The sequence below is a fragment of the Lygodium microphyllum genome, chromosome 7 (assembly GCF_053477565.2).
Source record: "Lygodium microphyllum isolate KBCC chromosome 7, Lygodium_microphyllum_v1.1.10, whole genome shotgun sequence".
NCBI lineage: Eukaryota > Viridiplantae > Streptophyta > Polypodiopsida > Schizaeales > Lygodiaceae > Lygodium > Lygodium microphyllum.
In genome coordinates this window covers 107420853-107492941 of record NC_141141.1, presented here as the reverse complement: position 1 = coordinate 107492941, position 72089 = coordinate 107420853, and the positions used below count along the sequence as shown (strand labels likewise).

At 40.8% G+C, this 72089-nt stretch overlaps 1 protein-coding gene across 1 annotated transcript; it reads left to right on the top strand.

Moving 5' to 3' along the window:
* Positions 1–16571: 16571 nt before the first annotated feature.
* Positions 16572–56719, top strand: LOC148033804 (lysine-specific demethylase JMJ18-like). The gene is made up of 13 exons (XM_087681804.1): positions 16572–16888; positions 39867–40155; positions 40324–40401; positions 40525–40602; positions 40721–41227; positions 41312–41527; positions 42143–42304; positions 42393–42758; positions 42849–44313; positions 44400–44503; positions 44619–44816; positions 55614–55764; positions 55965–56719. Exons 1-13 carry the CDS (start codon positions 16869–16871, stop codon positions 56039–56041), a joined length of 3711 nt encoding a protein of 1236 aa, XP_087537930.1. The 5' UTR covers positions 16572–16868; the 3' UTR covers positions 56042–56719.
* The last annotated feature ends 15370 nt before the right edge of the window (positions 56720–72089 follow it).

Genomic DNA, 72089 nt, shown 5'->3' with positions numbered 1-72089 from the left:
TTGGACTCTTCTCGATTCGAGCTCCTGGAGCTTCTCTCCTTGAGTTGGTCATCCACTCTAATAGCTTCTTCAAAGACCCTTGCCAATGCATCTCGCTGTAAGCTTGAGTTGTCGGCTAAGGCTAGATTCTCTTGAAGAGGCTCCTCACATGGGGCACATAATCTCGGATGTTCTCTTTCTCTCTCTACTTGACGTTCATAAGTCACACTAGCAGGTTATTGGAGTATCCAAGTTTGAAAAATCTCTTAATGAATAGATTTTTTAGGCCATTGAAATTGGCTCACTCCATAGCATCCAAACTCATGTACTAGGTTTGCCCAACCCTTGTCACCTAAGCACAGACCAAAATCTTGTGAGCATTGAGTGGGATCAATGAGGTTGTTGGCCTTGCAGACCTACTCGAACTGCTCCACAAAGTTGTACGACAAGTCATCGTTCGCTTGGTATTTATCTAGCTACTTCGCTACCACGGAAATTTTTTATTGGTTCTTAGAGCCTTGGTTGACTCCTAGCCCTGCTAGTAGCAATGTAGTTAATGCTACAATGCTCTACTTTGCTGTTGTGTTATCTAATAGCTGCTTCATCAAAAGCTCACTAGTGTAAGGTCTCCTTCTAGCTCTCTCTCGCTCTCTGTCCAATTTTTGCCTACTAGGGCTAGCACTCTCTGGATCTCTCGCATTTCCATGCTCTGGCGTAAGCTCCTAGTTTACTGATCCTGGTTGTACAACGCGACTATGCCTTATAGAGCCTTGCGTGCTAGCTTCCTCTCCTCCTCAAGATCCGTTATGATGTCCTCCGCAAGTTTGCCATGGTGTTTCAACCAGGTTTGAGTGTCATATTTACTCACCATCTGCTAAATCACCTCAAGTTGGGGATTCAATCACCTGCGTATATCTTGAGGTCTTCTCTTACTGGTGGGTTCCTTCAAGTTTTTAAGTCTGAGCGAGTTCCTTGTTAATTGCAACCAGTCCTCAACTTACTCTCACTCTGTGCATGTGTATTCTTTTCCGTGCACTGTGCGCAATCGGGCTTTTAGCTCTTATTAAGTTTGTTTCAAGTGCTGGAAATGAGAGTGAGTGAGGAAACAAAGTATTTAAACAACTTTAGCACTCTTGTTTATGGGTTTGGCTTGATAGGCTTATATATTTGGTTTCTGGCTATCCTCGTCGGCTTATAGGGTTTTTCGCAATGCCCTCGCGCTCAATCAAGATTCGATTGGAGTCTACGACTCCACTTGATGCCGCTAACGGGCTAGGTCGCTAGATAGTTGACTAGCATCACTTTTACATCTATGCTTCTGTGATTTCTTTATTCCTAGCACCAGAAACATGTTTCAAGTGTTTGTGTGCCTTCGGAGGTTCACACGGTCAGTGTTAAGGTGGGTCTAGTCCAGATTTTTTTTTTTTGGAAAAATCAGATTTAGCCCCACATGTCCGAATTGCAGGGGCCGAGTGTATGACTCAGATGGGCCGAATGGCTGAGGGCCGAATGTGGAGCTCAAACGGGTTGAATGACCGAGTGGCTGAGCCATTGCACTGAGGAGGGCATTCCAAGGCCGAATAGGAAGGGTCGAGTATACTACTCGAACCGGGGGGGGAGGCAAGTGGCTACGTGTCCGAATGTGCTAGGATGGGGCTCGGAAGGGCCAAATGACGAAGGGGCAATTCTAAGACTCGACGGCCTAGGATTGAGCCGCTCGGACGAGCCAAACGCTCCGTGTTTTTTGCCGGAATGACGTAAAATTCATTGCGCCAAGTGATTCTAAGCTTCACATTTGCCAAGCACTTCCAGATCTCATTTATACATGAAGGAGAAGGTGTGAGTATATCTATAGTGGGCAACAAACTTATCGGGGGCAGCAAGATCTCCATGCAATGGAGCTCTCTCTCTCTCTCTCTCTCTCTCTCTCTCTCTCTCTCTCTCTCTCTCTCTCTCTCTCTCTCTCTCTCTCTCTCTCTCTCTCTCTCTCTCTCTCTCTTGCTCGCTCGCTCTTTGTGTCTCTCTCACAACCAGGGTTTCAAATGAGCTCTCCCTTGGCCTCTTGGCTATTAAACCCCTTCCCCAGCAAAGCTCTTGCCACTCCTAATCCCTCACTTGTCGACCTTAATCCCCTTGAGCACTCTTTTTTCCTGTTTTTTCTTGATTTGTGCCCTATTTGGGCTCGTTTTATAGCAACAAACCCTACGCTTTTCCAACCCATTTCTTAACCTTAACCCACTCTAAATGCAACAAGAATCAAAAGCAAAGTATTGAACTGATTTCTCCTACTCTCCTAGTCATCAAACCATCAAAATAACCAAAATACTTACTTGTTGTGAAGATTTAAAAACCCAAAGCTTCCTACCTATCTCAAGCTTCTGTTCGGGGATGAAACCCTTACTTCGATGCTCGATTTGAGGCACGCAAGCGCTCAAGCTTGAATCCGTTGGTCCTGGCACAACGAAACCAAAATGTAGAGGGAGCTCACGCTCAACCGCTAAGACCCACGAATTGCTTATTTGTTTAAGCGTTTCAAGCGAGCATCTATGGCTATCTCTCACCTAGCTGACGCGACTTTGATCCTACCGAGGTGTAATGAGCTTACCTTGATGCTCGAATGAGTTGCCTCCTCCCTCAAGCACATTGATAGCTCCACAATTCTTGATGCAAGCTCAAGCATCCTCAAGCCTCTATCCTCCATAGCCGTGCACGAGACAAGAGAAGATAAAAGAAGAGAAAAAGAAGAGAGGAGACGGTGGAGAGCTTCACCTCCTTGATCCCTCACCCTCATACACTCACTCCCTCACACTCTCACACTCCCTCTCTCAAGCACACACAAGCAAGCAAAGAGGAGAGAAGAAGAGAGGAAGAAGAGTCTCTTGTTGCCACACACACAAAAAAAAAAGAGCTTTCACTCAATTTTTGAATATATAAATGCCCTAAAATCCCATAAGTGGTCATCCCCTTTTTACATGACCGGCCATTGTGGCATGGCCCTTTTTCTCATTCCCTTTTGCTTGGCCTATTTCTTTAGTTTATGCCCATCTACCATTTTACAATCTGCACAGGAGGGAGCTTGACACTCTTTTACAAATATTTTGGAGCGCCTTTCACTTAAAAATGTGCTTTTGCCTTTAGCTTGATTTTAGAGGTTGTGCTTGGACCTTGCTTGTTCTCTGTCCTACTTCTTCCATTGCCTCCGTATTCTACTTCTTTTTCTTACGTCTTGAGCTGGGGTTAACACAACCAGAGCTAGTACTAAGTGTAGGGTTGCCCTCTTCGCAACAAGAGAAAAGACTTCATCAAAGTCCACACCATGCTCTTGCTTGAAACCCTAATAACCAATCAAGCCTTGTATTTCAACTTGGGGTGCTCAAGGGTACTTTTCAACTTGTATATCCACTTGCATGGTAAAGTACACTTTACACTATGCAAAGGAACCAGATTCCACATATGATTATTTGACAGTGAGTCATACTTTGACTGCATGGCCCTCTCCCAAGAGTGACTATTACCTCTACACATGGCCTCATCATAGGTAAGAGGCTTACCATCATTTGTCACCATAACATAATCCATAGTGGGCTCAAACCGCATAGGTTGTTATATATCTTTAATAGGCTGTGGGGCATGTACATCTTGTGGAGCATTAGGAGCTTGGTCCACTAAAGCATTAGCCTAGTTCCTGCAAGCTGTCTAGCTAGCTATATAATAGTAGGTGGCTCCTTTTGAAATATCACCCTACATACCTCAATGACTTGCTTAGGTTGCTTATGCATTTTCTCCTTATGGAAAACAACATCATGATTATGGATAACCTTCCGAGCATGTAGATCCCATAAGTGATAGCCCATCTCACCTATTGAGCTAAAAATGCATTAGCTTTACTTAAACAACCCCAAAAAATGCTTAATTAATGAAGTAAACCTTTTATTTTAAAAAGAAATGCAAACCTAGAGAGGTATTGTATCCACATGTAAAACCATAATTTGGATGCCCCAAACATTCCACCACTCTTTCTAATCACATTTTTGCAAATTTCAGGTCTTTCAGCTTGTTGTGCACACCTTGGACATGGAGAACATCGTGGTCAAAGCTGGCCATTGCTATCTATAGTAGTTTAGCATCTATTTCTAGCCTACCACACATTGGTCAAAGCTAATTTTAGCTTGCTCATTGTTGTTGATATATTGAGCCTTCCTTGGCTATGTTTCTTGGTGTTCGACATCCAAAGGTTGTTGTGCTGCATTTTTGGATCCATTCGGAGTACAACACACTCTCCAACTCCTTATCCCTACCCTAATCCTCGAGATACAAGAGTTTGTGATACAGTATTCATTCTCTGCATAGTGTGTTTGCTACATAGGCATTGCATATTCAACAGTCATTCATTTCATTATTATCTATGTTCTCTAAGTTATCCTAACCCTAATTGTGTTATAGTTATCAATTTGTGCTTTGTCATATGATTGGTATTGTGTTTTTGTGTTTAGAGCATCTCGTCACATGGTATCAAAGCCAAGTTCTCTTTGAGAAACCTTGGACTTGATTAGAGAGCTCATTCGCAGAAGCAAGAATGATAGAAGGTTTAGATGACTTTGAACATTAACACACCACTTCAGACTCCACAACCAAGCATGTCAAGAAATAAGCAGGAGTGGGTCTCCTAGCTTACCCCTGCTAGAAATTACATGGGTGGAGAAACTTTGGACTACCATGGAGTCCATTAACCATATGAGCTTTCAACTACTACTAAGTATGCATAGGGCTTAGTAGTAGATTGAAGGTAAGCTTGAGTTTCCTCCTTCAGATTCGATGGATAGAACTATCAACCATGCAGCGATGGAATCTCCACTTCGGGCTGGCCATCCTTAAGTGAAAATTGACATGGATTACTTACCACTTCCATCTTATTTCTTATCTCCAATGCCAAATATGCACAATCTTGTTTCTAATTCTATGGTATCTGATTCTTCTATCCTCATGGTTCGGGAGATCCTCTCATCTTTTAGTTTGAAAGTAATGAGGAAGATAGATATTTCTTTGAAAAATCCTAACAATGTAAGAAAAAGAAGCAAGAACTTGTAAGTATCCCTTCATTTCCTTTTCATTCAAATAATTATGTTTCTCATGGTTATATAGAGTAGATACATCTCATTTCATTGCATTTAATGGACAAAAGGACCATATCTACACCCATCACAAATCCATTTGGAATTCCACGCGGGTGCCTCCCTCATCTTCTGCTACACATTCCTTTTACCTCCATTAAGTGCACCTATGTATTCACCACACACCACACCGGGGGATCCTCCATAAGGCATAGCCTTTAGGACTCCTTTCTCCTATTTGGGTGGTATATCCGTGATGGGAGCTCATCCTCCCACACACACACTCTCGAGTTTTCCCCCTCCAGGGCATTCTTTGAGTGTGGATCATTTGGTATCACAATTTGGCTCAATGATTTTACCTAGTGGACCACTTGCTCATTCTGTTCTACCCCAACCAACTCTTAGAGAAGGCTATCGTGTCCATGTGCCTCCACCTTCGACACCTTATGGAAACACTTTTGTTCCAATGTCTCCATAACAATGGACACTCATTGGACATCAACAACCCATTTTTGCCTACCCTTTCTATTATCCCCCTCCTTATCCTCCACCATCTTATCCACCACCACATCACACTTATCCCCCTCCATCGACACCTCATGGTTCTAGCTCCCAATCTGCTAAGAACTCATTTAATGAAAATACTCGTTTCAATGGGTCTAACTATACCACTTGGTCTAATTTGATGAGGCATGTCTTAGACTCCTAGAACCTATGGGATCTTGTGCAGGGGTTGGGACCCCAACCCGATCCCTCACTTGTTCCATATGAGGTCGTCTGCTCATGGAAGGCTCGTAATGCCTCCACTATAGTTGAGATGATATAGGGCTTACTACCCAAGTTTTATTCTTAGCTTCAGCATTTTGACTTAGCATCCAAACATTGGGCACACTTGATTGATCGCTATGTGGCTCGGGATAGGACCATTGCATTAATCTTGACCATGAGCTTCAAATTTCACCATTAATGATAAGGATGACCTCAAGGTCAAGTTGTCTGAGTATCAACGACTTCTCATTGAGTTCTCTATGATGGGGGCTCCTAAGTCCCTTGATGACTAGGTCACGATGTTCCTAAACAAGCTGCCAAGGAAATACTTTAACTTTGTGTAGTAGGTCATCTCACAACCCACTATGTCCACATTCTATGAGTTTGAGTGTTAGCTCTTACATTGTATTGGGGTGTTCGATCAGTTTTATGAGGCATCTCTTGTAGTGGGGGCTCTTGTTGCTACTTCTCAAAAGGGGCAGTAAAGGAAGGGTAAGAAACCTCAAAATTCCACTCAGACCTCATCTAATGAGACCGAAGAGGCCTCTCTTAAACCATGGTAGCAAAATGTACCTAGAGAATAATAGATATTGTCAACATTATTAGAAGGCTAGCCATTTTGACAAGGAGTATTGATCAAAGGCAAGAGGCACACAGCCAAAATCCAAGTCTTAGACCCCCACACCCCAGTAGGATAACCCCCAATAAGGAAAGTAGGGTGGTGGCAACCAATCTCAGGGGCCGTGGAAAGCTCAATCTCACACTACCATTGGTCAGCCATCACATCGTCTCTTTAGAGGCATCAGATGCAAGTCTCATTCATATCTGTAAACTATCTTCCAAGAAGATAGTCATTGTAGAGGCCCAGTTGTCACAGCCAAGCACTTCTACTCCTACTTGAATTGTGGACAACAGAGTTACTCATCACATGACCCTTATAAATGACATTTTTCTCACCAGACATCCAACAGCTAGAAGAGTCATAGGGAACAACTGCTTGATCAATATCCAGGCTTGTGTGGTCCCATCAATTTAGTCACAAATGAGGGTCCGAATCACGCTACGTTGGATGACATTTATCATGTCCCCTAGCTTGGGTGAACTTATTGTCTATTCAGTAGCTTTATCGGTTGGGGCGAGCAGTCTTCTTTATATTGACCACAATCAAAGTCATTGATGACAAGAATGGTTTAATTGTTGCTTATAGCAAGGCATTACCTAATGGCCTCTATTACCTAACACACTTTCTTATTGTGCCAACAACTAAGAACTCGGAGGCTTTAGCCATTGCACATGAGCCTTTGACAAGCATTGAGTATCTTTGGCATTACCACTTAGGACATCTTGGATACGACTCTCTTTATGAGTTGTCACATTGCTAGATGGTTGATGGCATTCCCCACCTGAAGCTATCTTGAGAGGTCTGTAAAGCATGTTAGCTAGATAAATAGCACCGCACCCCCTTCTCACAACGGTCCACTCATAGAGTTGAGACTCCATTGAGATCAATTCACATTGATCTTTGTGGCTCGATGCCCATTGTTGCCTTAAATGGTGTTCTTTAATCCTTTTTGATAGTGGATGATTTCTCTCGATACATGTGGCTATACTTTGTCAAGTACAAGTTTGATGCTTTCACCTATTTCAATGCTTGGGTGCTACTAGTTCATAACCAGACTAGACATCATGTATTTACCATGAGGAGTGATAGCAGTGGTGAGTTTATCTCCCATGAGTTTTATGAGTTTCTACAAGGGAATGGCATTTCTCACCAGCTCACCTCTACCAACTCCCCTTCCTAGAATGGTCATAAAGCGTAGGAACCGAATAGTCTTGAACATGACACACTCTATGCTGTTCACAACAAAGCTTCCCGATCATCTATGGATCGAGGCTATTAGCACTGTAGTGTACATCTTCAATTGACGACCACAGAAGCCCCTCAATGAGCTCCCTATGAGGCATACTTTGGAGAGAGGCCTGTTGTTTCCCACTTCAGAGTCTTTGGGAGTCACACATATGCGCACGTACCTGACAACAAGATAGGAAAGCTCACTCCTCAAGCTAATCTGTTGATGTTTGTGGGCTATTCTTTCGAAGCAAAATCCTATCATTTGTTTGATCCTTAGGAAAACAAGGTGATCCTCAATCGGGATGTTGTCTTTGATAAGAGGGACATAGTGCATTCTTATGCACTGAACGGTGAGTCCTTACCTCAGCCCACATAATCAGATTCTACTACCATAGCTAAAATTAAGGCCAATCTTTGTGCTACCTTTGAGATGACTAAGTTATCTTATATCTTGGGGATGGAGGTTGTATGTTCTAGGGGAAGTATTTGTGTCTCACATAGCAGAAGTACACCCTTCAACTAGTGGAATACTATTGCACAAATTAGACACGTCCTGTGGCCACACCTCACCCCACTATCCATTTATCGAGGGATACCCTAGGTCAGTTCTTTAGTGCACATGCCTATTGATCCATTGTAGGGAAGCTTCTTTGGTTGATTCATCCTCGATTAGATTTAGCATAATTAGTTAGTGTATTTAGTCAGTAAATTTCAGCACCTAGGATATCACCATTGGATTGCTTATCTTTGTATGTTGAGATACTTCTTGTGTACATTTTATTATGAACTAACTTATGGACATGATCTATGCTTGCATGGTTACACCAATTCACTGGGGGTAGGAGATCCTGACACCCGATGTTCCCATGGTAGTCACCTCTTTTCCTTGGGCATGGCTCCCATTTCTTGGTCAAAGCCATAAGCAAGAGATGGTGGCATCTTCCATGACAGAGGCTAAGTATAGGGCTCTCTTTGATGGCACCATTGAAGCCATCTATCTGAGGAGCTTGTTGACCGCACTTCAATTTCCCTATGCTTCTCATGTAATTGTCCTACTGTGATAACTAGAGTGGCATTGCTCTTGCGGGCAACCTGATCATCACTCCTTAGACGTAGCATGTGGGAGTCCACTTTCACTCTAGAGAAGGTTGAGCTAGGCACTATTTGCCTAGAGTTTGTGCCTTCAAGCAATAATTTTGAAGACATTTTGACCAAAGGGGGTCAATCGGCTGATTTTATAGTACATTTTACCTCAGATTGGCTTAGATCCTACCTCCTCTACTTCTTCAGATTGAGTGAGAGGGTGCTTCCCTCTTGCTTCTCCCTTCGATTTGAGAGAGGGTGGTTTCTTCTCTTATTCAGTGATGATAATGATGATGGTTACTGTTTAGCTTTAGATATTTAGACATTTATTTTTTGTATTGTACTTAAGGACATTTGTAACTTCATCTGCAATGTTAGGATGATATGATTGTAAAAGGGCACTCTGATAAGTACACAATTCCCTTGCAAGGGTACTGTCTAGTGGCATCATTGCATCGCATTCTACATGAGTGTGAAATCTTGCATACTCCTTTGCATTACCCCATGCATTGGTATTTTGTTCATGTAAATATGCATATGTGCGCATTTATCCCTTTTTGGTCTTTCATGAGTGGTCGACTCTAGATCCACCATATTCATGGCAGTTCTCCACAACAATTTTTCCCATGCTTGCTTTGCTTGACTTGCTAAGCTCACCATCATATTTTTTGCCTCCCCACATATTCTCTATATAATTGGTGCACGTGTGCGCACTCACACACACACACACACACACACAGGTATCCTTAGCACTTATCCTAGTAGTGTATGGGATTGATTTGCTTGTATGAACTTACTGGGCCTATCCATTCTTATTTTCCCATACTTTGAAACACAATGACTCAATAGGACGAAAACTAATTTCAAACCCTCACTTACTTCTAAATCTTTTGGAAAAATCAAACCAAGTGCTCTTTCAAAAAAAAAAGTTCATTGTTGATTCCATCCGCCTTTGCAGGACTTGATAGGCCCGTGGGCATCCAATGTGCACCCTTGGTCTGATGGAATGTGTGGTATGTCTACAATAGTCTGGTTACCTTGCTAAGTTTCGAGATCCGTTCAGAGTATGACACACTCTCTAGCTCATTACCCTTCCCCTAATCCTCAAGATACATGAGTTTGTGGTATAGTATTCACTCTCTGCATAATGTGTTTGTTGCATGAGCATTGTATATTCAGGAGTCATTCATTTCATTACTATCTTTGTTCATTGTCTCTAACTTACCCTAACCCTAGCTGTGTTTTGTGTTATGAATTTTTGCTTTATTGTACGATTGGTATTGTGTTTTTGTGTTTAGAGCATCTCGTCATATCGCTTGTATCTCCATAACTAATATATATGCATTTTCTAGACTTAGGATCCAACTTATTGTGCTTGTCCTTGGGTACATGGTAGAAAGCGTCACAACGAAAGACATGCAAATGAGCATATAAGGGAGGTTTTCCGGACCATATCTCCTCGGCAACTTGATAGTCAAGAGCAGTACATGGGGACCGATTTAGCAAGTATACGGCAGTAGTAACTACCTTAGCTCAAAAATGTTGTGGTAAGCTTACTTGGCTAAGCATATTATGAACTCGCTCTTGAATTGTCCTATTTGTGTGCTCAACCATACCATTCTAGGGTGGGTGTACAAGGCTTTAGAGACATACTCACCCCCATTATCTGACCTTAGGCATTTTAGCCTATACCCAGACTGGTTCTCAACAAAAGCAAGCTAATGCTCAAATGTAGCCAAGACTTCTAATCTCTTCTTAATAGGACATACCCAGACCTTGTGCGTATGGTCATCAATGAAGGTAACGAAATACTTTGTGCCACTTAACAACTTCAGGGCATGGGACCACATATACATGAATGAACAAGAGCCAAAGGCTTACCCATGCATGTCATACCAGACTTTTTATGCATACTATGTGTCTATCTGCCATATAAATAATGATCACAAGACTCAAAGCTTTTATAGTCAAGGGGTGGAACATACTACAAATGGATAAGCATTTTTATTCCTTTCAAGGACATATGCCCAAGGCGATGATGCCAAAGAGATACACGTGGAACCACATCCACTACTAAAACATGGTCAAGTGACCTAGATACAAGCAAGGGGTAGAGAATATTAGACTTAGCATCATATGCAATGACAAGATTTCCATGGGTAATCTTCCACGAGGAATCATAGAAACTACATAACCTACATCATCCAAAGTGCTAATAGAGATAAGGTTCTTTGTGAGAGTCAGTACATGATGTACATCATGAAGAGTAAACATGCTACCTGAACCAATGGACATCACTAATACCAACTATCTCTAATGCTAGGTCATTACCTAAGAGAACATATCTAGTCAAATTGCGATAGGAGTGACCATGTATTGCTCAATAGGAGCAACAGCACTTTACTTAAGCTTTGGTACCTTTGCAGAGGTTCGTGCTTCACCAGTTGTTGGCAACGATTTGGCTAGTGCGAGTTGGCGGCGGTGGTGTATGTGTGTGATTGTTTATTTGGATTAAATTGTTTTTATGTGACATTAATATATTCAATCTTAATGTTGGACGTATTAGAGGGAAATGTTGCAATCATCATTTTTTGTCTTGTACTTTACCCTTGCCCTTTTTCTTGCGCTTGTCCTCGTGCATTTTATAGCACTATGACTGAAAATGCTGTGCTTTCCCACTATAATGACAAGTCAATAAGAACTTATGGCCATGAGACTTATTGTGAGATTGTCCACATGACTGAGAATGAGACTTCTAAGAGTCTCTCCCACGGTGGTCATTACCGGTCCTACCATTATTGCCTCTAATTGTCAAAGCATGTGAGGTGCAGGAAGCATTGAGATTCTTTCTCCTAACATCTTCATTCAAGAGTGCACCCTCTACATCCTATAACTTCAACCCATTTGTAGGCATATTTACACACATAACAGTACGAACTGTATGCACTCTAAGGTGCTCTAGTAAACTAAGTGATGCCCTAGAACAAGCCTTGGAAAGGGGGAAGAAGCCGGATAGAAGATAGGGTGCAATGCATATCTTTAGGTGAAGCATCCACGACTGCCATTGAAACTATGAGTTAAGGTATTCTCCACAAGCTGCCAAGTCAGGCTCGAGCTCTCGAGAAAATGGCTTTGATATCAGTTGAAGGGAGTGAGCCCTAAAGTGGAAGCATGGAGCAAAAGTAAGAGTAATGGCGAAAGGAACAACAACAAGAGAGAGAGAGACACACACAAGATGTGGGAACTCCAACAGTCACAATGTGTGACTGGCTTTCCTTTATTCAAATGGCATTGAAAGAAGAAAGTGATAGTGATAGGCACCCACCACTTGCAATGTACGGGTGTGTCGGTAACTAATACATGGTGCATGTACCATCTATGTAACTAATATACAGGCGGCTAGGCACATGCACCTTTACCCCCAACAAGATCAATCTTCTAATGTTCTTTGAATAGTTGGATGTTGTCATGCTACTATATCTATAAGGAAGCACTGATGTGGTAATGCCATGCTTTAACTAAATGTAATGATTTTCACAATGTTTAGATGGTGATATATGCATTATTATTGAGTAGTGGTTCATTTTCTATATTTACTCAATTCAAATAAGGATAAGGATGTTGACATGAAATAAATTAAAGAAAAGGTAAATGTTGAAGAAATAAATGCAATGACTTTGCATAATGATGATGGTGAGGTGTATTCGCTTCTACTCTTTCTATACACATGCTAGTTGTAGTCGATAGATAACTAGCTTAACATTGGATTCTTGATTCTTGTGCATATTTTCATGTGATTCTTCATAAAGGAGTGGTATTCATCTAACAGTGGGCAATGACAAATTAGTATGTCTTAGTAATAACTATGTAGAACTTCTCCAAGAGAAGAAAACAAGAAATCGCAATCACTCCTCTAGCCATTGGATCCACTGGAATCTCCGCTCTAGTAATAAAAATGCCAAGGCTATCTATCCAACTTAACAAAACCATCCAACTTCTAATAAGTAGTACCATTCATTTTTGTATCTACTATATACTCTTATGTGATTCTCTTTGTCTGTCTGTCTGTCTGTCTCTCTCTCTCAACCCTCTTACACTCCATAACTTCTTCTTCTTCTTCTTCTTCTCCTCCTCCTCCTCCTCCTCCTCCTCCTCCTCCTCCTCCTCCTCCTCCTCCTCCTCCTCCTCCTCCTCCTCCTCCTCCTCCTCCTCCTCCTCCTCCTCCTCCTCCTCCTCCTTCTCTCTCTCTCTCTCTCTCTCTCTCTCTCTCTCTCTCTCTCTCTCTCTCTCTCTCTCTCTCTCTCTCTCTCTCTCTCTCTCTCTCTCTCTCTCTCTCTCTCTCTCTCCCCATAGTTTCTACATTGCGTCCCACCATTACTTCCCTTTCAAGGTTAGATAATGCGTCATTAAAAGATCTAGCTAGACCCCTGTTTAAGACAAGTGCCATAATGTCATTATTCTCTTTTTATCTTATCTCTTTGTTGTTGCATGACCATTGTAAGGTCTACTAGTCTATTGAGAGTACTCTTGCTTCATTCTTTCAATATTATTAGACTTTGCCCTATTTCTTCTTGTGTCATTTCAGCAATATCAAAGTCCACAGTAGTACATAAGGTATCTACGAACTTGCATAGGTCTTGTGGAACGTCTCTCTCGTCATTTCCCCTATCCATAGTGTTAACTTTAAGTCTAGTTGCTTCATGATGAACAAGTTGGATGACTCTCAATTAGTATAAATATCAAGGTGGCTCTAATTTTGGGTTCTTATAGACTTTTTTGAAGGCTAGGATTTGTATCCTTTGTTAGGATCGAGATTAATAACTTTTATACAAGTATATACACTTGAGATTTTTGGTCCTTAACTAGCCTAATAAGTCCACTGTTAGTTCTAGGAGCTTGATTCCTTGCTTGCTTTGAGGATTTTTCTCATTCCCTGTATCGTGCTTTATTCCTGAAAGGCTCATTTTTATGTGTGGTTAGTGGTCTCATTCCCTTGTTTGCCCTTGATTTGATCCTTAAGTTTTTGACCCGTTTCGGTATTGTCCATGTGTGATTATTGTCAAGAGAATGTATTTTCCCTACAAATTGTTGTTTTAGGATTTCGAGGTTTAGTTCAATGAGTCAATTCTTTTTCTTATCATCGATAATAAGCATTTAGTTGCTCAACCAATTTGTTTTTCAATGATGTGCAAATGAAATTAAGTTGCTCCTTTGCATGCTAAGTCTAGTTGGTTTTGTGGCTTGAGTCTAAAGAGAATGAGTGTGGTGAATCAAAGTGAGTTGACATTAGGTGAACCTTAACCTAAGTGTAGCTAAGTGTATTTACGTGTGAATAGGCCCTAGCAGATGAGTGTGATGCATTGTTCCTAGTGGGTTAGATTTAGGTCCATGAGTCCAAATAGGATTAGGTATTCATGAGAAGTGCCCAAAAGATACATGTCTGTGTGCTAAATGCTATGCTTTAGTGGCCTAGGGTGGTTTCGAGTTGATTGGTGGTTAAGTGAGTAGGTACAAGGGAGGATAGTAATGGAATCTAAGGTGGATGGTTGTTTGTACTCTTGGTTGAGTAGTGGGGCTTAGCATGTGAGTGAGGTGTGAACCTAACCTATGCACATGGTGTGATGGTAGTGCCCATGAGTGGTGTACATTAGTGGTCGAAAACAAGTGTGTGACTACAAGGCTAAGGGGCTTGAGTAGACAAGTGCTTCACAAAGGTTGGAGCCCATGAGTGGCTCGCAAGTGGTTTGTGAACAACCTTAGCATACGACTGCTCAAGTGGAGGTAGCCCTTGAGTGTGTGTCTATGATTGTTGGACAAGAGAGCTATAACATGAGTGGTGAATATGGTGTGTTCCTACGAGTTTGGGTGAACAAAAGTATGCGCTTACGTGTGACTAGGTGAACTAAGCCCTATGAGCATGAATTGTGGAGGTGGTGACTACTAGTGGTGGTGAATAGGGTATTTTGTGCCTATAAGTGTGTACTAGAGGTGGAGAATATGTATGATGTAGGTAATGAACACATGATTGTGTGATGAGACTACGAGTGGCTATGGTGATGAGAACATAGGTGGTGAGAATGATGATAACACAATTAGGCTAAGGCTTGCACATGAGTGGTTGTGGTGACGAGCATGCTTTAGGGTTAAGGTTTGAAGGTAAATAGACAAGTAGTGAAATTGGTCACTCCTTAGTCAGTAACGGCATCCCCATGTCTAAAATGTTTGTGTTGATGACTACAAAGAAGACTATATCCAAGAGCATGTATATACCCATGGTTTGCTAGTTTGTCACTTCTCTTAAGATCCATCATCTAAAAGGTTGACTTTTTCTTACATCATTGCATTTCCAATTCTACACCCTAAACTTGGTTTTTTCGTACTCTCTAATCCATAATTTTAGTGAGCCATACCAACATGTACTAGGGACTCATAACATCTTCAAATTTTGGACCAATCAATAGTTTAAGAACTATTTGATGCACTACGATTATTTAAGATGTGCACCCTTTGTATAGACATGGGATCCATGCGGTGTTTGAATAGATTGTGTGGAACCAAAGGTAGGTGAGGTGGCTATATCAATGTGCTAAATTGATATTGTTGAGCTTTGAAGGTGAGACTTTTCTTATGACAATATGAAAGAGGACAATCTTCACATTAGGAAATTTTATGGAAGAAAGCATGGGCAAAATAGGAGTTATTTGAGCATAATATCAATACCAGTATTCCACTCTCTTGATACTTTAACCACACTCCATGCAATGCAATCTCAAGTCAAAGTTTCCTCTCTACCAAGCCCTAACCTTGATCCATGAACATACCGTCCATTAGATTTTCCACTCCCCTAAGCCATAACCTTGATCCATGCAAACACAATAAGTCTTAATCATGGTCGAAAATATAGTGAAATTTCTACATTTTGAAGCCCTAACCATGATCCATGTGAATGCATTGACAAGCAGATGTTCCCAGTCTCCCATTCCATTGTGGCCTAATATATAGAACCTTTTGTGTGTGTGTCGCTCTCTCTCTCTCTCTCTCTCTCTCTCTCTCTCTCTCTCTCTCTCTCCCTCTATTTTACTTTTAAGTAAGATTCACAATAAGACATTTGTTAGCATCATGAAGGTTTTATTGTTTGATTTGAGATCTAGGCTTCGAGGGCCTAACCTTCACCATGTGAACACAACAAGTCTTGACCATGATCAAAAGTGTAGTGAAAGAAAGAAAGCCCTAACCTTGATCCATGTGAATGCATTATCAATCAAAACATTTCTAGTCTCCTACATCTGATTGTGGCCTAATAAATAGAAGCTTCTATATGTGTGTGTGTGTGCATGCGTGCGTGCACACATTTCTCTCTCTCTCTCACATTGCTCATCAATAAAACTTGCAATAAGATATATGTTAGTATACTGAAAGTTTTATTGATAGCATTATCCTTTTTTTGTGGGGAGATCTAGGCTTTGAAGTGCCGACCTTGATCCATGCAAACACAATAAATCTTAATCATGATCCAAAGTATAGCGAAATTTCCACATTCTTAAGCCCTAACCTAGATCCATGTGAACACATTATCAATTAAATATTTGTAGTCTCCCATTCCACTATAGCCAAAATAAAACTCTCTCTCTCTCTCCCTCGTCCGTAAGATCTACTATTTGTTCTAATCATGAAAGTTTAATTTAATTGATAGAATTATTGTTTCTTTTGATTTAACCTTGATCCATGTGAACGCCCCGAAGCCCTAACCTTGATGCATATGAAAGTAGCATAAAATCAAATGTTTCCACTCCGTTGTGGCTCCAAAGGGGGTGTGTGTGTGTGTGTGTGGTGACCTGGTCCTTCTGAATCTCGTCCACCTTTTCACCGACTCCGTTTTCTTTCCCGCGTCACCACCTTTGGCCGACCCTGCCAAAACCACTTTGCTGCTGCCACGTCATACAGAAAAACCGCGAGTATATATTGGTGGGGATATAAATTGTGGAATAGGTCATCCTCTGACGCTTTTGGCAGGTTTCCGTTTCGGGTTCCTTTCAAGGGCTGCAGGGCAGGTTCTAGGGTTGGGCCATGATCTGATGAAAGCACATCCCTGCAGGTATGTAAGAAGATAGGATTCTCTCTGTGTGTCCTTTTGCTTGTTTATTTTACTTACACCTACCATATCCCAGTAGGCGTTGCATGCTTACTGTTTTCCAATCCAACAGCAAATTCTTTAGTACCTATAAGGAGCCATTTGTGCTTGAAACCAAGGGAGGCGCTAGGCAAGGCATCACAACAGGTAAAATGAGGAAGTTTCTGAAAAAAAAAAAACCACATCTCATGCCAAGGATAATGAGTTCCTTAAACGACTACTAGGAGTAAACACTTACACTTAGGTGTCAAGGCATTTGTGAGGTACAACTTTCGAGTTCTTCAATGGAGGACTAGTAGAGGATGAGGCCTTTCCATCCAAATACTCCTCCTCAAGGTTTCTTGCATCCACCTCTTTCAAGCTTTTGATGAAAGGAGATGCTTTGACTATACATTTATGATATCTTTAACCCTTAAACTTACGTGTATCGAGGTAGAGGAGGATGTGGCTAGTTGATTTCATTGCTCAAACTATCATAAAAGCTGCATGGAGAGGCAAGTTAGAAAAGAGAGTTCACAAAGTTGCTTTAATCTTCTATGACATGCACTTTAAAGATGTGCTTGTTTTTGAAACACACTCACAACTATTGGTGTGGTTTGTTTGATACTTTTGGTTTTAGCTGCATTTTTTGTTGTGCTTCTTTCTTCCATGTACTTGTTACATCCTTGGATATACAGGATGGGCATTTGTAGCATTGGTCATCTACAAATAACCTTACTGATGACTATCTTAGTAGGGCGGTTAAGGAATAATTGTCTCACATCCATGCACTTACACTTTTAAGTGCTCGGAATTATATGGGTTAGTGGTTATTAAACACTAATTTTGCAAGGCGAGCTAGGCACAATATGTTGTTGGTTCCATGCTTGGGAGGGAGATTGTTTTGGCTATATGGTTAGGAGATAGACTTGTTATTCATGTATGTATCTTTTTATATTATATTTGTATGGCATGTGTTATGTCATATAGGTAAGGTGGATCTATGTGTTTCATTGGTATCAAAGGAATAAATGGCATTCTATTGTTGTCGTAATTTGTATGAAACCACTAGATGCTAATGGGAATATGATAATCTAGTTTGATGAGTCTACTCATATGGAATCCTAGTTGGTAGGAGTAGGCATGAGGGATGCACTATCAAGTTGCGAATCATGATTATGTTGAGTTTTTTTCCTACTTAATACTTGTATCGAGTTTGGGGTTGCTTGTCTCATGATTTCTGGTAGGCTATGTGAGAATCTTAGTCTATCTTCTACCAAAGATACTTGCGTAGAGTTTGAGGAGTTTTGATCTAAGGCTTTGGCTAAACCAGGGTTGCAATCCATTTGTGGACAAAATGGATCTGTCCGAGCTGCCAGTCCAGTCAATTCTGTTTGTCGAGTTCGTACTGGATTAAAAAAAGGGCCTTGCCAATTTGAAAAAGAAAAAGGATAGATTGAAAAATTTCATCATCCTCTACCTCTATCTACCTCCATCTCCATCTCCACCTCTCTTACCACCTTTCTCCTTGAGTTTTCCCCTGTCTCTCTCTTACAAGTTACCAACCTATCTTCATTAGTACTTATTGGGTTAATATATTCACATTTGGTCTCGACTCTCATCCTATTCATTGTTGATGCAACAAGGTCAAAGTTAGTATAAATATGTAATGCCTTGTGACACTCTATTTCTTGGGTCATAACTCTCATGTTGAAGCAAGTAATATTTACTAGATTAACCCCTAATCTCTTGTGTATTTTTAATAACCGTACGAAGCATTATATTTTGTCTGATATTTTGGTGTATGTTTAGTACTGTACTAAGTTTTGTGGATTAGATGGATCGTACCTAACTACCTTGGGCTAGTTTTTTTTCAATTACCTAGAGAACAATATGCATGTAAGAGTGTTTATATGGGGCACATGGTTGAGAAGGGAGTTTGATGTCTTATTGTTTGTGGCCCAACGAGTTAGCATGACAGCCTTTGCAAACAAGGTGGCTTAGTGGCAACACTAAGGGAATTGTGGGAGAGCCATATCAAGACATGTCTCATCAAGCAGATTTTGTATGCAAGACCAAGGATGGTGTCTCAAGGGTGGCACCTTAGGCAAGTTGGAACTTGGTCTCATGGACAAGTTGCTTGGGAGCAATGTTGCCCAATGCGGATATACCATTGGTGGTGATGCTCGAGGGTGAATTTGTCATCCATGATGCACATAATTTGAGATTAACTTTAGGTTACATCCAAGGAAGGGTAAAATCCTAGTGAGGCCAAGATGAGTTCTTATGGAAGATGAGAGACAAGCTCTATGCTTGAACCAAAAGGTTCCATCTTGAAGAGACCAAGGCATTGGACCATAGATGTCATGAAGGATTGTTTAAGGGCTTACTAGGATTGCAAATGTGGTTTCTTGAGCCACTCTACAATCTTGCCTTTCAGTTGTTTTTGTAGTGGTGGATGTAAAAAATAATATGTATGCTCTAATATCATGTCAAAATAAGTGACGATGCAGAGAAACAATAGGGTTTGCGGGGAGTAACATAGTGCGTATGGTAAACGTTGAGAGAGGAGAGGAACTCAGAAACAAAGAAGAACACGGTGATGATAGAGCCAAAGCTCAAAAGATAATTGCATTGTCCTGTTTGAATCAGTGGCAACACCTGTGGGAATCTACACAGTGAAGTGAGCAAAACTCAGTCCTTTGGGCAGCGGATTATTGAAGTAATCATTGGAAGGTAGAAGACGGTTGTTCAGGGAGTGGACTGCAGTCCTCAAATTTAATCGGAGATTCAGAAGATGATCACCAACTGTCGAGCGAGCAAACCGTAGTCCTCTAATGCTGGGGAATGACTTGGGCAGCAAAATGCAAATCCCAAAGTGTTGGAGTTGTCAAATGCAGGGAGAGCAATCCAAATGCTGACATCAGGTGGATAATGATGACACTAAATGATGGAGGATGAGTCATGCTGCAAAAACGTAGGTCCCAACAGCCTTTGTGATGACAGGCAAGTGACGCCAAGTGATATAGGAGGAGCCAGGTTGCAAAAACATAGATCTCGGTAGCCCTTGTGATAGACGAGCAACGCCAGGTAATGGAGGAGGAGCTAGGTTGCAAAAACGCAGGTCCCAACAGCCCCTCTGATAAATGAATAAAACTAGGTGATGGAGGAGAAGCCAAACTGTAAAAACGCAGGTCCTAGAAGCCCTTGTAATAGATGAGTGATGAAATCACTGACGCTCGGTAATGTATACTGTTGCCAAAGGCTAGGATGCTTATGCCGAGCTAGAGATGATGATGTCAAGCAAGTAGAAGATCTCCACACTGAATAACACAGGTGAAGGTGGAGCCTAATGGAAAAGGGTGTTGACGCCAAGCAGATGACGGTGATGCCAGGTGGAAGATGCTTCAAATGCAAGGCTTGATGCTGTAACAGGGCGCTTGAAGTAGAAGAGGAAGGGTGAAGGCAGTCTCAAGCCACGAATTGCAATGTCCTCTTGGAAGGGGTGTGAGGGTAGTGGAAGGGGCTAGTGAGAGAAGGGAAGTGGTTGTGGACCGAAGAAGGTGGTGAAGAATGATTGAAGAGAGAGTGGTAGGATTGTAAAGAATGAATGAAAGGATTGCCTATTTATAGGCATAAGCTGTCAAGGGTGGCGCACCACTGTGTGAGCGCCCATTGAAAAAGTGGGGGGGTTGGGGGGTGGGGAGGGAACCATAGTGAAAACTACCCTTGAAGAGTGTTGATTTAGAAGATTTGTGAAATAGAGAGTAAATGTTGTATAATGATGTCCATTGGCTTATTTGGGATTACGCTGTGTGCATGTCTTGTTAGCAGAGTATTTGTCAGCTCATGTGTGAGTCTGAGCTTGATCTGGGCTGGGCATTTTTATTAGGTATTTTAGGTATTTTTCTGGTATGGCATTTTATGTCATTGGGGCATTTTTATGCACCAGTCGGCCAGCATTAATGCTGTCCGACCAGCATTATTGCTCCCCACTTTTCCAGCCTATTTATACTCAGTGGCTCCTCCTCAGTCATCATCATCTTCACCATCTGCAGACTCTGTGGAGAGAGGAGCCAGTGCCAGTGCCCACGCAGCCAGTGACTCACTGTTGTATGCGACTGTCTCATGTTCAGATATATGGATTCCATTTTCCGTGCATACATCTGAGTTCTCATCTGTATCGTGTTCTTTTCTTTTCTCTTTTTGTCTTGTGTTTCAGCAGTTTATTTCAGTACATGTTTATGCTTCCACTGCTGCTCCACCTCTGACATGGTATCAGTTTTCAGGATTTGTGTTTCTGCTGTGTTTTCTTGCTGATTTCAGGACTGTTTTGTACCCTTGCTGATCAGACGACTGTTGTCGCAGCCAGGCGACCTGTTTTGGGGCTGTTGTCAGCTTGCGTTTTTTGCAGTTTTGCCATCGCCTGCTGCCTCCGCACCCTCTGCTGCCTACGCACCCTCTGCTGCCTGCGTTTTTCATCTGCAGCTGCTGGCGACAGTTTACTACCTGTTTTCTCCAGTTTACAGTCTGCGTTTTGCTGATTCAGCATCTCTCGTGGCTGGGTGACTGTTACTTCAGGCCGTTTTTGCTGTTTTTGGCAGTTTTTGACTGATTTTTTGACTTTCTGCAGCAGATTTTGTCTTCTATTGATCAGATTTTGGGTTATATTGCATGTGAACTCTCATTTTCTGCAGTCTGTGCTTGTGTTTTGGCTGTGTTTCCTCTCTACATTCCATCTCTTCTCTACTTCTCTTCTTATCCTCTCCATATGGCTCCTCCGTGCACTTCCACTGATGATAAGTTACATGGACCTGATTATCTCACATGGAGTGCTGTCATGAAAGCTTGGTTTGTGCAGAAGCGGCTATGGTACATCGTCTGTGGAGCTCTTGCTCGACCTCTCCATCCTTTTCCTCTTCCTGAAGACTTTGATGAGGACAACCATGAGGAAGCGGTGCTCACATGGGACTCGGACGATGCCCGTGCTTACTCGGCGTTGCTTCGGTGTATTTCTAAAGCGGTCTTACCGGCGGTTACCTCCTGTAGGACGTCTCCTGAAGTATGGCAGAAGTTGCAGCAGATGTACGAGGCACCTTCCACCATGCGGGCCGTCACACTTTATGGCCAGCTCCAGCAGATGAAGTTTGAGCCGAAAGATACTATTCAGTCTTTTTTTCTTTGTGTTACGCAGGTACAGGACCAGCTTCGGCACATGCAATCTGCTCTTCCCGAGGTGCATCTTGTCGGGATGGTCCTCTACAAGCTCCCCCCGGAGTTTGATGGAGTGGCCAATGCTTTGCGGGCGCAGACATCATCGACTCCTGTCAGTTTTACACATATGACCTCGATGCTTCTTGAGCATGAGGCATCCTTGAGATTCCAGGGGCGGCTTCCGGCACATTATGGAGGTGAGGCTTATGTAGCTTCAGAGAGGGGTGACGGGAAGAAGAAGTCGAAGGCCTAGTGTTACCACTGTGGCAAGAAGGGACATTTGCGGAAGGACTGCAAGAAGTTAGCGGCTTCCAGGAAGGAGCAGAAGACGAAGCGGGATGTTGACTCTACCGATGAGTCCTCTCCTTCATCAGACTCCGACTCAGATCCTCCGACCAAGGTGAAGGCCAAGGCGCGGAAGGGATCCTCTTCTTTGGATCGCGGGAAGGGCTTGGTGGTCCCTTCCTCGGCTGCTTTCTAGTGGTGGTGATGAGGTCATCCCTCACGACTCTCTTGTGCCAGAGAGGGAGTGTGAGCGGGTGTTCAGATGGGGCAGCCGCGCCTCATCTATACTTTTATACAGGTGCACAGGTTCCAGAGAGGGACGTCCCTGACGCATCGACTTCAGTCTGGCGGAATCCAATCCTGGAGCTGGGATTGACATCCAGGTTCATGCTGAGCTGGTTATTTGACAGAGAGCGGGAGGCTTTCGTCTGGAGCTCACATGAGGGGACACTTTGGCGGTCTGGCCAAAGGCGGGGAATCCATGGTCACCTATGTTAAGGGGCATTTTTGACAGGATGATCTTGTCTGCTACTGCGAGACATTGGTAACGGACACAGAGACATGCTATGATCTTCTCTATTTTTCAGGTGTTTGGTACGATCGACATCGACATCAGGTTCTCTCCGAGGCACCTTGGTGGTGGCTTGATCACCCACTGCTTGGGTATCCATGGTTCTACTTGGTGGTTCTATGTTGTATAGTTTCTGATCCCTTTTCATTGTACTATTGTATTGTATCAGATCACCCATGATCTGAGAGAGGGTGTTAGCAGAGTATTTGTCAGCTCATGTGTGAGTCTGAGCTTGATCTGGGCTGGGCATTTTTATTAGGTATTTTAGGTATTTTTCTGGTATGGCATTTTATGTCATTGGGGCATTTTTATGCACCAGTCGGCCAGCATTAATGCTGTCCGACCAGCATTATTGCTCCCCACTTTTTCAGCCTATTTATACTCAGTGGCTCCTCCTCAGTCATTATCATCTTCACCATCTGCAAACTCTGTGGAGAGAGGAGCCAGTGCCAGTGCCCACGCAGCCAGTGACTCACTGTTGTATGCGACTGTCTCATGTTCAGATATATGGATTCCATTTCTCGTGCATACATCTGAGTTCTCATCTGTATCGTGTTCTTTTCTTTTCTCTTTTTGTCTTGTGTTTCAGCAGTTTATTTCAGCACATGTTTATGCTTCCACCGCTGCTCCACTTCTGACATGTCTTTGCTTGATGAGGCAAAGGAGAACATGTTACATAGTGCAAGGGTTTTCACTTGGAAGGTTAAACAAATTTGTCACTCTTCCAAGTTCCAAGTATCCATAAACAGATTGCGAATGCAAGGGGTAACTCAAGACGCAAATACAATGCTAATGCAGTTTGTGCCACTTGAGTAGGGTCTTAAGGGTATTGTTTACTTATCTAAGTACCCTTAGATAAGAAATAATGCACGTGCAATATGGAAAATGATATTGATGGTGAAGACGATGGAAGACAAGTTGGAGCTTGAATGTACCAAGAAGGGATAGCAACCCCCTCTCAAACCATGGAGTTGGGGCTTAAGGAGGAGGAGCTAAAGTGGATATGGGTGTCCAAAAGTTCATGCAGAAGGAGAAGCATCTTATTTTGAAGAGCTGCAAGGAGAGAGAGTCTTCATGGTATCATTGAAGGGTGTTTAAAACTCGGCCTTGGGAGAGGAAACATACTCTTCTTCTTTAGGTAGACCAAAAAGTAACGCTCAAATCACAAGTTGAGCAAAAAAGTAAGACTCAACCACCAAAATAGTGTAGGGTAGAAAATCTATATCTTTATTGTAGTTAGAACTAGTAGATTGTTGCATTGTTAGGTATGAACTAAAAATCAGGCTCAACATGTAAGCATTGGAGAATTTTTTTTTGAGAATCTACATGTGAGTCTTTCATATTTGAGATGTTTTTGTGAGAGGGCGGAATGGAAGAGAATTATGAACATGGAGAGAAATGGAGAGAAGAGAAGAGGAAGCAAGAAGAGAAGAATGATATGTAGTGAACAAAGAAGAAAGCTGAATACAATGAGGATTGATTAGTCATTGCACACAGCCCAAGGCATTAGTGAGGGCATCGAATCAAGTTGAATAATGATGATAGCATGTGTGATGGTGATGGAGATAATGATAGTGATAGAGATGGAGTGAGTAGCTAGTAGTCCTTGTCAGAGATGGACAAGAACATATCAATTTGAACTTGCTAGAAAGAAGAATGGCCAGCCAAATAGGAGGGGCAGCTACATATAGTTGAAAATACCCAAAACTGACTGATTGCTGAAAAAGGAGGCCATAAATGCTGGCCAACCTGCAATAAATGTTGCAAGAAATGCAATCGCCAATAGAAAATGCTGATTGCCCTCATTTGGTGGTGTGAATGCAGCCAAAAACTACTGGGAAAGAAAAGGCATTGAGCTAGGAAATAACCAGCCAATGTGAGCACACCTAAATTGCTTGAGAGACAAAGTGTATGCTCTAGAATGAGTTGCTTTCTCCATCAAAACACGATAGACATGTTGGAGGTCCTAATGTCCCCATCTGACTTAGATTGATGGTCACAGGTAGGAGATGATAGTGCATGACCAACATGATGACTAATACCCCCTCTTAGATCTTGGTGTGGTTGAAGGCTGAAGAAGATGCAGATTCGAGGGTGACAGGAAGAGTGCCAATGCCAATGAAGTTCATCTTGTAGATCATCAATAAAGAAGGTCCTTATGATCCTGGGAATCCCCCTTTAAAACACTAGGGGCTAGGAAATCCATAATCATATCATCAATATTGTCCCCCTTGGCTAGAAATTGGAGGGGGGGGTACAAAGGGAACCACTGGAGAAGAGGGTGGGGGATGGGAAGGAACTTGTGGAATAGATGGTGCACAATCGAGAACGTGTGTAGCAATAGACAACTGCCTTGGAGGACCTTGCATAAGAGAAGGGGAGTGGAGCCTATAGAGCTCGCTTGGCTGCCAACCTGTTGCTAAAACAACTCTTGAAGAGGAATCCTCAATAAACATGGCTTGCTTGGTGAAGACAACTTGAATAGCAAGTCTAGTACCATAAACTAAGAGGAGGGGAAAGCCCAAGTTTCAAACATGTAGGACTTCCGAAATGGAGCTTAAGGAATGGTCTAGCAATAATGACAAAGTGCCAACACCACTAATAGGCATTGAACAAATGTCACTAAGAGTGACAAGACTCTCAGATGGACGAAGATTTTGTAGTAAATCTCCTCGCGGACTCATATAACTCTAAGCACTATTATCAATAAGCCAAGGTTAGCATCCACTAAAGAAGGCTCCTATGACACATGCATATGAAGGAACATAGAATCGCGGTTGGTGTAGAGGCAGAGGAAGACTCAAGTGATTTAATTCCATTTTTCTCTCCCAAACAAAGGTGAGGGTACTTCTTCCAACATTTTTCCTTGGGATGTGTTTCCTTTATATAGTGTAGGTATCTAGGTTTCTTTGAATCTGTGTCAAAGCCTAAAGAATGCTCATATTTCTCCTTCTTGAGCTTGGTCTTTGATTTCTTCTCTCTCTTCTTTTCCCCTCATGTACTTGTTGTAAAGGTTTTTGTGGAGTTGGATCTACTAAAGCTATCTCTTTGAGATGCTTGTCATGCTCGAAGACAAGCAGGGCAAGCACCTCCCATCGTAGTCTCGAGTCCTCGCTATAAGAAGGCTAGTATAGAAGACAATATACTGCGGAAATGGTAGCCCAGTCAAAAGAATCATGGCCATATCTTCTAAAGATATCATCTTGTCGAGGGAGGAAAGCTCATCCCTCATGTCCTTCCAATTTGTTAATGTGATCCTTCATGGAAGGAGGGTTATTAATAGCGAGCATCTATAATTTCTTCTAAAGAGTAATCCGGTGGGCAAATGTCTTTTGATGGTACAAAGAAGCAAGTTTTGTCCACACTTCCACTGGCTGTTGCAACTTGCGCACGTGCACTAGGATAGAATCCTGTAAACTTATAAAGAGGAAAGATTGGGCTCTAGAATTGAGCCGATCCTATAGGGCTACATGATCCATCGTTGATCCCACGCGGGGATCCTCCATGGGATGAGGAATGGGGTGGGTAACAAACTTGCAAAGATTGAAATGATAAAAAACACATTCCATCTTACAAGACCAAAGCAAATAATTTGATCCATCTAGAGAGTCTTCTTTAGGGAGAGAAGGAAGAACATGTACTTGTGGTAACGGTGCCATCATGGGCATCGTAGGGACGGAAGGATGGGCCTTGTGGGAGACATGAAGAGAGGGGGAAGTAGATGGTTGCTCTGATCTGTGTGACCGGTCAAGAGGGTTCTTGTTCAAAATGGGGTTGGGGCCTCTGATCTTAGCAATGATCATGCTCTCTCAGAGAGTACAAATAGACTTCTCATTTGAGTCATCAAAGCCTTGGAACCGGTGGTAAGGCATCTTTGTGTAACCTGCAAACACACAAAGGTTGTTGCATTTTGCTCTAGGAGAGCTTGAATGGAGGGAAAATTTGCAACACCTGCAAAAGAAGAGTTGTGGATGTCTTGCCTTTGTCGAATGCCATCTATGAAATGCAAAACAACAGGTTGAAGTTTGAGTTTTTCAGCAACAATGTGGTCTCCTATTTGGTTGGAAACTCCGTGTCTTCACATAGGTGATGATACCATATGAGAGTGCTTAATAGAAAAGATTCTTCAACACAGAGAGAAAAGGGGAGGAGAAGATAAAGCAAGAAGAGAACAATGATTTGCATTGAACAAAGAAGAATGACCAGCCAAATAGGAGGGGCAGCTATATATAGCTGAAAATCCCCAAAACTGGCTGATTGCTGAAAAAGGAGGCCATAAATGCTAGCAGATTCGCAATAAATGCTGTAGGAAATGCAATTGCCAATAAAAATTGCTGATTGCCCTCATCCTATGGTGTGAACGCAGCCAAAATCTCGTGTAAAAGAAAGTTCACTGAGCTAGAGAATGATCAGCCAGTGTGAACACACCTAAACCGACTAAGAGAAGAAATGCATGCTCTAGAATGAGCTGCCTCCTTTGTTAAAACACATGATAGACATGTTAGAGCTCCTAATGTCCACGTCCGACAAGACTCAGAGGTAGGAGATGACAATGCATGACTAACATGAATGCCAATAGGGTTTAGGTCAAAGCTGAAGATGCAATGTAAATTCTAAATTGAAAGTGTAATGAAAGAAGTATGGAAGTCTAAATAGATACTTAGCCTATTGGACAATTAGCCCATGGGCCTAACTTGATGGTTAGCCTAGAGAGTTAGGGAAGGACTAGTTGGACTAGCCTACTTAGCCTAGGAGGTCTAAAAGGAGGTAGGGCTAGTGAGGAACATAATTTCAATACAAGGGAGTTCAAAATGGATTTGTCTGCCTAACTCCATAGGAGTGTAGGAAACCACTTGTTGTGTAAGTGCATATATTCAACCAACTTCATTTTTAGATCATCCCTTTCCCTAATAGAAAACTCTTGAATGTCATGGTCAAGATTGATGCATTGGAATTAATCCCTAGTTGTACATGCGATGGCTTCAACGATTTGAGGGGAGAAATACTGAAGCTGAGAATGAAACATGAATAACAGTCCTTGCATCACGTAGATATTAATTGTAGCACTGCAAGCCCTCCATTGGTAGTCTAGATTAGGGTGGACATCTCGAGGATCAGACATAAACTCTAACCCAATGATGAGTTTTTTAAGATCTAAAACTTGAGCACTTGTCACATAATATTTGGCTAAGTAGTGAAGTTCAACTTGATATTGAAGTGGGTCTTATTGACTGTAGGTATCGAGCTAGGAGTAAGCTTGGGATAGCGGTCTCTATAAATTCTTTACCTTCAACTTGGACTATGTTCCTAGCTTCTTAAAGTCAATTCGTATTTTAGGTGCTTCCAAAGGCTTCCTCAGAGGATGGTGGTTTTTGGTGTACTTGGTCATTGACAATCCTCGATGACTACTCATTGGTGACATTGGTGGCAGCCTCTCTATGCTTTACAAATGAGCAACGATCTATGGTGGTGATCGACGTAGAGAGGGTCAGATGGTTGCTACATTGAGCTTTGACAAAAAACACCCCAAAACCCCCCCCCCCCCCCCCCTCCCCCTCTTGCTCATCAACACTTGCTTTAAATGTTAGATGGCGATCCCTTGTCAAAATTTTCTATCATGAGTAAAACCCAAACATAGCTTGAATAATCATCAACTAGTAGCATCAAATACTTAGCCTTTCTCAAAGATGCAGTGTGCGTGGACCATTGAAATTAGTATGAACAAGCTCCAAGAGTATTGAAGCTCATTGGATAGAAGCAATAGACATAGGTGCATGATGTTGTTTGCCCCCCAAATAGGGGCAAATAGATGGAAATTTGGAAGGGCAATCCGACAATCTTTTTACCATACCCTTCTTGCTAGCCTAATTAATAGAATCAAAATTGAGGTGAACATAATGATCCTGGCACAAGAGCCCAAGCTTCAATGAAGAATGGGTGGTAAGGGGTTGTGAGTTGGTAAAGCCCATTCTCTTAAGGACCGAGCCATGTCAATTGATGAGGTATCCTCCATTGTCACTTTTGCTTAAGTGACCAATATGTGGGCTGAAGTTGGAGGAGGCCATGTGTGGAAGGAAGATTGAAACCCAAGTTTGGAACATAAAGGACTTCAGTTGTTGAATGAGAAACTTATTTGTCAAGGAGAAAAGAAATAGTGTCAACATCTTGATTAACCAAGTTCTCAATCAAGCAATGATGAGTTGCTACCTATGGTGATTGAACCCACTTTGTCATGGAGATCCTAGAGCTAGCCACACTTGTATGTCATGTGATCGGATGCTTCATAGTTACTAGCCATGGCTTTTCAGATGAAGAAGCAAGAGTTGTGTCCTCTACCTCGTAAAGACGGACAAAGAATGCATTTGATGACATGGCTGGTGTAGACTTAGAATCCTTCGATCCTTCCTTGATCCCAAGCCAAAGGTGAGGATACTTCTTTTAACACTTTTCTTTTAGATGTGTGGCCTTTTCACTGTGAGGGCACGTAGGATGACTCTTAGATTTTTGTCATTCTCCTTTGATTGTTGCTCTTTTGGTTTTTTCCTCTTCTTTACTCTTGACTGCTCTTTGAAGATGTGCCAACTACAAAAGCGTGATTACTTTTTGTCCTTGCATTGCTTGATCAAGTCTTCTTATGTTTAAGCTTCTTGCCTCAAAGTCATGGGGATAAACTTATTGGATGTGATGGTCTCTTGAACATTGAACACCTTGTTCGCCCCAAAATTGGTGCCCCTTTCGGTATTTATTTAACTTAATCGAAGAAGAAGTTGATGTACAATGGGATTCTCCCAATCCCTTTTGGTATTTCAACTTCGCTTGCTGTTCAAAATGACCAGCAAGTTTTTAATCTGATTTGCCCCTTGATTCGGGCAATCAATTGGCCTTCACCCACTTTGATGGAGATGGAAAATGCCCCAAATTCAATTATTTGCTGGTCTCTCCACTTGAATAGGCTAAAAAACAGCTTCAGCTTTGTTGAATCCAAGTCTTGGAGCTTTCAATTTTTGGCACGCTTCCTGAGGCTGCTGCTAAACCCTAATTTTTGCTACAGATTAAGGTTTAAGTTTACAGCGTAGAAATCTGAAATTTCTCAGGCTCTAGTGATCTCAATGCTGCAATCTTTGGAGCAAGGCTATAGAAAGGTTGGGAGATGAGAGAGAATGCTGAGGAGAGAGAAAATTTAGACTTTCTTCACGAAGAACTGAAGAAAATCTGTCATTTAGTGCTATTGCCCTGTGTCAATAGCTTGTAGATGCAAAGAATTGAAGAAAATCAATCATTTACTGTTGCTGCCTTGTCTCAATAGCCTATAGATGCTGTCACTTGCTGTTGACTGGTCTTCTCCTACCCTTGGCTGCCTCAAAAGATCCTCCAATAGCTGCAAATCAGAGCAACAGTATCTGCTCCCTCTCTTTGTAGATTGAATACACTAAAAATGACTCTCTTCAGCCTCTAAAGACGTTTTTCAGTCTTGCATGGCATTTTTGACAAGTGGTAGCCTTTCCATATGGTTTTTCCAGCATTATTTATAAATAAATATTAAATTTTAGTCTTTAAATACTGAAAATTCATTTTATAATTATTTCGGTGCCTTGAAAAATAATTTGACTAGCCAATGATTAAATTGGCTAGGCAACTTCCATTCTTGATTGTCTCTGTGTCATCTTTGACTATCATATTGGCGTTGGATACCATTAAATGCTACTTCCCTAGTGTCACCAACTGACACTTATGGGCAAATGAATGACCTAGTGTCATGGGGACGTGAAATTTTAAGATGCTTTAATCTTGCTAGTAACATTTGATTAAGTTACTAATCAAATGTACAAGGTTGTTTAGCACATGTGATGCACATGGCAGTTATTTCATTGGAGCGGGCCAATGACCCCGAGGATACAGTGGGTGTTAAAGGCAAAAGTTATGTTAAGTTATGCCAACTGGGTTTTGGTGGTCAGTTGGTGCCAGGTTGGACCCTAGGATAATTGTTTAGCCATTAAGTGCATTAAGTGTTAGTGGATACTAGAGACTAGCATTAATTAATTAATTAATACTAGTCTAAGGGTCAACAGAGGTTGGAAACCACTCGAAGTTGCAAATGGCCTAGCCAATTTCATTCAAGATGGGCATGTTTAATTTAGGGCAGGGTCAAAAGGGCTGAAATTAATTTTCTGAAAAATTAATTTAATGGCTGAAAATGCATTAGAAAGGCTGCCACTTGGCAAAACTTTCCCATGCAACTAGGAAGAAGGTTGTTGGAGGGTGGTGGAAGTTGAATGGCAGCCATTCGAAGCTTGGAGGAGGGAGAGGAGGTGACCAGATTTAGCTCTGAGAGGTGACGACGACTGATCGCGAGCCGCGACAGGATGGGGGGCAGCAGGTTTTCTCTTCCGCCTCAAGAGAGGCGGTGGTAGGAGAGGAGGGCTCACCAGCCGAGTTGGTGTTTTACGCCCCCCCCCCCCCCCCCCCCCCCCCCCCCCCTCCCCTTTTGAAGCCGTTGGTGCCAATAGATTTGTCATCAGAGCTACGAATCAGAAGATACATTTCAGCTGATTTTCTCTCTTTCTACAGCATTCTCTCATCTCCTCCAGTCTATGTTCAAGTATTCTTAGTAATTCTCAACCATGGGTAGCAGAGTACAGCCAAAATTTGGTGGACAGCAGAGAGTTTACTGCTGTAAACCCTAAATTATGGCAGTAATTAGGGTTTAGCAGCCATTTGGGACCCGTGCCATCAGTCAAAGGCATTGTACACTGAAATCAGCACCGGAAATTCATGGAATTGTGAGGATTTCAGATGCTAGCCCATCTATTGTGAATTTGGGGCAGCATTTAACCAGTTGGGGCTCCATTAGAGCAAGTCCTGGGTGAAAATCAAGGGGCAAATTGCCCGAATGCTTTGCTGATTATTGGAACAGCAAGGGGCTTTTGAATCAGGCAAGGAGATTGTGTAATCTCGGCTTTATCCATCACCAATTGAAATTAAAGAAATACCGAAAGGGGCGCCAGTTTTGGGGCTAACAGGGTGTCCACTGTCCAAGTTTATGAAGGTAAAGTGAGCATTTTAGTTTATGTTCATTTACTAATTGCTATAATTAAGTGCTTAATCAGGTTAAACCACCCTATCCGAGAAGGAAGGCTGGTTTCACCTAAGCTAACAATTGGCACCAGATACCACCAAGTACCTGTGCGGCATAACTTATAGCAACTTTTGCCTTTGACATTCTGTGATTTTATCAGGTCTCGGGCTCGTAAATTTACTCTAACCCTAGTTTCACCTCACATGTGCAACATTTACTTAACCATATGATTAAAAATTAATCCACATGTTAAGTGAGGTTTCAAAAATACATATCCTCACGATAGCCTTCTCCCTTAAAATCCTTGCAATTGTCCACTATTGCATTGCCAAATGGATCAAAAGTAAAATAGTGGATTGGAATTTCCACAAGGCATCATAGTTAACACAACATTGTGCACTGTTGCTCAACCATTCCATATGCCCAGCACATGCTGAAAATTACCAACCAATCATAACATAACATAAGACTCACAAAGAATCTAAAAAACATTGCCAGATTATCATGTGACATGTCTATTTCTCATGAGCTCAACTCATCTGGCAAAACCAAACCATAGTATAGCATAACCAAGCATAAACCATGGTTAAAACATCAATGGCATCATAACACATGCTGTTGTCCATGGAACCAGATGTAAACCATTGAAAATTGAGCATAATCTGATCATAAACTGATCACTTGCTGATCTGAGAACTGATCACAAACTACTGCCAATGTGACCCCAAATTGATCACAAACACATTGCAAAAATTGACGAGCAATCAATGCAAAAACTGATGCAAAATTGACCATAAATGGTTCTCAAGCTAATAAAAAACTAAGCTGAAATTGATCAGAATTTGTCTCAAAGTTGAGGCAAAATTCATGCTAAATTGATCATAAGCTGATGCAAAAGTATAGTTTGAGTGCCCAGGTGAAACTCATGCTCATCTGCATGTATCTCACAGTGACTAGTACACTAAGTAGTGATCTCATGGCAAACATACTGTTAGCGCAGTACCTTGGATGCATGTTGAATACACCTGAGATTCACTACATACGAGAGTTGTCCATAACTGAAGGAGTGGAAGTGCTACCTCCCTCTTGAGCATCAGGCAATACTTTGGACCCTTGCTTTGCTGAACCTGACGGATCTCGAACTAAAGTCGGCTCTAACTGAAAGGTATCTAGGTAAAGTTGCAACAACTGAGGATGGTCTACTCAGTCATCCTCTTCCATCCATTGGCATCCATTGGAGAATAATTTTGAAATTTCACTATGTATCTCCTGGAAACTTTACCTTTGACCTTTCTTTCCTTATGTGCCAAAATCTGCTTAGGTACCAAAATCTCATCCAGCTCCTCAACCTTAGTCTGAATTTCAGCAGACATATCCTCTAGCACATCACCATGAAAAGGCCTCAACAAACTGACATGAAAGGCATTGTGTATCCGCCAATGTGGAGGTAATTTTAGCCAACATGCCACATCACTGATCTTCTTCAACAGTTGGAAGGGCCGATAGTATCTCGTACTCAACTTGGAGTACGATCTTTCTCTTCCATTCATCTTTTTCAGCCTTGCCTTTTCAAAATGCAGCAATACATAATCATCCTCTGCAAACTGCAAAGCACATCTATGGCGATCAGCTGTTCTCTTTTGCTTCTCTTGTGATCTCTGAAGTGCATATTTTATCTTTGCATAGGCTACATCCAAGTTTTCCACATAACGATTAGCCTCAAAGATCTTATCCTTAGTTTGCAGAATAGTTGGTATCTTCTTGCTACCCTCAACCACCTCAAATGGAGCTTTGCTCGTAGAACTATGCACTGTGTTGTTGTAAGCAAACTCAACCAAGGGCAAATATTGCTCCCACTCTGTCTTGTGGTTTGAAACATAGCACGTCAAAAGATCTAACACTACCGAATTTGCTTCCTCAGGCTGACCATCTGTTTGCGGATGAAAGGATGATGAGAATTTCAGCATGGTACCCATATGCTCAAACAACCCCTTTCAAAATAAACTGGTCATCCGGGGGTCTTGATCACTAATGATCGACTCTGGAATACATACCATGATACTGAAAGATGTGCTGCAAAAACAATTGTGTCATATGATCAGTCTTTATTTTCTTCCTCACCGGAATGAAATGGGCTTGTTTGCTAAATCTGCAAATGATAGTCCATATCCCATAATTCCTTGTAGGCATCTCAAGAAGCTAAAAAATGAAGTCCATTGCAATGCTCTACTAAGGCCTATCTGGAACAGGCAAGGACTGCAACAAACCCGACATCTTTTGCCTATCATGCTTTATCTTCTGACATACAATGCATGTCTTAACATGTTCTACATCATGCCTCAAAGCTTGCCAATGGAAGAAATGCTCCACTGCCTTGACCGTGGCATCAATATCTTTGTGTCCTACATATGGAGGAGTATGACTTTTAGTGATAACTCTAGGCCTTAACTGCTTTGTGACACACAGTCGTCCATGCATCATCAGAAATCCATCTCTTAGCACAAAGTGTGCATGCCTTTGGCCATTGCAAAGCTGATCATAAACATTAGCAAAGTCTGAATCAGCAACATATTGCTCTTTCATGGAATCCAACTCAGTGTGATAAACGATACTGACAGCTGAAATTTGTGGCTTACGTAACAGTGCATTAGCCACAACATTCTTTTTATCATCAATATGTACAATCTGAAAATGAAACATAGAGAGAAAATTTGCCTATCTCATATGCTTCTTTGACAACTTTGTTTGCATCAGAAAGTACCTCAAAGTTTGATGGTCTGTTTGCACTGTAAAATCAGCCCCCAACAAATATTGTTTCCACGCAGACAGTGCATGAATTACAGCCAAGAACTCTTTCTCATAGACCTGCAAATTCTTTTCTACACCATGGAGAATTCGGCTCTCATAAGCCACAACTCGGCTGTCCTGCATAAGAACAACCCCAATGCTGTTACCACATGCATCACATTTTACTATGAACGACTTCCCTAGATCGGGAAATATGAGCACAGGATATGAAGTTATATTTTCCTTCAACTTTTCAAATGTTGAAATTTCCATTGCTGTCCATCTAAATGGCACATTTACTTCCTGTAGTAAGAACATAAACCCAAGAAGCTGCGGATCTCATGCACATTCTTTTTCAAGAAAAGTGGCTACCTTTCGAATCTTTGAGAACTTCGTGAAGTTTCCCTTTGAATAGGCTGCATCAAACTGCTGAATGAAAGTCAAAGCTTTCAGCCTATCTTATATATCAGTGAAGGACTCAAACTTCACTGCTTTTCCACCCTCATCATAGTCTTTTGCTGCCCCTTTGGATGTCAAGTTGTCATACGCTGGCTGCTGCAAAAAGGGTGCATTTGCTGATTTTACATAAAAACCAATGCCAAACGGAGCATTTGTCTGACCAACATTCATTCCTTGAGCCCCACAAGCATTCGGGGTGCAAATGCAGTACCAAACATGCTACTTTGTGCCCCAAGCATCAAGCCAATGTTGCCATACATAGGGTTTTGTGAAATAACCAGCTGATCATCAATTTCAGCCTGTGGTACAGTATCATGAGGCTCATTTTTTGAAGTAATAGCTGGTTGCAAATTCTGAAATTTGACCTTTTTCATATCTTCATTAGAGGCTAAAGTACCTTTTAGCTACTTTGCCTCATTAAACACAACATTACAGTTGTGAATAATTTTCTTGGACTGAGGTAACCACACTCTGTAGCCAAATTCACCCTCATCACCATAGCCCATGAAAATGCCTTTGGTGGATTTTGGGTCAAGTTTGTTCCTCAGCTCATCTCTAACATGCACAAAAGCATCACAGCCAAATATGCATAAGTGGTCATATGAGGCCGATTTGCCAGACCAAACCTCCTCAAGGATGCCATTATTTAAGGACCTGTTTGGAGAGGGGTTGTAAATGTGAACCGCGGATTTGAGTGCCTCTCCCCAAAATTCATGAGGAAGATTAGTAGTGGATAGCATGCACCCCACTCTTTCACACAAAGCCCTATTATATCTTTTAGCCACCCTATTTGAAGAAGGGCTATAAGGAGTTGTAAGCTCCCTCTTAATTCCATGCAAGTCACAAAAGGATTTGAATTCAGTAGATGTGAACTTACCCCCATTATCAGTTCTCAAGCATTTCAGTTTTCTACCTGTCTGAGTGGTCACAAATGCACGAAAAGTTTTAAAAACAACAAACACTTCACTTTTCTTTTTCAACAGGTATACCCAAATCTTTTTGGAACAATCATAAATAAAGGGGACAAAATATGCAGCACCACCCAACGATTTCACGGGCATACTACATACATCAGAATGCACTAAGTCCAAGACATTGAACTTACGAGAGACACTAGAGTAAAAGGAAATTTTTATTTGCTTTCCAAACTGACACTCATTACAAAAGTCAAGTTTAGAGTCTTTTCCATCAACCCTCTTCAAAGAGATAAGGACATCAAGTCATTTCTGGCTCGTATAGCCTAATCTCTTATGCCATAACTTGAAATGACATCCAATTTCAGCAAGTGCAAGAAACTTGCCATTCAAGGCTTTACAGTGCAAACAATACAAAGTGCCCTTCTTGGTTCCTTTAGCAGTTAGCATGGAACCCTTTTTCACTTTTCACAATCCACCACCAAACAGTGTAGTGTAACCATGGAAGACAAGTTGACCAACAGATAGTAAACTCTTTTTCATGCCAGGCGCATATCTGACATATTTCAACACAAGCTTTTTCCCATTGTCTAAAGACAAGTGTACAGTGCCAATCCTATCAATGCTGCAAGCATGGTTATTTCCAAGATATACCTTTCCATAACTGCCTGCATTGAACGTAGCAAAACACTCTAAGCAAGGAGTCACATGGAAAGAGGCACCAAAGTCTACAATCCAAGTTTGAGTGACACCATCATCAACTGAAAAAAGTGCATCAATCACATCAGCCTTGGTAATTTGCATATCCTGCATGTGACATACAAGGGCATCATAATCAACTACACATAATACATCAGCCTCTGTATCCGAAAGCTCCTCTATGACCATAGTAGAGGCCACATTGGCCTTTTCCTTACCTTTGGTTGCCTCAGATGCATCAGTCTAATCCTCTTTCTTCTTTTTGTCTCCTGCATTTTTCTCTCTCTTGTTTCTTCTTGTAATACCTACAATCAGGTTTCTTGTGGCCCTTTCAACCACAGTGATAGCAAGTAATGTCACTCTTTTCCTTTCCTTTGCTTTTGCTTCTGTTTCTCTGTGTTGCATTTGCATTTTTTTTTTCAGCCCTGCCTCTTACATTATAAGCCGAGTTATTGCCTTCTCCACTAGACATATATCTAATTTCTTCATTCAAGATTGAACCCCTCACCCCACCATATGAGAGATTGGGGTTATTGTTGAGAGAAACCACCAAGGTCTCCCAAGAATCAGGCAGTGTCATGATCAAAAAGATCGCCCTCAACTTATTATCAAAATCCAAATTCGCATCATTGAGCTGATTTAAAATGCTTGTAAATGCACTCAAGTGCTCAGCTGCAAGCTTTGACTCATCCAATCGCATATTCACCAACTTGCGCATTAAATGCATTTGATTAACATGTGTGGTGATCTCATAGGTAGTTTTCAGCTTCTCTCATATTGCATAAACTTGTATCTAAACCCTTAATGTCTGTCAAGATATCATCAGTGACACCTATCTTAATGTAAGCCACAACCTTTTTGTTTACTCTGGCCGAATCTTTATTAGACATTTGTGCGGGTTTATCTTCTTGCAAAGCATCCTCACAATCTTTTAGGAACAATATGCCTTGCATACGGTCTTTCCAAAGGTCAAAGCCATGACCATCAAACCGTTTGATTTCCATCAAACTCTTGATGTCTGAACTGGAAGAAGTTGCAACCATTTTATCACAAACACAAGAGTAAATGCCCTGAACTGTAAAAGCACAAGCTGAACCAGCAAATACATTGTTGTTCTTCCTCAAACTGTAATAAATCTCTTCTGTTTGTACATGAACCAGCGAGACCACATGGGCAAAAATTCAAAAATTTACCAAATTCTGCACAAATCCCCAAATTTCAGGTCCAAAAGTGCATAAATGTCAGCCAATCTGACCTAGCTGAGCGTGAATATCACTGTCAAGCATGGACAAGATCAAATTTGGGAAGAGCCCCAAAATTTCGGGCTCGAATTTGCACAAATTTGGAACCTGTGCTTCCATGTGTGAACTCCCATTAAGGCAAGGGAAAAAGGATTAAGAAATTTGTGAGAATTATGATTTAAAAAAAAACGGATTTCTTATAAAAAAAACTTGGGGGGGGGGGGGGGGGGGGGGGTGGGGAGGGGTGTGTCCATTGACCCGTCAGATGGGGCACATCTAACGACCTACTGGCGTCCGTCCCTCGCGTGCCGCCCACCATTGGTGTCCATCCCTCCGGTGCCTGGTCCTCGTCGCCTGTGCGTGCCTGGTCTGCCTACCCGCTCCGTCACTCCCACGCGGGGCACTGGTCACTGGCTTGGTCGCCTGTTGACTGCGACTTGACTGTCACCTCTGACTGTTGCCCGCTAAGTCGCCTGCACACCTAGTCGTTGCGTGACCTGCAAGTCATACTTGCTGACGTTCGTCGCTGTGATGCCTAGCGCCACACATTGTGCAGCCTGCTGCACCACCAACTCTACCTGCTGAACGTTCGACTCCTACATGACTGCTGTAGCATTCAACACAACCTATGCTTTGATACGAGTTGTTGGTGCTCAATTGGGGATGTGCAGCACTTCGAGGAGAGTGAGATAGTGACGGCGAGAGTTAGAGAGGGAGAGTGAAAGTACGATTAGATTTGAGTGTACCAACAATGTGTTGGTACACAAAGAATAAAATGTATTTATACTTAGGGCATATAAGGGTGTATTCACATGTACAACTGAATGGTGTGTGTGTACTATACACGGAGGTCAAGCGGGCCTTTATCCCAACATTTTTGACAAGTGGCAGCCTTCCCAAATGGTTTTTTTAGCATTAGGAGTGACAGGAGGGCAAGAGGCTGGGGCCACATGCTCAGGCTGAGTGCAGCAGTCTTGACCTGCAGTATATTCTAAGGCACACAGGCTTGCAAGACATTTTAGCAGTACATATAGATTTATATAACTTGCACAAGAGTGAGCATGGTACTTAAAGTTTGCAATAAACATTCTCTGTGCGCTAGGGGTTGTTCTAAACTACCTCAAAATGTTGTGGAATAGTCACAAAACTATGATTCACTGGTCTTTAAAAATATGAGGTATAATGTGCGGATACATCGTCAAATACATGGATTACTGTATCGAATCAAGCAATTGATAGGAGAACGATTTATTTCATACAAAGTATTATTTTGTAACTATCTAGGTCTTTATGTGACCTGCACATTTTTTCTCATGAGTATTTGTGCTCATGGTTGGCCTGCGCCAAACATATTACGATTAACTTTGCTCTGTTGGAGTTCCATTGTTGTGATATCTCTCAGTCCATTCACTAAGGACTAAGGTTGTATATAAAAGTTTACCTGACCTGATACATGCCATACTAAAATTTACCTCCGCTAAGCCTCACATCAGTCTTTTCTGAATCTTTGCATTTCATATTTCCAATTATTTTGCTATAGTGGTGCTTCTATGACCTTCAAGCAAGAAATTTTATTTTGAAATTCTAAAAGCTCACTCTCTTTTGGAAATGTCTTGTGACCGCGATACTCTTTAAAACACTGAAATCCTGGAGGAGGCTGTTCACTATTTAGTGCTGAGATGCTATATAGAACTGACCAGTGGTTTTTCACGTGCAGTGAGGTAATGGAGATGGCAATGCGTGCAGATGGCAGTGGTACCCAGTGCATTCTAGATTCTTCAGGCTCCCATGCTTCTATGGTATTCACCTTAAAAAGAGTGCGGGAAAATTCGTGTAGTACAACGCCAGTTGAACCAACAGTTAAGGCTACTTTCAGGAGTCGAAGGGGGCAAATCCACAGTGAAAGTGATGAGGAAGCGGAGATTTCCAATGTCATAAGACAAAAACCTTGGATTCGCTCTTATGATTTTGAGGCCAGTTCAGACGAGGACTGTAATCAAGGAAAGGTGATTGCAAAGAGGTTTTAACAAATGCAGAACCGTTAAAGTTTTAACAAATGCAAAGAGGTTTTAACAAATGCAGAACCGTTAAAGTTTGAAAACATTTCTATAATTTATGGTTGCTTTTTATTGTTCTTGCTTTCTAACTGGCTGAGGGCTTTGAAATTGATACAGGTAAGTGATGCTGTCATGCCAGCAGGTCTTCCTGTTGGTGTTATCAGAGGTTGTCCTTCTTGTGAAGGCTGTCAAAAGGTTGGTTTTACATTATGAGTTGGAATGATGCTGTTGCTTTGGTTCTTGTGCTTCTTGCTATCATTAACAAATTGTGCTTCTTGCTATCATAAACAAATCATTTTTCTCTATTGTGAAAATCAGGTCTATGCCAGATGGAGGCCAGAAAGTGAGTGTAGGCCATCACTTGAGGAAGCACCAGTTTTTTTTCCCTTGGAGGAAGTAGGTTATCAAGCCTTAGGTTTACAGACCTATATCTTGACTAGCTTTGTATTTGGCTTGTTTGCTTACATTTTGGCCAGTTGCTTAGGCTCTTTAAACTTTTGTTCTTTTATGACAGGAATTCCAGGATACAATGAAGTACATAGCTAGTATAAGTGCTGAAGCTGAGCAATATGGTATCTGCCGCATTGTTCCTCCACACTCTTGGCGCCCTCCTTGTCCATTAAAGGACAGTGAGAAGAGGCGAACAGTTAGGTTTCCGACAAGAGTGCAGCAGGTACACAAATTGCAAGTGAGAGACGCTCAAGTACAAAGAGAAAACAGGAAGAAAACACAAAGTCAAAATGATTTATTGACAGCCCGAGGCACTATATGCACAGAACATGACTGGAAAGAAGCGGTATGTGATACTTATGATGATGAAGGCAAATTTGGTTTTGAGCCAGGTCCAGAGTTCACATTAGAGGCTTTTGAAAAGTATGCCAATCAGTTTGAGGAAGAATATTTTAGAAATAAAGAACCAAATGAGCTTTGCACTGATCGGAAAACAAAAAGTGCACCTTCACTTGAAAACAAAGAAGGCGAGTATTGGCGTATAGTGGAGCATGCAACAGAACAAATAGAGGTGACCTGTGTATGAAAAGTGCTCATGCTGATGCTGCTGCGTTTTTAGCTTCTCACTTACGGTCTACTATGTTTTGTTTGACAGGTTTTGTATGGAGCAGACATTGAAACCAGAGTGTTCGGTAGTGGTTTTCCAAAAATGAATACTGGGATTGAACCAACTTTATATGAAAGATCTGGTTGGAATTTGAACAACATTGCACGCCTTCCAGGATCTGTTTTGACATTTGAAGAAACAGAGATATCCGGAGTCCTAGTCCCATGGTTGTATGTTGGAATGTGTTTCTCCTCTTTCTGCTGGGTAAGAAGCTAGGTCAATTCTACAAAACTTGAAGTGTTTTAAGTTTATCACCTTATGAGTGCAGGTTCAAGTTCTCCGTTTTCACTTGTTTGTGTAACAAAAGTTCTTTGAAGTTTGTTCAAATGTACACGTAATAATTTCAAGTCTCCAGGATTTGTCTCTGCTGCTTTTACTTAAAATTTCACTGAGTTGTTGGGGCGTTGCCAGCCTTTTGTAGCAGTTTGTTACCATTTACTGGTGCATTTAAACTAGTTTCAGCTTGTGAGGATATGGGTGCAAATCATTGCAAACCTTGCTACAATCATGTGACTTTTATGTTTACTTGTGTACTAGTATATTTTGTAGCACCTCTTGGTTGATCACATAAGTGTAACAAGCTCTACAGGTACAAGCTAATCTAGTATGATGCAATAGTGAATAGATTTTTACATGTTTTTCAATCTTCTTGGTGCCCGTTGCCTTGTTTGGATGTTGGCGTATGAGCTAGTTTCCTTTTCTTTCCCTGAACTTTTGATAAACATAAGTTTTGTTGTGTCATAGCATGTGAGGTTTTTGGTGGAGATGTGCATTTGGCCACTTACTCAAGGATTTGTTTTGATTGTATGTTCTATGTAGCATGTGGAGGATCACCACTTCTATTCTTTGAACTATATGCACTTTGGCTCTCCGAAAGTATGGTATGGCGTTCCAGGCCATGCTGCTCATAAGTTGGAGGATGCCATGAAGAAACACCTTCCAGACTTATTTGAGGAGCAACCTGATCTTCTTCACAAGCTAGTCAGTACTGCTTCCCAGATGCAGAGCACATATTTTGCTAATCTCTAAGAGGCAGATTCTTAACCTATGTCTATGTATGTGTGAACAGGTCACTCAATTATCCCCCTCTCTCTTAAAGGCGGCTGGAGTTCCTGTATATAGGGCTGTACAAAGGGCAGGAGAATTCATCATTACTTTTCCTAGAGCTTATCATGCTGGGTTCAACAGTGGGTTTAACTGTGCTGAAGCTGTAAATGTGGCCCCAGTTGATTGGCTGCCCCATGGGCAGAAAGCAGTAGAATTATACAGAGAGCAAAAACGTAAAAGTTCAGTCTCACATGACAAGCTTTTGTTAGGGGCTGCCAAGCATGCATTCCAGCTTTTATGTCAGGCACCTGGGACAAAGCTGTCTGCAAGTTTGTCTGCATGGCGAGAATCGTTTGGTCACGTTGAGGTTTTGGTGAAGGCTCTGAAGGTATTTGGAGTTCAAACTCTGATTTTTTGTAGAGATAACAAGTATTTTTATGAAGATTCATACCCTCAAGAATGTAATGATTGTTTGTAGGATCGTGTGGGCTTGGAGCGTATGAGACGCACTTCTATTGAGAATTTAGTTCATGTCAAGAGGATGGACATAGGTTTTGATGCTGTTGATGAAAGGGAATGCTTAGTATGCCACTATGATCTGCACCTTTCTGCTATTGGTTGTGATTGCATCCATGAAAAATATACATGTTTGGAGCATGTGCAAGAACTTTGTGCATGTGCACCAATGAGGAAGTATGCATTGTATCGCTACGATTTAGCTGAACTGGATATGCTTTTGGCAGCTTTAGAAGGTATTTATCATGCAGCCAACAATCTTGAACAAGCTAATGTGGGCTTTCAGTCTGCCGGTGTCTTGCAGACAGAAGTCTTGAAACAGCCCTCTGATGGAGCTCAAAATTTGAAACCTAGTGTGCGCACTGAACCAGAGAGTTCACAAGCTGCACACAATAACATGGTGCTACAGCACACATCCTTCAGGGGTGTAGCTTCAGAAATGAAGGATAAGCAGGCACATGTACTTACGTCAATGAATGGAAACATGGGCAAATACTGTCTTTCTCCTCTCTCTCTTAGTCTTAACAACTCAGAGAACAATTTAACTGCTGGAAAAAGTATTCATAGCTTCAGACAATTGGAGGATCAAAGGCTTGAAGAGACTTTTAGAGAAAAGAAGTTTTTAATGCCTTCAACACCCATCTACTCAAATGCCTCTGTCCAGGACAAAAAGTTGCCTATTAATGGGCATGTATATGAGACTCGTAGGGAAGTAGAAGTAATTGAACTCAGTGATGATGAGGGTGATGCTGGGGCTAGAAATATTTCAACCATAAGCCCTTGCACAGTGAATAGTTCCCATCAATCCTCTGAAATATTGGGTAACTCTACCCAAAGAAAAGAGTACTACAAAGGATTGCATAACTCAAACCAAAGAAAAGTGCTTCCAGCAGTTCTTCCCAATCAAGGCACCGATTACCATGTGGATTGTCCAATAGAGAATACAATGCAAGCATCTGCCCATGGCAACCTAATAGCTACTGCAAATATATCTTTGAAATTTCAGCCTGAGTGCAATGGGGCAGCAGCGTGGCTGTCTCCTTTTGGCCCTGCGAAAAACATGGATAATGTTGGTGGTAGGGGAACAGTGAGGAAGGATAGGATGCATGTAGGACACTTCCAGTCACAGAGTAGTTACCAGTTAGGGGTTTGTCCAACAATGGATTCTTATCATCAGATGGCAAAAATACCTTCAAGCAATGCTGTATCCATGAAAATGGCTCATCTTCAAAGTCAGAGGTTGGTCAACAAAGACTCTGAATTTCTTTCTGCAGGAAAAGATGTTGGAAATAGTGGCTGCAGGCCTGGTTGCTATCTTCCACCTGGTCAGCCATGCAGACGTTATGATTATAAAGTGGAACTAATAAACATTGGTCAATTAGTATTACACAAGTCCTGGTACAGCAAAGATGCCATATTTCCTGCAGGTAATCCAGGTTCAGATGCATGGCTCTTGATTATATTGCTGTGCTAATGGTGAGTTGGTCTAAATGTGTGGTGACGTTCTGTACAGGTTTTCAGAGTCGTGTCCTATTTCCGAGCATCTTAGACCCTTTCCAATCTTGTTTTTATATATCAGAAATATTAGATTGTGGTCATACTGGTCCTCTTTTTAAGGTAATTAGTTTGCAAATGTAGTGAGTACTCTTGAAACTGAGACTTCGAACAGTTCTATGAATTTTTGAGATTGTTTCATAAACGTGCTGTTTGTCCTCCATTTACTCATCACTAGGTTGTAATGGAGAATCATCCAAGTGAGGTGTTCATACATCCTTCCATCGATAAATGTTGGCAAATGGTGCAAGAGCGTATTAACATGACTATTCGATTACAGCGTCATCTGGGGAATGTTGCTTTATCTCTTTTGCGTCCATCCGAGGAGATTCAGGGAATTGAACTCTTTGGACTCACATCTCCAGATATCACAAAAGTAAGCCTGACTTCACTTAATTGAGACATAATTTTGAGGGCAAAAACAATTGACTAATCCAAAATGTTTGAATTTCAGTTTGAAACGTAAAAAGGGCAGGTTTGGAAATGTGGCATGCTTTTGACTCTAGAAATTCAAAAAGAATAGTTGTCTGATGTTTTTTCTATTATACTTTAGGATTATGAATTTCAGTTCAAGGATGATGAGTTTTAAGTGTGTTTAATGAAAATCAATTCAGTTCAAAACATCTGAAGGAAGTTGGGCCAAAACTTTTTTTATAGCCAGCTCCCTGTAAGCCTGTCTCATCCTGATATTATGGAAATTGTTGTGAAAGTTGGAGATGGCATTAGGCATGCTACTTGCCTTTTATTTACTTCTAGTACCCAACCTTTCATGCTGTTAGCTTTAGTGCACTGGCACAGGTTTTGTTTAGCTGGTTATAGGTATTTTGAAGTTTCTCTTATTTGTCAAAATTTAATCAACTGCTGAATTGGCTTTCGGGGATTTCTTAAGAATGTGTGTGTGAGAAATTAATCAAGATGATGTTAATCTGGATGAAGTTCTGAGCAGGAGTCTTAAGTGAAGTTAAGTGATGAATGACCTTCTTAAAGACTACATTGTCTGTGCTTCCACTGTATTTGTGACCACCATTGAGACCTTACCCTTATATCGCCTGACCCTTGAAATCTTCTTTTTTAGCCACAATGCTTCCTAAGCGGGTTAAGGCAGGAAAGGCTGAACAATAGCCACAGGATAGTTTGCATACTTGCAAACCTTCTGAGTTCTCCGACAAATTTGCAGATTTGTAAGCTTTATTTCAAAGCTGTAGCCTTTGCCTTTTTTGTGAACTTGAAGATTTGAATGTGTAAGTCCTAAGGATCTGTTACTAGATACACTATGGAGAAGCACAAAGAGCTTGAAGCATCTGCACCAACAGGCCAGGTGTAGGGAGAAGAAGCATCACGCCAAAGTCGCATGAGTTGTTGACAAAGCATGCCACATAACTGTTTCATCATGAGCATAAGCATGCTCAATCGTTCCCCCATGTACACATGTAAGGAGCATAAAGCGTGAGAAATCAGAATCAGCCATGGAGGAGGGAAATGAGACAATGACAATGAGTGAGCTGAAGCAAGAGTAATGAGTATACTTGCTGAACTGAAAGATCGAGTGAAAGTACAACTCTAGTTTAGGTCATAGGTTGATCTAACCAGCCTTCCACCAACTAACTAGAGTTAGGTTTATCTATTCTAGAGCCTAGTGTCGCACTATTTGAAGTTCCTTAGACACTAGGTGTACACACCCTACATTGACACTTTAATAAGTGTCCACACCACATGAAATACATTGGGCATTGCCCAGAATTGCCAAATTCTAATACCCCCCTGTACTGTGCTAGTGCCAATGTCATGAAGTACAAGGATGATCAAACACCAAAGGGTAATAAGTTTAAGGACTTTTGAAAAGCCTCAAACTTCTCACGTGGTAATGCTTTGTTGAAAATGTTCACAACATTTTTCTGTGTGGGTACATACATCAAGCTGATCTCTCTTGCATAGCATCTCTCTTTGACATAATGGTAATGCACCTCTGTGTTTCGTGTGAGCATGAAACATAAGATTGTGTGCCATTGCAATAGCACTTTGATTGTTAAAAAGAATGGATGTAGGACCCTTGGACCCTCCAATGGTAAACGTAGATCAAACATAGGATTGCATGCCATGGCAATAGCACTTTGATTCTCAGAAAGAATGGGTGTAGGACCTTTGGACCCTCCAATGGTAAATGTAGATCAACCAACAATCTGCAGAACCATACATATTCCATTGTTGCTATGAAGGCTTCCTTGTACTAAGCCTCATAAGATGAGGTAGCCACTAGGGTGTTTCTTGCTTAGCCATAAAATGCATGAATGGCCCAGAAAGAAACAGTGTCCACTAGTAGATTGCCTAGTGTTTGTATCACCAGCCCAATCTGAAGCATTGTAAGCCTATAAGTGCAAGTGTCTCCCCTTGGGAAATAATAAAGCATGTCACTAAGTACCTTGCAAATATCTGAAGATCTGCTTAATAGCATGGGTTGTGCATATATCTGTTCACTTGAGATAGCAAAGGTAAGTAAGGCAACCAATAGTGTGGTTGTAAATTGCAACATCATGAATCTCTTCACCATCATGCATAGACATGTTTAAGCCTAGCTCCATAGGAGTGCACATAGGTTTGAAATCTTGCACATTGAACCTATGTAACAGCTTATCCACATACTGTGGTTGTGACATGATGATACCATGTTGATTTTGGGTGAAGTGAATCCCCAAATAATAGTGTAGACAACCTGTATCTGACATAGCAAATGCATGTTTTAATTTAGCCTCAAAATCTGCTATATTTTCCTCTATAGGTCTAGTGAGCAACTTGTCATCTACATAAAGAATGATAATCAGCAAGTCCCTCCCTTCATTCTTAATGTATAGACTGGGAGCAATTGCACCATTTTTGAACCCTTTGTTGGCCAAATTAGTATCAATTTTTGAGTAACATGCACAAGGAGCGTGTTCGAGACCATAAAGAGTACGCAGCTTGCGTACCATGTGCTCTTTCCCTTTAATCACAAACCTTGGAGGTTGTGACACATGAATATCCTCATTCAGCCATAGAAAAGTGCTTTGTACTTGTCAATTGTACATCAACTTTGCGTTTGACTTTAAAAACCCATTTTGTGCCAATGGCCTTCGTGCTAGGTGGTAAATCCGCAAGATCCCATTCAGAGTTAGTGGCAGTGGAGTCTAACTCATCTTGCATGCCCTATATGATACATCCAATGTAGATCTTGTTGAGCTTCATCCAAGAAAGTAGGTTCATTATCATCCAATTTTGAGCTCATAAACACATGCTCATTACAATCATCTACTTCCATAATATTAGCCAAATGAGCCCCTCTGCATCATGTGCTCTATGTTTGGCAGCCCTTCTAGTGTGCTGAGGTAAAGGCGCATCCATTTTACTCTATTGGAGAGTTTGTAACAGCCATCTTGGGACTGTTTTGGCTACATCTACAGCAGCCCTTTCATTCGGTATTGCTTCTTCCACTGTATGTGGCAAACCATCATCAATACCCTGCTGTTCAGGAGCATATGGTGCAGCAACAGCTTGCTGTAATAAGTTTGTCACGCATTTACAGTAGGCACGGACTTCTAAGAAAGAGGCAACAGGCCCTCAAAGACATCACCAATGTCATGGGTGGCTGGCATTTGAAACCGGTCATGTGAAAATGTAGCATTTTCAACAACTATGACATTCCTATTGACAAAATTTTTCTTCGTGTGTGGGTCATACAAGCAATAGCCCTTGCTCTTTGAATGATAGCCAATAAATATGCATTTTACGGCCTTGTCATCAAGCTTCCCACCAAGCTCTTTCGGAATATGTGCATAGGCTATACAACCAAACACTCAAAAGTAATCAACTTTGGGTTTCTTGCCATGTCAAGCTTTGAAAGGTGTCGTCTTCAATGCCTTAGTGGATGCATGATTTAACACGTGATTAGCACACTGAAGGCCTTTTAGCCAAAATTTATGAGGTAGCCCCTTGCTTTTCAACATGCAACGAGTCATTTCCATGAGAGTGCGATTCTTCCTTTTAAGGACTCCATTTTGCTGAGGGGTCATTCTAATAGTGGCTTGATGCCTAATGCCATGATCAAGCAAACATGTCTCAAAAGCACGAGACATGTACTCCTCCCCCTCTATCCGTGCGAAGTGTTTGCACTTTTAAGCCAATTTCAGCCTTGAGCTTTGCTAGAAGATGTTTAAAATGCATGAGGACGCGGAGTCTCCACTAGAGGCAATGCATCTACCATATGACATCTCTGAAGGGTCAACAAAAATCCCAAAACTCATATGTCTATAGCGGGCAGGCCATAGCTCCGCATTTTGCATAACTGGCGAAAGAGTGGTGGTTGCAGAGCATCATGAGACTGTCTGTCATATGTATCTAACAAGTATAAACCCTTATATAGGGTGCTAGCTTGAGTGCATAATCCATCTCTCTGTCTTTGATAATGCATTTGTCATCTTCAAAGATGACCTAAAAGCCATGCTTATTGAAAGCAGAGATGGACAACAAGTTCTCTGTAATGCCAGGTACAAACAAGACATTTAGAAGCTTGAAATTAGAACCATTTGTAGCAATAATAGTGAGTGTCCCAATGCCACATGCATCATGATTCATAATTGCTACTTTTTGCATATGTAACATGCTTTCTAGTAAGGTTTGAATGCAAAGAGGTAAATAAACACTTCTTGAAAGTGGTGTGCTTTGGTGTTCCAGTGTCAAAATACCATGTTTGCTGCATTTCAGTAGCATTAAATGCTGAATCAGCCATAAAAGAATCATAATCACATGTGAGAAATGCATAATCCTCCTTCATAAAGTTAGCTGAAGCATCACATCCACAGATTTGCTAGTTGATGTCTCTTGGATGGCCAAACCAAAGTCCTTTTTCTTCTCTTTGGCCAATCTCTTTTTGCATTCATCAATATAGTGATTGGCCATCTTACAATAATGGGATTTCCCCTTCTTTTTAGACTTTTTTGAGTCTTGGACAGCCTTATTTGATGGCTGTCCAGTATCACCCTTTTGCTGATTTTTTGCATTTTGTCTAACTTTACCTTTGCCTTTGAACTCGGAAAGCATAGCCACATCACTTGAATGCAATGTGACATTCTTCTAAGTTTACTCCTCTTGCAATAAAAGGCCTTCCAACTCCACAAATGTAAGGGATTGCTAAACCCCCCCCTCAAAGATAACATCAAAGAGATGTGAAAACCAAGATACGACTTTGGAAGAGAGTATAGTGTGATATTCACAACTTCAACATCTTGAATAACCTCATTAACATTGAGCATTTGCTCACATGCTGCTAATGCAAATCTTGTATGTGAGTACGGTGATCTGTCATGCTATCACCCTCATTCATGTTCACATTGGCCAACTTTCTGCGGAGATAGGATTTCTTGGCCTCATTGTGGGCTGCAAATGTATGCTCAAGTATGTCCCATACTGATTTTGAGATCTTACAAGACTGAATGTGCAAAATAATTGCCCTTTTTACTAACAAGGCAATCAAAGAAAAGGCTTGTGCATCCTTCAAATCCCATTTCCTCTGATTCTCCGTAGGAGGGGGAAGACGGGCAATAGTGGCAGCAGCACCAATAACTTGTTCTGGAGCATTGTGCTGAGGTGTTTGATGTGCTAGACCTCCTAGTCGCTGCAAGTCACATGTAACATAGTTCCGCAAGTCCTTCGGAACAAGAAGGTTGCAGACCATAAAACTCTACAACGGGTAGTTTTAGCCATCAAGTTTATCCTCTTGAGTGAGGACACCAAGAATGCTGCTCTGATCAATATCCCCTTGATATGCCATGCTGTCAGTAATGGACAAGAATCTGCAGCCAAATACTTCGTTTTTGAAGTATAGAGTGTACTAAAAAATCCCGAGGGGATTAAGAAACAAGTACCAAATTGTCACACATATGCCAAAGTGTGCACAATGTCACCCAAATCAGCCCTGAGCCAAGAAATAATAGCAATGCACTGCTTTACATTGTTGTACCACACCTACCTCAAAATGTGTCTCCACAAAAGTACAAATTACAGCAACTTAATGCCAATTGTCACCAAAATTTAATGAATTTTCACAGAAATTTTTGCTTACTTTGATTGTAACAGCAATAATACATTGTTGTACCGCTTGTTTCTTGCCTTGGAGTACATGCAGGGCAAAAGCCCTAAATTTCTTCTTGAAATTATAAAGAAATTTATACTTATAGCTCAATTTTTTGTAGAATGTCACCTTGGGATGTGCACCAACACCGATTGAGGTGGCGGCAACACACATTGCAGGTGGTGCCACGACAAGGAGTTGTGTAGGTGTTGATTGGGAGCAAGTAGCTTGTAGAGGAGGTTTAGGCAGCAACGTCGGTAGGCAAGGAGCAGAGGCAGCGTGCAAAGGAGATGCAGGCGGCGGCAAGTGGTGGGGAGTAGAGGCGGCATGCAAAGGAGGCATAGGCCACCGGAGAGCAAGCGGGCACTTGTAGGACCAAAGGGATGCGGCAAGACAAAAGGAGGTGCAGAGGTAGATGCTGGATCAGCAGCAATGGCATTGGTAGAATAGGTGGCAGGGGAGGAACATACGTTGGGTGGTGCACTGCCAGGCAGTGGGTGGCACAAGTGCTGCTAGCACTTATAGCAAGCACAGTGTGTAGAACCACGGGCAAACATGGTGCAAATGGTTGTGCCAGCAGCAAGGCCGGAGCACTTGTGGCTGGGCGACGCCTTTAGTAGGCAGATTAAGCTGTTGTGGCAATGTCGTTGGCATGCCGAGTTGACCGGTGGCTTCAGAAGCTCAGCTGAGTTGAGCAGCTCACAATTCCTTCTTTTTTCTCGCACGAACCAAGGCTGATGGCAGCAGGACCTTGAGTGGAGTGGCACCAGTGGCATGGCTGTTCAGAACCCGTGCGAGGGTTGTACCAAATGTGAGAAATCAAATAAACTATGGACGAGAGAGAAACGAGACAATGAGAGTGAGCGAGCTGAAGCAAGAGTAATGAGTGTACTTGCTGAATTGAAAGATTGTGTAAAATTATAATTGGAGTTTAGGTCATAGGTTGACCTAACTAGCCTTCCACCAAGTAACTAGAGTTAGGTTTATTTACTCTAGAGCCTAGTGTCACTACTTTAAGTTCCTAAGGCACTACGTGTACACACCATACATTGACACTTTAATAAGTGTGCACACCACATGAAATACATTGGGCATTGCTTAGGATTGCCAAATTTTAACATAAAGTACAAGTCCAAGATTTCTTATAAGCCCTCTTTTGAGTAGAGGCCCAAAAAACAACTAGGTGTAGATGAGTGAATCATGATTGCTATTGGGTTCATAATCCCAACAAGTAGAGACATTGTAAGAGAAGCCAACAAGGAAAGGCCTCCCATTGTGATGGTATCAATATGCCTTCATTACACCTCTACACATGCCCTCTTTGGTGGAAATCTTGTAGAGGTAGAATGTTAGAGACTAGAAGATCTGACATGGCTCTCCCAAGGCCATGTGGTTGGTCACCACAGAACAAAGAAAGATGCCCAATGGGAACTTTGACATGCCTATGGTTGCCATACTCTCCCATGCACCTCTTTGAATGAGAAATGATAAGAGAGACATCACTCCTTGAAACAAGCACCTCAGTTGTTGTACGGTTAAGGATAATAATGACAATGGATGAAAAAGCTTGTGATTGTCCTTGACACAAGTGGGACCACACAAGCCATTGCCTCAACAACTCGATGATGCCTATCTCATTCACTGCTGAAGAAATGTTTGTCATGATTGAGGTTGCATAGAATTCTCCATGAGCTAATGAGAGCAGAAGGCTAGGACAACTCTTGAAAACCTACATTTGTAGAAGGTGAAGCAGATCAAACAAGCTTCCATAGACCAAGGCTAAGCACCATGGCATTCAACTAGAACTCCACGAGAGATGTTAGAAGCTACATAAATAATCCCTAAGTAATGTAACTATATGATGATGATGAAGCAAACGGCCAACATGTTAGGCAATATCTAAAGCTACACCCAAGAGAACACTAAAAAAGTGAATGACAGCACAATACCACAAGTAACACACTCCATGGTTGAACCATAGAAGTAGCATGTATAGTTGAGAATGGAGTAGCAACACAACCAACAATGGCAAGATATGGCCCTTGCACAAGTACTCAACCAAGTACACTCAAGTTAGTGTAACAATAGCAAAATTGAAAACTTAACACTCGAAGGATTATGCAAACTTTAGAAGTTTGATACCTTGTCAGTATGACAATGTGCGGAAGTGGAACACAAGATTGAAGAGCATAGAGATGAAATATAAAACATGTGCAATCATAAATAACAAATAAGAGGTGATAGAACTAAGTCCATTATTGTGCAACCATATCACCCTAGGGAGGAGGAAGTAAGAATGACTAATAGAGTATGGGACCATAAATATTTGGATGCATAAGAGCTAACAGTTTACCCATGCTTGTACAATTAGACTTTTATGCACGTTACAAGTTTGCAGACACCGATTCCAAAGAGATACATGTGGAAGATCGGTCATGGCCAACATATAAAAAATAGATCCAGATACAAGCAAGGGATACATGTTGCTAACCTTGGCACTTCTAGCAAAAATAAAGTTGCTACATGTAATCTTTCATACAATATCACCGAAAGATATATAATACCTATCATTATCTAAATTTCCAGCTAAGATAAGGCTTTTAGTCAAAGTCAGGATATTATGTGCATCATGCAAAACAATTGAAGTACCAATGCTAACAAACTATAGTCTCATGTCACCTATGCCAATAATATCACATACATGATCATCACCCAATCTAACAAATCCTATAATAGTGTAGTAGGGATATGCAAGGTCACATGAAAGGAGGCCCTTGAATCAAGAAGCCAACACCGAGAGTAAGGGGACTGAATATCAATCAATCAATTGAGTAGCATTGAGTGAAGAAGCAACAATATGTAATTATCTTTTAATTGTACTCCAATACATTTATCTCTTCAATCTTAAAGTGGACTTAAGAATAATATAATCATAAAAAGATTTGACATTATCCTACACTTTCCCTTTGTCTTTTTCATGCCTATCACCATGCATTTTATGGCATCATGGGCTTATATGACCTTGCTATTCATAATAATGACAAGTAAGAGAGGACTTATGACCACACAATTTATTATATGACTACCCATGCTTAGACTTGTCCCTATTGGGCAGTGAGTCTTTACAATGGTGATCATTATTCCCTTTACTATCATGTTTGCCTCAAGCCTCAACAAGCAAGGATCTCATGCCCAAGAGCATTCGCAATGGAACACAGAAATTAACGTGATTCCACAAATGGGGAGGGCACACATATACAGGCACAAGTTAAGGATAAATGCTCCATGAGAGAAACCTAACTTGCCCCAAAAGAGTGGCTGCCTGGTCCTCCTAAGGTGGATACACATGAGGTGCAATAATGATCTCTAGCAAATTGTTGTAGGAGGATCTTGATTCCCTTGTAGGGGTGATTGGACGGTTTCAACGGCATACTTCTAGGGTCCTCCTATTTCTCTCTCTTTCTTGCCTTTTGCTCGAGACACTAGATGGTTGATATGAATGTAGGCCTTGTGATGGGAGCTGGGCTCAATATGGTGCTGATCCAAGGGTTGGAGGCTGTCATGTCATGTGTATAGGTTGGATATATGTGGGCATTTCATTGGAATAAGAGCAATAGATTACTCTCTACTATGTGCCATGGCAACATGCACAAAACCACTTGGAAGCTCATGGGATTGTGATGATCCAAGCTCAACATCATCTCAACTTTGATTGGTGGTTAGAGTCCTTGGGATGTGTCTCCAGTGGATGTCACTCTTTGATTACTCTCATTGCTTTGCTTTTGAGCATTTTGCACGCACTTACATTCATTTACAGCATTGATTCATTCACTTCAGAGTTCTCTTTCTTCTTTGCTTGTGTGCTGTGTTTTTGTGTTAATTGTATTCTTATCAAAGTTCTTGTGTTCTAGTCGTGTTCGTACGTTCTATGTTTTCTCAGTGCAAATCCTAGCATTACTTCAAAGGTTAGGGCAAAGCACTAAGATTGATGCATGAACAGGGCTGAGGCTTTGTACAACAAACTAGATCGGTTTGGAGCTTTTGCATGAATTACATGTGTGCTGTTGCAGTGTGGGATCAAGTTGCGCACCTCCAAGTGCCCCATTGAAGGCATGCGGATTTCCTTTCTCTTGTATCTCTTGGCCGCGAAATATCACCAAAAACCATCTTTAAAAAAAAATATTAACAAAAAAATTCGGACTATGCTTTAAAAATCCAGCACTGACTGTTGAGGGGGTGAGTGTATGCACAGGAGACAGTGGGTACATTGTGCTGGCTGAGGACTGTAGACACGGCAGACATCTAGTTTGCACATATCATCAACAGTTCATCTGCTTTAACAGTTTCTTGCATTGAGAGACATCTGGTAGCCATCAACATTGTTGTTACTGTGTTGCGACAGCTCTTTAGTGAATGTTAAACAGGTAAAGCAGCTCACTCACAGCTGTAGTCAAATGTTTGGTTCAATTTTCAAACACTGCAAATCAGAGCCAAATCACACATTTTTTGTGATTACAGACTCTAGAATTGTGGAATTTGTGCCCATTCAAAATGTGTGCAACTTGCAAGATGCCTAAATATAAGTGGGTTTTCAGGCATTTTTTGATAACAGCAGCAGTGTGATCTACTCTATATATAATAACAAGGAGAAAATATTTGACTCCTTTTTTCACATGCACTTGTCATCACTATAAAATGTGCACATAGAAACATACAAGCATGCACAAATGTACATGCCACACAGCCCCACACCAGCAGCAAATTTCCATCTTTAAAAGATGACCTGGCCTATTACTCCTAGATTACAGCTGCATTCAGTAGATTAGATATCCACTGGTTTTGGTATTGAATCTGTTAGTTGGCGCTTTTGATTGTTAAGAGAATTTTATGTCATGAGAAGTCTACTGACCTTTCTTATTCCTGTAAACCATGGCATAAATTATAAAGCCTAGGTTGCATATGTATTGTTTATGCTGCCAATTGAAATTCCTGTTGATACTGCTTAATTTACATTTTTTCTGCAGTCAGCCTCATCATTTGTCTAAATTTCTTTCTTGAAACTTGTAACTTCAGGCCGTAGAGTCGCTTGACTGGAAATATGAGTGTCTAGAGTATTGGGTAGGGAGGATGACAGCTGTTGAATTGCTAAAGAATCAGCATCAGGCGCAGTTGATACAGGCAAGGACTAATTACAGTGAAAGAGCCAACAACTTTCAAGAATCATGTAAGCTTCCTTTGAAGTTTCTTTTCCTCCTCTTCTTTATAAACTCTTCACGCATGTTTTTAGCATGTGTTTACTGAATTTGGAATGCTTAATTACATATGTATAAGTTTGTGTACTTATAACCATCAAAGTGTATCTTTGTGTAATTAGCAAGGGGTCATTGCCATCAAAGCTGAATCAGCATTAAATTGACATTGCAGTTTTGGTGATTCCTTATGCAAACCAGAAGATACTGGAAACAGCAACACTGGGTTTTGATTCATTGGACACAAGATAAAAGTTTCTGAGAGGATTAGGCATGCATTCTTCAAATGCGATTGTGCTAAACCAACCATCGAATCTTTTGGATCAGTGAATCTTGGTAGCATCTTTTAAACTGAGAAGTGGCATGACTACAAGATACTGATCCAGCTTGCATTTTCAATGGTTTCTTGTACTGTCAGTAAAGGGTGGACTTGAGTTGCTTGGTGATGATATCCTGCATTAAGAAGAATGGCATAGGCGTAAGCCTTGCACCCTGCTGCAAATGTTGTAAAGAAAGTCTCTTCTTCATTATGGCAAAGCTGCCTCAAGATTTCATGCCGCTTCCAAACACCAGATGTGAATCCTTATGCTTCTGGTCCAAACAAAAGTTGCTTGGCACCATATTTTTTGCAATGGCACACATGTTGACTCCTGCCTTACTGCGAAGTCCACAAGTGCTATGGGTTTTGGTTACTTGGTCAGTCAAAACTTGGTTTCCTTCTGTAAAGCATGCTGGTGATATACTTTTGTAATTCTATTTTTTTGTCAGAAATGCACTGCATTTTCTGCGGGCTAACACAGTAGCTGGGACAGTACTCACTTGCATAAGAGTTGGTCAATAACTCGTGTAAGTTTCTGTCCTGTTTGACCAATTGTATTTATTCTTTCATTTTTTAAACAGCAGCCATAAATTTAAGACAAGCTTTGGTTCCCCTCATTGCTGAATGACTTCTAAGTGTGGGACTATTTTTTAAAAGCAGATGATGCTATTGATATCAAGTTGGACCATTTTGAAAAGTCGTTAAAAAAAGAATTTCTTTAATGTGTCATGAAATAAGTGCGCCTTGTTTTCCAAAGCAGATAAGCTTGTTGCCTGTCCAGCTACAATGATGTTCTATAGGAGAGCATGGTAGCACAGAAAAGGATTTATTTATGTCTTATAGTTTTTGTTGGCAATAAAAGATGTACAGTGTAGGTTTGTGAGACAGTAATCAGATAATGCATGTACGTACATGTGTTCAGTAAGCAGTAATGGATTAGAGGCTATCTAGCACCTTGGAAGATTCAATACAATGGCTTGGAAAAGGGGGGGGGGGGGGGGGGGGGTAATATGCCACTGTGATGACGACGACCCCCCCCATTTTACTCCGTCAGCGAATTAATAACATAATTTTTTTTTAAAATTACGACTCCCCCTCCCCCCCCCCCGTCAATGCCGCTGGTTGGCGGCGGGAGGAGTTGAGCTCGATGAAAGCAAGGGAGGGGAAGAGGTAGTGAAGGAGAGGAAGAAAGAGAGAGAGGAAGGAGGCCAAGGACAACTCCTCTCGTGGGCAAAGGCTTGAGTACCTTTTCCCCCCATCGCGATCCCCGTAACCTCTCCATCGATTGCCTCAAGTTGACAAGGAGATCGTGAAAGGCAAGACAAGGCGTAGGTAACTTCGGCACCAAGGAGTCCGAAGGAAGTGAAGGCCGCCTCCAACTCCACAATGGCCCCAAAGCGTAAGCTCTCCTAGGAAACTCGAAAAGCCGCGACTACGAGAGAAGAGTCGGGCAAAGACGCCACCATCAACATGAACCAGTTATTAGACGTGAATGCTAACTTGACACTCCAAAACCAAGTTTTCCTCTCGTGTTTAGAAATTGAAAATTGAATATTTAAGCATGGGCGTCATTACATACCTCGCATCGAGTAACTTGCATATTTTGAAAAGTAGTTGAAAAAGGTTTAATAATAATGAGTTGTCAGGAATTAGATTAAGTATCTACGGTTATAGCGGAAACAAGTCAAGTATCAAGATCAAAATTTTGTAGATGCATCATGGATTGTCGGAGAATATAAATATTCCGTCTGGGTCAATTGTACTCCATAGACCATTGTTAATTCCAACACGAAGAAAGCAAAAGAAAATAAAAAAGACACAGGGCAAAGGCGGAAAAAAGGTAGCCCGACTGAAGAAAGAAGAGGAGAAAAGGCCAAAAGCGCAAGGGTAACCTTAAAAGTCCAAGGCAAATGCAAAAGGGGAAAGGTGCATTTTGAAATACAAAGGTGCACCCTGAAATCTTGTAAAAGAGTACCAAGCTCTCTCTTGTGCAAATTGTAAAGATAGACGGGCGGTGGAGAAGAAGCAAGAAGGATAGGAAGGAAATAGGAAAAGAGGACCTAGGCCAATGGCCGGTCATGTAAAAAGGGGAAGACCGCCCAAGGAGGAGTAGGGCATGTATAAGTGTCAAAAGTGGAATGAGAAGCTCATTCTTGTGTGTGGCCAAAAGTAGCTCTTCTTTTTCTTCTTCTTGTTCTTACTTGCTTGAGCTTGTGCTTGAGAGAGGGAGTGTGAGGGAGTGAGTGTGTGAGGGTGAGGGACCGGGAAGGAGAAGCTCTCCATCTTCTCCTCTCTTATTCTCTTCTCTTCTCTTCTCTTGTCTTGCTTGCGGCAATGGAGCTTGGAGCGTGGAGCTTGCTTGAAGCTTGCACTTGGATCGTGGAGCTACCGGAGTGCGCGAGAGAGGAGGTAACTCGATCGGTATGGAGGTAAGCTCACTATACCCGTAGATATGGATGGTGCGTCGGTTATGTGAGAGGTAGCCATTGGTGCTCGGCTTGGAACGCTTGAACAATAAGCGGTCCGTGGGTCTTGACGGTTGAGCGAAAGCTCCCACAACCATCGTAGAGAATTAACTTGCATTTTCAATGAATGCATGTACATTCACATTTGAATAATTAAGTCATGCCTTTTGAGTTGCATAAATGTACTAGAAGGGAATTCTATGAATAGGGACCTCGCATTGCATTGACAACTTAGGGTGGAGACTTGCATTGGGACTTGCATGGCATCATGAGTAGCTTCAATTGCACTACATAATGGGGTATGCATCTAAAAAGGTAGATTAGGATGCGCACGTGAAATATTGAGCTTATTTGAAAGGAATAGTTTGGTAAATAAGGTCTTGACCGATAAGCGACGTCAAGGTTTAACTTGACCCACCTAGGACCTTAGTCGTAAGATAAATTGCTTTGTCTTTACGACCATAGTTTGACTTGAAGTGAACATGCTCGTTGGTCTCTACCCCAATAGCCAATCGCGATGGGCCCAAAAACACACTTAGGTATGTCATTTCCAGAATATGGAACATCCTGAAGCTAACACAAAGAAGCTTGAATGTAGTATCCACAAGGAGAATGACTATTCACCAAGCTACATTTGGTGCTCATAGCTATTTCGGAATGGTAAATAGACTTGGTTTACGCTAACTTGCAAAAGGGAACAAATATAAGTTTTCGTTATCTTGAAGACAAGGAGACCCTAGGGTGAACTTAGAGCCCGATAGAGTTCTAAGATAGAAAAGATGATTACCAATTGACCCAACAAAACCCTAGACCAATATCTTAAGATAGGGGGATCAAAGGATAGTAACCCAGGGAAGCCATCATTTGAAACTACAGTGAAATTGCTTTACCCTAATACAAAGTAGTGGGATTGTGCAAAGAGTATTCCTCATCCCTCGGGCAAATAAGGGAAAATGACGCCAAGGCAAGAATGATCAAGAAGGGCGACGTTAGCATCAAAGATGACTCCACCTTAGCAGATGTCTTGAGAGCACTCGCCTTCAATGTTTGTTTGTGCTTGTACATCTAGGTTCAATGTCTGTGAAAGGAGATGAATGACCCAAGCTCACAATAGGAAATTGAATAATGAATCGAGTTGAACTCAAGGAGGGCGGGCCAAGCTACCCCCAGCTGGCTGCCAACCCTAGCCAAGGGGATTCCAAATAACGGTGGCGGGAATATGGACCGAACCCACCACGAGAGGTTTCCCTGTGGGTCAGTTTAAATGTAGGAGGACGCTTGGATGTTGGGGGGCTTTGGTTGTAAATTCCCTACTTTCGGGTCCTACTTAAACGATCGACGTGACTTGAGATAGATTCTCGAGGCCTTGTTACTAGTGCCATGGCAGATACTTGAAGGAAATAAGTCGCATCCTTACGGATTGTGGAATCCATCCTTTTTGGACGAGACTTGTATACAGTTAAGATAACAATATAAGATTTACTTTCAAAGAACTTGCATGGATTGTTTTTGTGTCAATGCTATAAGTTACGCAAACGAACCCTGTTTCCTAAAGGGCTTAATTAAGGAAGTTGTTTTTAAATGTTCCACATGCATTGTGATAGGATCTAATTAGGAAACTAAAGAACGCCCATTGAGGGAAGCGGGTGGGCGAAGCCCTTGAAGGTCCATCCTACGGCAGGATGATCCTAGAAAGCTGGGAGGCTTATCATAAGGTTCTATAAACAAACGACCTTTAGATAATATTAGATTAGATCCTGATTCATGCTGTTTTAGGGGATCGGAATGGGACTATGCCTTATGGGCAGAGAGGTTGAACGGTGCATCCCTCTCATTTCCCATTCTCTTTGAACCAAGTGTGGCATGGATCTGCTTCAGCTTGGGTATCGCTGTGTAAAGTAGGGTGTCGAGGACTTGACGCTAGAATGCTGTCAGGAGACCTTAACCCCTAGGAACCTAGATTTTAGGTCGATCCTAGTGGGTTAGGCCGCGAACGTTCCGTTGCAAAGCAGACTCGGGGAAACCTAGGCGACAAACCTCGAAACATTCCATGGGAGTGCTAGGCAGTGACGCTTAGATTCATTTCGCGATGGACTGCTAAAAACATGCTTGGACAGCCGTTAGGCGGGCACGTTACAAGGGGTTGGTGTTTTTGATGTTTTGGTAGGGGTGTAACACCACATGGAGTTAATATTTGGTAGTGTGAAGAATGGGCTATGTTGACTTGAGAACTGAAGGAAGAAATGTTGAAGCTCTTGATGATGTTGAGCTTGGAGTGGCTGCTAGCATCTACCTAGAGAATAAATAATGCAGTCTCAAAGCTTCGTCAAGGTGTGTAGAAGTAATAGCCTTATTGGGAGCCTTATTGCATGAAGGCAAACTTGTTCGGGTTCAAAGTCCACATTTGAGCCTCCAAAGACATTTGCCTCACCATGGTCATCTGACTATGGAGCTAATCCAACTCCAGCCATATCTCAGGAGTGTTGGTCAAATCCTCAGTGTAAGTAATCATAGCCGCTCAAGAGATTAGTTCAGAAGTAGTAGCCTTGTCCGTAGACTTATTGCATGAAGGCAGACTTGTTTGGGTTCAAATCTTGCAATTGAACCTCCAAAGACATCCACTTCATCATGACCATTTGATTATGGAGCTGGTCATCTCCAGGCCTATCTCATGAGCATTGGTCAAATCCTCAATATGAGCAATCAAGGCTGGTCAAGAGAAAAAGGGAAATGGGTGAATGCAGACATTCAACTTATCCCAATGTAATTGTACCTTTGTTGGCTGTGTCTTCTCTTTGGCCTTAGTCACAAGCTCTAGATCATAAGACTCCCAAGATGGACTCCCATTGTTATCCACCAAATGAGGGAATTTTCACTATCAAGCTTTTGATTTTATGGAAGAGTTGGTAGCATTCTGACTTTGCAGTCCATAATTGCTTGAATCTTCATATCAATGTTGGAAGACATGGTCACTTGAATATATCCACAAAAATTGGATAGCTCCCGTTGCATTTGAAAAGGCAACCTACTAAGGCTTTCTTCATAGTTGTCGGAGGTAACTAGAAAATTCGATTTAGTGCACAAAAATAACAAATAAGGCTGCTTCCCCATGTGCCATCACTTGCTCTAGCCTTGTGGCGATGCATAGCTCTCTTGCTTGTGCTTGTAGGTTGAAAACATAGCCTTGGCGTTGTGGCGAAATCTTTTGTATGGTTTGCCCACAATCAACTAGACCTATAATGATGCTTTGATACCATGTTAGAACACTGTGATGTGGGAATGTATGCTTGGATTGAAGAAAATAGTGCACACACACACACACACACACACACACACACACACACACACACAGGGAGAAAGTAGAATGTTGAACATGTAATGATTGGAAGGTCTTGGGTTCAACTCCTACATTTTGCATGGTCATTTAGTATAGGTGTAGATAAATGGAGATTTGAGCCCAAGTCAATAGATTAATAGCACGTGGCTTACCACTAGGTTAGCCACTTGATTATGGGAAAAAAGAGTAGAATGTTGAAGAGTGCAGAAAGTAAATGTTGAATACAAAAGGTAGAACATGAACAATAGGTTGTGCATATGGACATGCGGAGATCTTTGCATTTGCATGAAATTTAAGTGACATTGATCAGGGGTAGGCTTGTTATAAATAGTAGGAGAAAAGTAAGCAAAATATATCCAATTGGCCACATGTACAAAATAAACTTTTGAATATATCTCCCTATATCAAAGAGCTTGTGTTAAATCCTGGTCTTTTTGATATCTATGGCTAGCTCCATTATCTTCTCCTATGGGCATATCCACACCCTTCATACTATTCTCAAAGGTTATATTAATTAAATCCCCTATAGTATTGGGCTGAAGTAGCTAGAACTCTCTACACATGATGTCCTCTCTTGTGCCTAGAAAGTTGAGGTAGAAAAGAGAACTTCATCCTCTTGTTCTCTAGGTTGGCAAGGTCTTCGGGATTTGTAGGTAGTGGACCTGTGTCTTTGATTAGATATTGAATTGTTTCATAGTGCTCTCTCCTCGCAACATTGTTGTATGGTAAACAAGGTTGCTTAACACAACTTGCTCGATTTGCTGGAGTGTAGAACAAACACCTCTTTGTGATCTATGCCACATTATCTTAGTCCCTAACATACAACTCATTTCTAGGGCATTAAAGGGATCTTGTAACAGGAAGGAGCTGGTTCAGAAATAGTTGAAGCATCACCACTTTTCTTATGCTTTTGATCTTCCACCTTGGCAGAACTGTTGATTGATTGATAGCCATTGTGGGATTGACTACTAGAGAATGCTTGATGAGATAGATTTATGACCGTCTATGCTCTTTTTGGATGTCTTGTAATGAATTATAGGATTCCACGACATTCTATCTCAATAATTTATCATCTACACAATATCTTTGTAATTTGGTTGATGTACAAGAATATGGTTTAATGTTCTTGAATTTTTTGTCAATTGTAGGGCATTGACCCACATTGTTATGGTATAAGAAGGGACACAAGCAAAAATCTAAGGAGTCAAGCAATGTAAATCTATTTCAACAAAAGAAAATTGGCATGAACTTTTGAGGTGATTGTGAGAAGAAATCTCCAACAATCACTAATGGTGTCAAAGGGAGCCTTCAAGAGTCTATGAAGAGTGACAACAACAAAGCCCATGAGGAGCCCATGAAGAGCGAAAACTACACAATCTATGATGACTAAAGCTTTCCCAATGAGTAAGCTATTACCCACCTATTTGAAGTGAAACATCACCTTGAAGGCATACAAACAACTCCTCATGCATGTCTATGAAACAGATCATTCTAATGAATCTTGTAGCTTAATTTGTCTTGTTAAACATACATTACCTTGTAGATAGTCCTATCATTGTATAGAACCATGTCTATATGAAGCATTTCTTGTATAATTATATCATTTGTTTTGTATTAATACAAGTTCCTTAGATTCAACTCTTTATGCAATTGTGCTCATTGTTTGGAGGGAGTGAGATGAGTGAAGGAGGTAGTGGTTTTGCATCTTGTCATTGTAGGCATTGATAGTGTACATTCACGAACTATTACAATTTGAGGTGCACATCAATGGCTTTGTGCCATAAACACAAGGTTAGCTTGATGTCACATCCCCATACATTGGGATCCTACTAGGCTCACAATGAGTATGGAAAGTGTAAACTCAACTAGCTTTATTGCTCTAAGTGATGGGTAGGTGAGCCATGATATAAAAAAGTATATAATCTCTTTTTAGTCTTGGTTCATGTAATAGCCATGGGAAACAAAGGATGTAGAATCTACGATCTGTGTAGTGTTTTGTGATGTTGAACAACCCATTCTATGGCATTGAAAACCCTATATCTCTCATCATCACCATGTTGCTTGTTTCCATTAGTAAGAGGGTTTAAAAGCCTCATTTTCACGTGCCTTTTGCTACTAATGACCCACACATTGATGTATTGAGCCAATATTTTACTTTGTCCTACTTTAATGTCCTATTTGAACATGTCATCAAATGCTCAAAGTTCTTGTTTGGTCAAACCATGAAGACTTAATGTAGGAGGTATGACTGCCAATGTTTGACTAAGCCTTGTATTTTTAGTATTGATGTCACCACATAAGAAAGTGAGAGGAAGTGATGGTGGCATGGATACATTAAGCTATCAATTGAGGTATATTAGCCATTTTTGCATTTTTCTCATCAAATTAGGGATGTCCTAGACTTGGCCAAATGTCTAATATGGAGACAATAGAACGCTAGTAGCCTTTGCTCTCTCCATATTGAAGTACTCATGTACTTTCTCAATGTACTCCTATCATAGATAAATAACTCTCTTATGTCTATCCCTCATAATTCTCATGAAAAGAATGTTACATGCGTCCTCTAAATCCTTCATGTCAAAGGTTTCATGCAACCTTTCTTTAGTGCATTCACATCCAATAGAAACTTTTTGGTAATAAGCACACCATCCACATAAATGATCAACATAATAAGGCCACTATTGATAGCCTTTTGTGTATAGACACAATAGTCTTTCTCACTCCTTGTACAGCTTTGAGACTACATGAAAGCATCAAACTTATGATACCCTTCCCTTGGAGCTTGCTTCTATCCATATAAACTCTTATGATGCATGTATACCATTTCTTTCTTGCCATGCACAACAAATTACTTTGGTAGTCACATGTAAATATCCTCATGCAAGAAAGTTGCCTTTAAATCCATTTGGACAAGCTCCATGTCCTTCTTAACAACCAATGCAATAATTGTATGAAGGGTGGTCAACTTGACTAGAGAAGCTCTCATCAAAGTCAATACCCTTCTCTTTCTTAAAGCCCTTTCTTAACAATCTTCCCTTTTACTTAAGCAATGCATCTCATGGATATATTTTTAGCTTATAGACCCATTTGCATGGTAGTGTATGCTTGCCTTTAGGCAAAGGAACCAACTCCCAAGTTGTATATAGATATTTTCCACTAACATGAAGGCTCTCTGCAATCTATCACCATAACGTAATCAATAGATAGAGTGTGTCTTTGCGGAGGTCTAGAGATTTTTGTCGATTGTCTCAATACTTGCTCTATCCCAACTATTTGTATGACTGAAGGTGAGGCTACCCACTTGGTTATGGTACATGTACTTGGATATTTCTTGGCTTTCCTAACCCTACATCATATAGAATAGGTCATGGACACTGCTTGTATGCCAACCAGATGTTTATGCATCTTTTCTTCATTGAAAATAACATCATGGCTGCGTACTATCTTTCTAGCCTCTAGATCCCATAATCTATATCTCATCCTTTTTTAATCTCCATATCCAAAAAACATGCATTTTCATGACTTAGGATCACGCTTATTTTGATTGTTCTATGAAATATGCATATAATCTTCAAATAAACATAGGTAAGTGATAATAGGAGGGTTTCTTGCCAAACCACAGCTCTCTAGGAATCTTGTTATCCAACGGCTTGCTAGGTGATCTATTAATCAAGTGAATAGTTATCTTAATAGCCCCAACCCAAAATCCATAAGCAAGACCTCAAATGTATTTGATAGCATACTTTGAACCCTTTCTTGTATGGTCATATTCATCTTTTTTGCAACCCCACTTTTTGCTAGGTTTTAGGAGTAGCTAACTCTCACTTGATACCACACATCCCATGAAAGTTTTGAAAGATGTGAGAGGAATACTCCCCACCATTATCAATCCTCAAACATTTGAGTTTCTTACTTGATTGATTCTCAACATAAGCCAATAACTTTTAGAAGGCATAAAATATATCAACCTATTTGCAAATAGGATAAGCCCATACTTTCCTTGTAGCCTTACCACAATGAAACTAATAAAGTATGATACTCCTTCCAATGAAAATGTAGGCAGCCCACATACATCACTGTGTACTAATTCCAATTGTATGGAGTTCTTTGTACCAAGACACATCTTATGTGACACTTTAGTTTGCTTCCTATACATACAATGCTCACACATATCATACTTACAAAAGTTTAAAGGAGGACATTGTAAACATGAAAAAAATTTCATTCCTATTAAAGACGTGTGACCCAAATGGTAATGACAAAGAGATACATATGGTTGCTTAGCCTTAGCTACAATATAATACTTTGCACTAAACATATGCAAAGAGAATACCAAGTGCAAAACTTTGGTGCTCGTGCAACAATAAGAGACCCTTTACATATCTTCTAAGGCTGATTGCCAAAGACCATGGTAGCTACAATCATCCAATTGTCTAGTGTTTTTTTTCTAGATCTAGTACATATTGCACAATTTAAAGCACAAAAGAAGAACCATTAGCAAGTGATAGATGAATGTCTCCCACTCCAACATTGCTATGTGCAAAATCATTGTCCAAATGGACATATCTTTTTTTACATGTATCATACATGCATGGAGTAACATGAAAGGATGCCCCTATGTCAAGGATAGAGTCTTGTAACATACCATCATCAATAGCAGTAAGATATGCATCACTGAGAGCAAAGATATAGAATACATCATCATCATCACTATTGTTGCAAATAGTGTTTACTTCCTCAATCTTGACCTTAAGGTTTGTCTTCCCTTTTGTTATCCTCGTCACTTTTTTTTTGGCTTGCCTTTGCCTTTAATCTTCCACTTAAAGTAGTCTTATTGCAAGAGAAACATCTGTTTATGTGAGACTTGCTTCTAGAGTTTTCTCTCTCATGAGATTTGCCCCTTGAATTCGACCTCTCTCTCACTATAAGTACACAAGAACCCAAAATACTTGCATTATTCACATTCAATCAACCTCTTCTATAAGCAAGATGCTCTCAATATTTGAACTAATCAAGCCCATTAGAGGAGCTTTGAACTAAAAATTGGACCTTCTGAGGAATGTCATGTCATAATATTCCCTAAAAAAGGGGAACATCATAAAATTTTTGCAAATGATCTCCAAACTTGTCCGAGTTTCAAGACTTAGATTCTACTCATCAAGATCTTTTCGATGGAATATGGATTGATGACATATAGCATCATAAAGACCTTAATGAGTAAAGTCCAAGTCCTCAAACTTTGACAAGTTTGGAGGTGGTTTGCAAAAAAATTATTATTCCCCCTTTTTAAGGGAATATTTTGGCATGGCATTTCTTAGAAGGCCCATTTTTAAGTTCAAAAATCCCCTAATGCCTAGCAATTGCTGAATTCCTGATAACAGTCCTAAAAGTATCCCAACATTCAAGTAATGTCACAAAATTACTTTGACTAAATCCTCAAAAGCAATCTTTTGAGTAGGGAGCTAGTTGAAGATAGTGTTAAACTCATTCAAATGGTTGGACATGGAGGTCCTCTCTTCTCTATGAAGATCAATGAGCTTTTTTTTACTAATTAACTTGAGATGCAACAATGTGCTTTTCATGGAGATTTCATAGGATTTGTAAAATTCCATATGCACCGTATGTGTCTTTCATATAAAGTACATTGATATAGAGACTGTCAACATGATAATAAAGTGCACAATCTCATTCATTTCATCCCAAACATTTCTATCCATGTCTTCAAGCTTCAAACCTTCCAGTTTAATGGGATTAGCATGTTTCTTTTGCACAAATACATTGTAGATATGTTCCTTCCACTATGAGAAGTTAGTGCCATCCAACTTCTCAATATTAAACAATGCATTTTCCAAAGTAGATGATAAAGACATTACCATTAGAATATATGCGAAGCAAGAAGCAAACAAGATAGTATCAATTGAACAACTAAGAAGATAAATATCATTGTAATGTGAATGCCATGGGAAAGACCAGACAAAGGTAGAAGCAATGCCAAAACATCCCAATTTTGAGGCCAAAATGGAGTCCAAGCACTCATTGCATAGATATTTTTTGCAATCTTTTGGATTTTTTTCCAAGAAAAAAGAGCTTCCAAAAAGTTGCACAAATACAAGATTTGATGCCTTCCAAAACAATTGGTTTCCTTCATGTAGTGTGAACAAAAAGCAACCGAACCATTTCTTAGAAATAACTTGTTCAAGTCCTTCATAATGGAAAAATAGTTTTTTGCAAGTGCCTCAAAAGCAAGTAATTGCATTGCCTACAATTTGAACATAATCTTTTTGCAAAGTTGTTCAAATTGAATTGGCTTCAATGCATCCAAGTATGAAACCAACTTCAAAATATTCAACTTGCATATCTTCAATGCAAAAATAGCTCTCCAACAATTAGTTTAAAATCTACTAGTGTGAGAAGGGTTTACTCTTGAACTGGTTCACTTTGAATAAGTGTGAAAGAGGATAAGTCAATTAAGGATTCAATCCTTAAGTGATAAGGCTTAAGACCTAAAAGGCCTCCAACACACAAAAAGCATGCCATTGCCAATGTCCAAGCGAGTGGCAATCATAATATACATGAGATTGCCCATACAAAAGTGTTGTATTATTATATCAACACTTCCTCACATATGTAGTAGCATAACAACATTCAAATATTCAAAAGTACATAAGAAGATTGATCTCCTTGAAACCACTATAATACATAAAAGAATGCTGTCCTTGCTAATTCACGACCCATTCACAAGCATATATGCATGGATAGTATGATAATATATATAGCTTAAGAATTGCTACATCATATACATCAAAGTCTCTACTCTAGTAACACTTTTTGCATACAATAGTAGCCAACAATAAACTCCAAAATTGTGAAGTATGTAGTCTGCAACCTATGCTATAGCTTGAAACTACTTATTTATAATAGTCTGGTATTTATTTCCAATGCTTGGTAACCTATATACAATGTATCTACAGTAGAGATTATAAGCCTTGACTTATTTTGCAAGTTCTAAAAAACCTATACAGAATTGCAGAAAAAGATGAAACAACATGCATAGCACTTACTAGTCAAAGAAGGAGCTCGGACAAAAAAGTAGAGTAGACTGAATCCTTACATGCCCGTTTGAAGAATTTATTGATCTCTTTGCACACGTTGAATATCGTCCAAAATGGAGACCGTGAAGATTTCTATTGGGGCACTAGCTAGAAGCTTCCATCCACTCTAATCCAAGAATAAAGAATAAGTGTGTAGATATATAGTTAGGGTAAGTGAGTAAGATGGATGACTTGACCACATTGGCATTTCCTTGAGCAATTTGAGGGTATAAAGGTGATGGATATTTTCTTTTGGGTAGCCCATGTTAATGCCTTTTAGGGTTTTTTTTGTTGCATAAATGGTGGTAGGATCGTGAGGCATTCATGTGGAAAGGGTGTCAATAATGAGGATTTGATGAAGTATAGAGGAGGTAATGTTGTTGATGCTATGAATAGTGATAATTGCATATGTGGATCAAGGTCAACCACTCTTGGAACATGTAAAGTGGAGAAATGTTCACTTACAATGCAAGGGTTTTCATTTGGAGGGATGCCTACTCGCTTAGGGTTTTTGTTTGTCTTGAATGCACTTTTTCTCAAAACACAATGAAATGCAAGGGGTAATGCGAAATGGGAAGCATGAGTGTAACATGTATCACTTGAGCAATGTCCTCGTAGTAGTATTGTTCATGTGCTCAAGTACCCTTTTACAATGACTACCATCTCAATACAAACAAAAGATGATACACGTATATGATGAAATAGATAGAGGACCAAATCCTTTTAACTGCCAATAGAAGAAACTGCCCCCTTTCAGTGCCAAAAAGTGAAAAGATAAGTAAGCATTGCCTGTCATTATCAATGTTGAAAAGCAAAAGAGAAACACCAAATGAAGAGGAATGAAGTATGTGTCCTACAATACTAGCCCTTGATTGAAATGAAAATGAACCATAAGTATCTACATGAGACTTATGAAACATGCACATTTAAGTTGCTGAAAGATGTTCTTGGTGCTTTATTGAAGATATGAGAATAAAAATTTTCTTAGATGGGACAAGGGGTAACATCTCAATCAATGAATTTGCATTTGCAAAAAAGGTAGGCTGTATTATCCTTGATCCTCTAGATAAAGATCTCATTTTTTGGAGAGTGGAGTTAATCGCTTTTGGCTACGCACTAGATGGCAAGTTCGAAGTAAAGATCAAGGATGCATCCTATTTACCCTCAATGGAGGCAATATGTGCCTAAGCACCAATATCTATGGGAGGGGCAACAAACTAGTCAAATATACCATTTCTTTGCTCCCTCCAAACTAGATAGAAAAAGGATGGCATGGCATGTACATCTCACCCTCTAGACTTACCTTGCAAAAAATCAAGAACTTTAAACATGGTCATTTACACTTTACGGGTATGCTAGAAGGTCCCATTCCAAGAGCAAAAATTCCCAATCAAAGCAAAAATCAAGTGATGCAAGCCGAAAAATCTAGGATCTTTTTCAATATGATCCATCATGTACTTTTAAAGTAGTGGTTTTCCAATAAGAACTTTACTAACAAATAGTCATGGATTTGTGGGGATGCAATTCATGTAAAATCTTTTTTTTGACAACGATTTACCAGTTTATGGCATACAATTCATATGGAGTGTTATTATAACCTAGATTTTGAAAGCTTATATAATCCAAACAATAGACTTTATACACATACAAATTTATTATACTTTTTACAAATCCACATGTAACTAAAAGTACATTACACAATGCTCATATGGATACTTTGTATGTTTTGGTGAAATCACAAGTTAGACAATTAAGCCTCAACTCTTAATGGACTAGCACCCATCCAAACCCCTCTTCACATGATGGAGATCCTATAAACATGATTACAACATGGATTCTTTAGTACATATTCTAACATTTATATTATTGTAATCAATTTTATTATGGGATGATGGATAGGGAGTGGGTCACCTCATGCACTAGCTCCAATCACACTATATGATGATAATGAGGGATAAAGGATGCGCTAAACAATTGACTATTTATTGAGGAATTTTGTGCATTTATCCTATTATTAAAAAATAAATCCATTTATTTATTGTAAGTAGAATTATATGTTTTTTAGGGGAAATTTAAGGATATCTATTAAGGATTAATGCACAAAACGTTGGATTTTTGTAAACCCTAATATAAGGGGTTCAATATGCTCGTAGGCCCAAAAAGGACTTGGCTATAGATGATGAGTAAATCACCTCTCTACCCTCTTTTATAATGGAAAGGTCCCACTCCAAGGGATTAGACTAAGAGTGCCTTGATGGGTTGTCCAAGGGCCTACCTTGATCATAGAGGTTATGTATATCTTCTTTCAGGCATCCCAATTTAATTGTACTACATTTTTTTCCTTAGTATCATTTTTCAACCAACCCCAATTTAATGGTCTTACATTTTCTTGATCATCTTGTCTATTTTTTGTTTTTTTCTTTAAAATGGCTTAAATGACCAACAAGACTTGAGATTTTTACATCCTATAGAAACAAGATTGTTGCGAGACAAGGATAGGGTGATAAAGTGCAGAAGAAGCAAGTTGTGGTGATAACTGCCATAGTAGACTGCCATAACAGGGGTGTACAACAAATATGGTGGATCCAAGTTGACTACTCCTTTGATGAGGTATAAGGACAATAAGTTTTGATTCGTAGATGGACACTGGCTTTTAAAAGTTTTCTTCCATCTAAACCCCCCCACTTCACATTTAGACAATGGCAATGCATGGCAAGTGATAATATAAATTATTATGCTCAAACAAAATGCTATGCACAATACAATGGTACTGCTTGAGCAATGATAATCCTAATTTATGTGCATTAATCCTATTGAGTTCTCCTTAAAATAGTCTTAAAAATAAATTAATGATAATAACAAAAAAATAAATGGTATTATTTTTTAACAATAGGAAACATACATCAAACTCCTTTGTAAATAGAGTTAAGTGTTTACTGCATCCTTTATCCCTCATTATTATTGTTAGCCTACACCCTCACATTGTTATTCATGCCCCATTTGAAGTAGATGCTAGTCATTCTTTAGCCTATCTTCATCATCTACATGTTGTTGTTGTGTGTGAAGTACATTTTTATCAATGGAGGAT

Bases quoted from the DNA above. Each gene is read 5' to 3' on its own strand.
- LOC148033804 (XM_087681804.1), top strand. From the start codon at position 16,869: ATGAAAGCACATCCCTGCAG. The intron at 40,156-40,323 runs GTGATTGCAAAG...AAATTGATACAG, and splicing joins AGGACTGTAATCAAGGAAAG to GTAAGTGATGCTGTCATGCC. The intron at 40,402-40,524 runs GTTGGTTTTACA...TGTGAAAATCAG, and splicing joins CTTGTGAAGGCTGTCAAAAG to GTCTATGCCAGATGGAGGCC.